The sequence below is a fragment of the Zingiber officinale genome, chromosome 1B (assembly GCF_018446385.1).
Source record: "Zingiber officinale cultivar Zhangliang chromosome 1B, Zo_v1.1, whole genome shotgun sequence".
Lineage (NCBI taxonomy): Eukaryota > Viridiplantae > Streptophyta > Magnoliopsida > Zingiberales > Zingiberaceae > Zingiber > Zingiber officinale.
Window position 1 is genome coordinate 135,840,339 of NC_055986.1, and position 71,147 is coordinate 135,911,485.

The 71,147-nt window shown below is 38.4% G+C and overlaps 5 protein-coding genes and 1 pseudogene across 13 annotated transcripts; 5 read left to right on the plus strand and 1 right to left on the minus strand.

The window, feature by feature from the left end:
- Positions 1 to 9,394: 9,394 nt before the first annotated feature.
- Positions 9,395 to 20,891, plus strand: LOC121980838 (ubiquitin carboxyl-terminal hydrolase 14-like). Of its 2 annotated transcripts, none has more exons than XM_042533081.1 (19): positions 9,395 to 9,622; positions 9,724 to 9,895; positions 11,631 to 11,743; positions 11,839 to 12,175; positions 13,632 to 13,726; positions 14,850 to 14,983; positions 15,075 to 15,131; positions 15,223 to 15,300; positions 16,910 to 16,964; positions 17,554 to 17,634; positions 18,337 to 18,535; positions 18,612 to 18,669; positions 18,753 to 18,875; positions 19,035 to 19,123; positions 19,240 to 19,329; positions 19,445 to 19,615; positions 19,760 to 19,887; positions 20,039 to 20,165; positions 20,492 to 20,891. In XM_042533081.1, the coding sequence occupies exons 1-19, from the start codon at positions 9,527 to 9,529 to the stop codon at positions 20,668 to 20,670; spliced, it is 2,382 nt and encodes a 793-aa protein (XP_042389015.1). In that variant the 5' UTR covers positions 9,395 to 9,526; the 3' UTR covers positions 20,671 to 20,891. The 2 variants fall into 2 exon arrangements, with proteins under 2 accessions (XP_042389015.1, XP_042389022.1); XM_042533088.1 differs by having other exon boundaries at positions 17,557 to 17,634.
- Positions 20,892 to 23,369: 2,478 nt separating this feature from the next.
- LOC121980854 (asparagine--tRNA ligase, cytoplasmic 1-like) lies at positions 23,370 to 26,733 on the plus strand. The gene is made up of 6 exons (XM_042533100.1): positions 23,370 to 23,945; positions 24,166 to 24,756; positions 24,983 to 25,233; positions 25,305 to 25,434; positions 25,614 to 25,672; positions 26,338 to 26,733. Exons 1-6 carry the CDS (start codon positions 23,460 to 23,462, stop codon positions 26,519 to 26,521), a joined length of 1,701 nt encoding a protein of 566 aa, XP_042389034.1. The 5' UTR covers positions 23,370 to 23,459; the 3' UTR covers positions 26,522 to 26,733.
- A 1,379-nt stretch (positions 26,734 to 28,112) lies between these two features.
- LOC122042466 lies at positions 28,113 to 29,192 on the plus strand. Its single transcript, XM_042602612.1, has one exon. The coding sequence runs from the start codon at positions 28,113 to 28,115 to the stop codon at positions 29,190 to 29,192; it is 1,080 nt and encodes a 359-aa protein (XP_042458546.1).
- Positions 29,193 to 31,782: 2,590 nt separating this feature from the next.
- On the minus strand, positions 31,783 to 41,718 carry LOC121980858 (protein LAZ1-like). 7 transcript variants are annotated; one of them, XM_042533139.1, is made up of 10 exons: positions 41,566 to 41,718; positions 41,299 to 41,485; positions 40,941 to 41,131; positions 40,803 to 40,859; positions 38,843 to 38,951; positions 35,780 to 35,964; positions 35,613 to 35,701; positions 34,144 to 34,405; positions 33,482 to 33,733; positions 31,783 to 32,469 (listed from the first exon to the last, which is right to left on the minus strand). In XM_042533139.1, the coding sequence occupies exons 3-10, from the start codon at positions 41,088 to 41,090 to the stop codon at positions 32,119 to 32,121; spliced, it is 1,455 nt and encodes a 484-aa protein (XP_042389073.1). In that variant the 5' UTR covers positions 41,091 to 41,131; positions 41,299 to 41,485; positions 41,566 to 41,718; the 3' UTR covers positions 31,783 to 32,118. The 7 variants fall into 7 exon arrangements, with proteins under 7 accessions (XP_042389073.1, XP_042389056.1, XP_042389065.1 ...); XM_042533122.1 differs by having other exon boundaries at positions 40,941 to 41,154; XM_042533131.1 differs by lacking the exon at positions 41,299 to 41,485 and having other exon boundaries at positions 41,528 to 41,699.
- A 79-nt stretch (positions 41,719 to 41,797) lies between these two features.
- Positions 41,798 to 48,958, plus strand: LOC122042472 (annotated as a pseudogene).
- Positions 48,959 to 49,387: 429 nt separating this feature from the next.
- On the plus strand, positions 49,388 to 53,128 carry LOC121980899. 2 transcript variants are annotated; one of them, XM_042533173.1, is made up of 4 exons: positions 49,388 to 49,546; positions 51,767 to 52,514; positions 52,594 to 52,677; positions 52,751 to 53,128. In XM_042533173.1, the coding sequence occupies exons 2-4, from the start codon at positions 51,854 to 51,856 to the stop codon at positions 52,810 to 52,812; spliced, it is 807 nt and encodes a 268-aa protein (XP_042389107.1). In that variant the 5' UTR covers positions 49,388 to 49,546; positions 51,767 to 51,853; the 3' UTR covers positions 52,813 to 53,128. The 2 variants fall into 2 exon arrangements, with proteins under 2 accessions (XP_042389107.1, XP_042389115.1); XM_042533181.1 differs by having other exon boundaries at positions 51,835 to 52,514.
- Positions 53,129 to 71,147: the final 18,019 nt, after the last annotated feature.

The following is a 71,147-nucleotide window of genomic DNA, read 5'->3' on the forward strand; positions in this document are numbered from 1 at the left end:
AATGGTTCAATTGAACCTTGACCTAAAGTCCTAGTTTTTGCTTCCTCTTGATGTATTTGCCCATACCAAACCATAATGCATCCCTAGCATTGGTTTATATGACATTTATACATCCAAAACTAATTATCATGCTATATGACCCCAAATGTCATATTTCTTGTATGAAACACAAACCATGTGGGCCAAATCCCTAGGTTTAAGACTCAAGTCCGTCTCCAAACCATTTGGCACACTCTATGGCTCCTCTAGACTCTCAAGTAGTACCCACCTGAGATCCATTGGCCATAGGTCCTAATTTGACTCTTTGAGCTCCCCCTAGAGCCCTTAGCCTTAGCCACCTCCCTAGGTGACTTATCCACAATCGCTAGGCCACATTAGTGCACCTCCGGTGACACTTGGCCTACGAACCTAACTTTCTTAACCTTGGACATCTTGTCCTTGGTTAATTTCTCCTTACCTTTAAATGACTTTCCCTTGCCATTTATTAGCTTCTCCTTACTATAGTCATATGCAACCCTAACATACGACTTTCCCTTCTTGTCCGTTGGAGCTTTAAACGGTTCCTCCAACGCAATCCATTAGTTCCAATTCATTTGAAACCACATCTCCATGCGTTTCCTCCAATAGTCGAAGTCCTCGCGCTCGTATGGAGGCGGGATTTGGACGCCCCATCCGAGAGGTCCCTCCGACTCCATCTTCTTCCTCTAGCCGCTCTCTTGGCGATTAGTCCAACAAGAGCTCACCTAGCTCTGATACCACTTGTTGTGACCTTGACGTTTGCTAGAGGGGGTGAATAGCGTCTCACCCAAATCGTCGCTTCCTACGCTTGTTAGTGCACAGCAGAAACAAAAATACTAACAAACAAAAGCAAAACTAACCCTAGAAAATAATAAACAAGAAGCAAACCCAATGACACGTTGTTTAACGTGGTTCGGAGATGAAGCTCCTACTCCACGGCTGTCCGTAAGGTGGACGATCCCGATCCGTCGGTGGATGACTCCTCGGAAAACCTCCGGCTAGCTCGTGTAACTCCTTGTGGGTGGAGAAACCTCGCCACAAACTCTCATCAAGGACTTTTGAGAAGCTAGGGCACTGGTAGACTACTAATAGAGGTTAACCACCTCTATTTCGTCAACCTGTTCTGGCCATCCCAAGCTCCTTCTTATAGAGCTTGAGGATTTGCCCGTTACCAGTCGACTGGTCCTTGCACCAGTCGACTGGTGCCAGTCCAACGGCACTCCAACGACTATATATCAGTCGACTGGTCCCTGGACCAGTCGACTGGTACAACCCTAAACCTAGGCTTCCCATCCCGAGTACATTTCTCTTAGCACTCGGACCCTCACGACTCACTTGACTCTACATTGCAGCTTTGACCACTTACCTTCAAGCCTACTTCCTTTGGCTCTCGTCCCTCGGATGCATCCAAGCCCGCGGCTCGTCCCCAATGTCATCCTTCGCGTATGCCTCGAAGTCGCTTCCATCGGCCCTTGTCCTTGCTGCCTTGTCCACGGTCCCTCGGATGCTCCATCCTTCACCGGACCCAAAGCCGTCAACCTGAGTCACATGTGTCATCTGCAATCCTGCATAACTCAAGTACATATATCAAATAACGAGGGTAAACCTAACTTAAACCTTTTGCCCAAACACCAAAACACATGGTCCCGCGGACCATTGGGATTGCTCTAACAAGAACCACCGAAGTATGAAGGAGGAAGCCTAGGAGGCATCACCTATTAGATGATGAAGATGGAAGTCTCCTTTGACATGGATTGGGATACCATGATGGTGATCAAGGAGCCGTTCGAAGTCCCAAGAGAAAAGAAGGGAAAGCGACTCCGACCGCATTGTTGAACGGAGGAGCAAGCCTCACGGTCAAAGGCAAATTCAAACGTAATTATAATTTTAATTGATATTTTGCCTAATGACGTGATGAGTAATGTAGGTGAATATGAGAACACCCATGATTTGTGGAGTAAGATAAAGATAGTTCTAAGGGAAGAACCTAAACCTACACAAGAAGAAGAAGAACCCAAGGAGATGAGTTTAATTGCTTAAGTTGAGTAGGAGCAAACGGAAGTTGAGCCATGCTCAACATCCGAGGAGGAGAAGGAAAATGAGGTATCATCTATATCCTCAAAGGTTGAAGAAGAATCCAAGACAAGTGAAGAAGAAGAGAAAGTCTTGGAAGTCAATCTAGTTAGCACCTCTACAGAAGTCAAATCAAAGAATCACATCATTTGCTTCGGGTGTAATGAGAAGGGACACTACAAGAGTAGGTATTTGTTGGATAAGAAGAATGTAACTCCTAAACTCATTCAAGTTAATTTAAATACTAACAAGGGTTATAGGAATGAAGAAGCCCAAAGGAGGAGAATGCACATAGTATGCCTCACGTGAGGGAAGAAGGACCAGTACCATACCAAATGCCCCAAGAAGTGGGAGATCAAGAAGCTTGCGCAATTTAAGAAATGGGAGAAGAAGAAGAGGAGCTCAAGTCGAGGGGGAGCTTCAAGGGTAAGGGAGGTATACCCTACCATAAATTATAATTCAAATGTTTATTCTCCCATGCATGTTAGAAATAATAATTTTCATATTTACCTATACAAAATTTTGACTTTAGATATCATGATAAGAATAGGGTAAATGTAGATCATAACCCTAAGGTACCTCTACATGTTAGACCTAAACAAGTTAGATTCTCATTACCTAGGGAGAAAAAGGTAATGGAAAACCAAGGCATTAATCCCAAGAAAGGGAGACACATACCTAGGAATGATAGGTCTAGGAATGTCCAATATAGACATGTTGACTCTATGTTTAGGAACCTAGAAAGGGAAAATCAAACCTCGAAGGCAAAACTCGATAAGAAAACCCTAGAAAGATTCAATGTTGGATCTAGAGGGTTAGGTATGGTGTTGGGTAGCCAAAAATCCAACAATAATAGATCGGGTTTAGGATACCGATCCAATATCTCCAATGCTAAGGGAAAGTCTTATACTAAGGTTGCATATGACTATAGCAAGGAGAAGTCAAGAAATGACAAGGGAAACCCATTTAAAAGTAAGAAGAAATTAACCAAGGACAAGGTGTCTAAGGTTAAGAAGATTAGATTTGTAGGCCAAGTGTCACTGGAGGTGCACCGATGTGGCCTAACAATTATAGATGAGTCATCTAGGGAGGTGGCTAAAGTTAAGAGCTCTAGGGGGGAGCTCTAAGAGTCAATTTGGGACTCATGGCAAAAGGATCTCAAATGGATTTTACTTGGGAGTCTAGATGAGTCATGGAATGTGTTAAGTGGTTTGGAGACGGATTTGAGTCTCAACCTTAGGAAATTGACACAATTGGGTTTTGTTTCATGCTTGGAAATATGACACTGGGATCATATTTCATGAGGGTTGGATGTATAGATGTCGTATAAACCAATGCTAGGGATGCATTGTGATTTAGTATAGGCAAATACATTAAGAGGAAGCCAAAACTAGGACTTTAGAACAAGGTTCAATTAAATCATTTAGCTAGTTTTGGGTTTTGTGTCAAATTTGATATTGGTGATAGATACATTTTTAAGTGTATTTTCCCAAGTAGATATGAGTAAAATAGGTCTCTCCATAAAATTTAGAGATTTTTAGATATCTGAAGATTTTTTGGCGCATTTGAAACTGGGTTCAGAATGTTGTCTAGGTTGAAATCAGAGTACTGGTCGATTAGTGCAGTTACCAATCGACTGGTAACAGTGTATTTCGAACATAGAATGCTTCTGTGTGTTGAATTCAATAGGGGCAGTCGATTGATGTTGGAGTCAATCGACTAATACCAGGTTGATACTATTTTTCAACATTTATTTTGACTAGGTCAACTCATGTAGGTGTATGAGATCCATGGGGATAAATACATAAGTTTAGAGTCAGTTTGATGATCAAGTTTTAGATAATGGGGATATTATTGGAAATTTTTTAATGTTAGGCAAAGGGGGAGAAGTAAGGTTTAGTTGGGAAAACCTTAAATGTCTTTGCATGAAATTCCTAGCTCAATGGGGAGCTTAGGTGTAGGGGAGCCTTGGAATAGGTTCCAATGCATTTTTTTTTTCCATTCGGCGATGTAAGTCCAAGTGTGTAGCCTTGGCAACGTAAGTTTATTTGGCGGTGTAAGTCCAAGTGTGTAGCCTTGGCAACGTAAGTCCATTTGTTTTGCATGTTTATTTGCTATTATGTGTTTCCCTAACTTAAACATATTGTTAAACATCAAAAAGGGGAAGATTGTTGGAGCAATTCCAATGGTTTGTGCGACCATGTGTTTTGGCGTTTGGACAAAGGATTTAAGTTAGGTTTATCCTCGTTATTTGATATATGTATGTGAGTGTGCAGGTTTACAGAATACACAAATGACTCAACTTGATGGCTTCATATCCGATGAAGGATGGAGCATCCAAGGGATCGTGGGCAAGGCAGCAAGGATAAGAGCCGAGGGAAGCGACTTCGAGGTATACACGAAAGATGACATTGGGAGCGAGCCGCGGGCTTGAATGCATTCGAGGGACGAGAGTTAAAGGAAGTAGGCTTGAAGGCAAGAGGTCAAAGCTGTAAAGAAGAGTCAAGTGAGTCATGAGGGGCCGAGTGTGAGAGAAATGTACTCTGAAAGGGAAACCCTAGGTTTAGGGTTGTACCAGTCGACTGGTATTGGGACCAGTCGACTGGGGGTGAGCACAGAGAATTTCTATGCTCGAATAACTGGGATCAGTCGACTGATATTGACACCAGTCGACTGGTAAAGAGCCGTTGGCCAGACACCAGTCGACTAGTAATGGTAAAACAGCAAGATTATTTCTTCCCAAGCTCTATAAGATGGAGCTTGGGATGACTGGTCATGGTGACGAAATTAGACTTGGTTAAAGTCTAATTAGAGTCTCCAAGCTCTCATTGCAATCCGGGTGTTCTTGATCAAGTTGTGGCGAGGTTTCTCCGCCGATAAGGAGGATTGTGCTAGCTGGAGTTTCTGGGGACTAATCCACCGACGGATAGGAATCGCTCACCTTATGGGCAACCGTGGAGTAAGAGCTTTATCTTCGAACCACATAAATCGGCGTGCCAATTTATTTGCTTGCTCTTTCTTGTTCTTTAGCTTTCGTATTTGTATTTAGTATTAGATTTCTACTGCGCAATTAACAAATACGTAGGAAAGCATTGAGTTGGGGACAACTACTATTCAACCCCCCTTCTAACCTGCCACAAGATCCCCAACAACAACAAGGGTGGGTGTTGCGAGAGAGGGATGGAAAACCTAGATCGTGAGAGGGCACGACAAGAGAGGGCTCATCACAGTGAGGGAAGACGCGAAGAGAGAGGGCTCGTGGCGGCAAGGGAGGGGTGCAACAAGAGAGGGCTCACCGCGATGAGAGAGGGGGTAGCGAGAGGAGAAGGACGAGAGGAAAAGTTGATTTTATGAAAATAAAAGGAAAAAACATGACATGGATGAGAAAAAGTTGCATTCAGAAAAATTTAAAAAAAATGTGACGCAAACTTGCCAAAGGGCAGTCCACAACATTCCGCAGCAAAAGGTCTATAACTTAACAATTCTTTGTACACACACATTACTTATGCTGCAGACCGCCATCTGCACCTGTGCATGTCCATTTTTTAGTATACCTTAAACCATAAGGCCTAAATTGTTGATCCTGTCCGAATGTTGAATCAACGGACGCTGGGCATGTGGCGCTCTCCGAGTCGCTGATGGAGATCCCCGGCTTATCGTACGAAGCTCCGGCGAACCTGCACAGAAGTCGGGCCGGGAAGGGGTTCCCGGCGGCGACCCTCTGACGCTCAAGTCAGGCAAGCTAGAAGTAAAACAAGTGGCTCCAAAGTTGTATCTCTCTTACCTCTGGCGAAGTGTGAGGCTCTTTATATAGAGCGGTGAAAGAGCTCCTGCATGTCCTCCGAGGCGCATACGTGTCCGCAACCCATACCTCGGTATGTGTCTGTCAGAAAGCTTACCTGACCCATACTGCTACAGTCAAAGCATGTCCTTGATGGGACAACGGAACCCCCTGTCATAAGATTCGGAGTACGGCCTACATGTGGAACATACCCGCTGTCAGAAAAAGATGTCCCTTGTCCTTTTCCACTTGGTTCCCGAACTGGCGTCCGACCGGCCTACCTCCGAGCGTCCGGCCGGCTCGCATCCGCCCTACATCTAACCAGGCACATACATACAACGGTCTAGGAAGATTCTCGGTGGGGGTGCTTTGTAGAGACTATTAGCAGTATGCTACCTCGTGTATTTGGCCAAGCGATCCGCTCGGCTATGTGATATTGTCCGTTGAGCGCCGAAACCCTGACTTTCGACAGGGCACCTATAACCATCAGCCCGTCGGCCATTGATCTAGCTGGATTTCTTGCTAGAAATCCGGTCAGCCCGTCGACCTATCTAAACTTCATATCAGCTATCCGGTTGACCCGTTGACCTAGCTGGATTTCCTGCCACATATCCGATCAACCCGTCGACCTATCTGGACTTCTCCTGCACACTTAATCAAGTGGTTAGATCATAACAAAACCTAACTTAACTTATTTGTCATTCATTAAAATTTGAGTTAAACCGTTAGTACAAACTACATCAACAGTTAGTTCCTGAGAATTACCCTTGACAATTATATAGAGGTGTCATGCGTGCCACCATCTACGCTACGTCTTGGAGGTTAAACGCCAAGTTTTAAAAGAAAAACTAGGTGAGTATGAGATTGATGATGATTATATATGTAATCATGAGCATCTATCTATTGAGGTTGTCACCTACACATTTCTATTCAAAATATATGTGATGATGATTAATGTTTAGGATTACATTATATTATTTAGTAGTCATATTTTGATTTATCTATTTCATATTAGTTTATAGATAGATAAACAAGTACGCTTATAGATAGATGAATAGGTACTATAACGAATCAATTTTTATATATAGATATATGTTAAGAACTGGGTATATATATATATATATATATATATATATATATATATATATATATATATATATATATATATACACTACAATTTTTATGCCGCACATTCTTAGTGCATCTAAATATTTTTTATGTTTACTACTTTAATTTAATTTCTAATTCCTAAGATAAAAATATTATTGACGTGATCAGAAATTTAAAAAACAAATAATTAAAAAAAATTACGTGGTATAGTTGCGCACAATAGCGCAGCATGTGTCGAAGAACTGGGATCACAAAGGCACCTGCAAGCTTGCCCAAGTGGGTAGCGACCTTGATGCCACATCATCAATTTATAGGAGGCGCCAATTAAACCAGTATTCCACTCCCTCCGGTCGGAGGTATTACAAAGAAGTCCTAAAGTTTGAGGTAAAATGAAATATTATGAAAGTCGAGGAGAAAAAAAAACAAATAAAGTGGTTGGGATAATGTAATTAAGTTTGTAATATAATAAATTTTATAATGTTATATAATTTTGATTATATTATTATATTTGATAATGTAGTATATGTAATTTCGATTATAAGGATGGTTAAATTTTTTTGTTTGGTGTCTAATATTTTTTATAAGAAATATAATTTATATTATTATAAAATGATAAAAATATTCTACGATATTTACTGAAAGTCACCGTTGTATTTCTATCGGAGGCAGTGGTCGGCAGATGTGGTTGACGTCAATGCCTAGAGGTGATCAGCGGCGGCCGGTTGGTGATGGCGACCGGCGAGGGAAGGGACCGTCGATAATCGATTAATACTGAAAATAAATTAAAGATATATTTGACATTTAAATTTTAATTAAACGATGACTTTATAATATAATCGGATTACATGTGTTTATTTTATAATCTAGATTATAAAATTTCATTATCTTTTATAATTCAAATTAGATTACATTATAATTTTAAAATTGTAATAAGTCGGAATGACACCGCTAAGATAACGGATCTATCCTTTCTAAAACTCTACTAAATAAAATAATCAACTTTATAATATAATTTTAATTATATTGTGGATTACATCTACCAAATCTAATCTTCTACCGGTCTAACACAGGCTACAATTTTTTTTTTAATGTTCGAGAAGAAAAAATTTCTTTGCTACTTAATAGATTTGATATTATTATTTTTTATTCATTAAGAATTTATTTGTTTATTTATATGTTTTATTTATGTTTGATAAGTTAAGTAAAATAATATGAATCCGCTACTTAAATGATTAATAAATATTTCAAAGTATACAGATTAATTGAATGAATCTAAAAATGAAAGATTTAAAAAGATATTTACTAGTAATAATAAAATATAATAAAATTTATTTTAATATATAATAATAATAAATAAGAGGAACAAAATTTAGGAGGATAGATTTTATTTAATATGATAAAGACTTATTCTATAAATTTTATCAATTAATATAATTCATAAATTTATCAATTAATATAATTCATAAATTTATCAATTAATATAATTCATAAATTTATTTATATATATGAATATTACTTACCATCGCTATTCATAAATATTAATAAATGAATAGTTATATGTTAGATAAACATGAATAAATTATTTAGTAAATATTTTTTTAGTTAGCACTTCTTATCTATGGATTAATTTCGAAGATGACTCATTCAATTTTATGAACAAATTTTAAAAATTGTTAGGATAAATCTGAAAGTAAGATTCTAAATTTATCATTTTATCTAAGTAAAATATCTTACAATATATTAAAATCAAATAGTAAATACTTACAATCATGTGCTCACAGTAAGTTTAATGGGTCCAGATTTTTGGTCCATAAAAAAAATAATTAAGAGATGAAATATTTTTGATTATGATTGAATTAGGGTCACAATATATTGTAATTGATTATAATTTCTTTTTAAATTTATCGTCCACTAAATTATGAAAAAGAAGGATCATAATTAATTATAATTAAATCTCAAATAATTATAAATGTTCCATCTTTAGATGAACATTCCGTTAATTCGATTAATTCTATTAATTTGATATTAATTTTTTGTATAAATTCTTTTTATTATTATTTTAAATAAATTTAGTTAATTTTGTGTTAACTGAAATAATTAATTCGATTAATTCAGTTTTAATAAAGTTTTAATTTAATTCGATTAATCAATATTAAATTAATTTTTGATTAATTTAATTAATTTATGTATCGAATTAATCGAATGTTACTTTCATCTCTTAATTTGTTTTTTCTTTTATTTTTACCCGGAGATTTGTCCCCAGATTAATTCGCTTACGATAAAATTGTAAGTTGAAAATGACATTTTTAAACGGTATATTGTTCTAAATAACCCATATACTTTGGGAAATATTGGATAAGATATAACGCGAGTTTGGACTTTGAATTGCAAGCAATAAATACGTAACTCAAAAGCCCCTCATTTGCCCACCGCAGAAGCCCTCGCCGCAAGGAAAGAACCCAAACAGGCACTCTTCGACTCTCTCGGGATCTCCTCCTTGTCTTCCTCCGCTCCTTGAAACCCTAATCCTCGATTCCGACTCCAATGGAGCTTCTCCGCTCCCACCTCTCCAGAGTTCGCATCCCGGAGCCCACCAACCGCATCTACAAGAACGAGTGCTGCGTCTCCTTCGACACACCGGTAACCCGCTCCCCCTTCGCTTAGTTTTTTTTTCCCTTCCTTCTTCTGCTTAGCTTTCATTCTCGCTTCGGTTCCCTAATTGTGTTTTTGGTGACGGCCAGAGATCGGAAGGGGGTCTCTACGTTGATATGAGTTCGTTTCTTGCGTTTGGGAAGGAGTACGTTGGCTGGAACTACGAAAAGACAGGGAACCCAGTTTACCTTCACATACAGCAGCGACCGAAGCCTGTGCCTGAGGACCGGCCTCTAAAGAAACCAACTCTGCTTGCGATCGGTATGCTTTATTTGGCTCTGTGTGTGTGTGTAAGTTTGGAGCTACTTTGCGATCCCTTGCTGTTTAAAATCTGCCTACACCAATTCAATCTGCTGCTTGACGCTTGGCAAACCATGTCAACATGGGTCTTTAAATTTTTTTAATCTTAGCCGGTTGGCCCAATCAAATCAAACATCGGGATATGAAGCATGATTTTTTTTTCTTTTTCAACTGGATTTTTTTTACAGTTGTTGTACTTTAACAATGCCAAAATATGTTTCTGTTTCTTCTTTTGCATCATTGCTTTGCTTATATTTCTGGGTTTTCCTAAAGATGAGAAGCATGCCAAATATTTTCATTTGCAGTGTTTTAGTACATTTCAGTAAACTTATGGGTGTCGTTAAAATGAATACTCCTATAATCTGTTAAAATGCTGATGCCTTCATAATGTGCTTGTAGTTTTTTCTTTCTTTCAATTCTTATATCTGAACGTTCTAGATATTTGCTTGAAAATTAACGCCACCATTGATTTTTTTTTTGCCGGAGAAATAAACTGACCATTAAGTCCACTCTCTCCCATTAAGTGTATGTTTATTTAAATACATATTTTATTTGAGATAAAAATGTCCTTGTGAGTTTTAGGTGACTTCCACTAGAAGAGTATAACGTAGCCTCCCCAAGTATTTATTGACAATTTCAACTATGAGATACTTTTTAATATGTATGATGTTCTGTATATCATTAGAAGAATTTTAAGAAGGGGAGTCTTGGCGCAACGGTAAAGTTTCTACCGTGTGACCTAGAGGTCACGGGTTTGAGTCTCAGAAACAACCTCTTGCACAATTGACCCTTCCCCGAGACCTTGATTGGTGGGAGCTTCGTGCGCTGGGTTGTTTTTTTTAATAAACTTCTAGAATGACAATATTAAGATAGAAACTTAATATTAAGAACCAACTTTGTGTTTCTTAATAGAACTTTGAAACCATATTTGAGGACTTTGTTTAAGGCCATAAATTACCTTTTTAAACTTGTACATTCTACTCGCCTATTTTGAGCAGCATATCTTGGAGCTCGCTTGATATAAAATTCTTCATAATGGTTGCCGTATAGATATAATTTTGACATCTATATGAAACATATTGTAATTCTAGTTTATAATTAAAGAAAAAGGTATAGAGACTAGATCAAGTCAAGCAATAGGGAGAATTTCTTGAGGTAATTCACACCATAAGTCTATTGTGTAGCCTGTGGTAACTAGTTTTACTATTTAACAGCACATTTTCCACTGATAAAATATTTAATGTGAATGCCCATCCAAAGATACAAATTGTACACCAGTTGGGCGAGAATCAAGTTCCCACATTCCTTGTGATAGAAGAGCAAATACTTGTTCTTGTATGGCATGTCTCCAATAGGGATCTTCAAGAGGTTCATGGTGTGATCTGAGAACACTAGGATATAGCACACTCACACTGTAGCATATTTTCTAAAGATTGATGGTCATGCTCTTTTTTTTTTCCTTTCCCTTTTTAAGTCATATGACTGTTTGTTATTGTAGTTGCACTGTCGATCTCAGATGTTGAATAAACGAATAATTCATTTTTCAACTTGATTTGATTAAATCAAGGGTTTATTGCCGTGTATGAAGGTTCAGTGAACTGCCATTATAATTATTTTATTTCTTACAAAACAAACGTAGCATTTCAATGTTTTTAAGGGAACTTGGGAAATATGCTTTGTATAATGTGGTTTGCAGGTGTGGAGGGAGGATTTGATTATCAGGAAATTGAATATGAAGAAACTCACAATATTGTAATATTGCCTGAATATGTGTCTCTACCATTTCCTTCTGTTGAGTTGCCAGAGAAAGTATGCATTCTTCTTTTAGATTTGATATCCAAAATTTTTATTGTCTGCAGCAAAGACCATCTTACAGTTTTTTTTGCATGTTAATTACTTTGTAGATTAGGCTAGCAGTTGATGCAGTTTTGTTGGCTGAAGGTGCTGAACGCAAAGAACAGTTAGCAGCTTGGACTGCGGAGAAGAAGAAAGTTAGTACTTATGCATTAGGTCTGCAACAGATTAATAATGGTGTTGTTGTGCCTCCATCTGGATGGAAATGTTGCAAATGCAATAAATCTGATAATCTGTGGCTGAATTTAACTGATGGAATGATACTTTGTGGTCGGAGAAATTGGGATGGAAGTGGTGGCAATAATCATGCCATCGAACACTACAAGGAAACAAATTTTCCTCTAGCTGTGAAACTTGGTACCATAACTGCAGACTTAGAAAGTGCAGGTAATGGTTCTTCTCCCCCTGAATCTATTTAGACTTGGTCCCTCTGAATCGATTTGTGTCTTTTTATATATCTGCTTTGTTTGCAAGGTTCATTTTTCTCTCATGGGTTTTTGTCCATATTTCTTTTTTTTTTTGTATTATCTTACTTGTTGCAGACCATGACATTTTGTAATATTGATAATATTTGATTGATTTTATTCTTGATCCAGAAAATAATTTGAGTTTTTGTGTTCATTTATAATGTTGTTACGGTTCCTTTGCCGTCATTGATTTTTTTAATGTATTTTGTCACCTATTTTTGGCATGAGCACGTCCAAAGATGACTAATAGATATGATTAGTAGATTCTATAGATATAAGGATTGGATCTATTAGATTGGAAGCTGAAGAGGTTGGAGGGAGATCAAAGAAAATGTTTGTTGACGTGATAGAATATTATTTAATTAATTTGAATATTTCTAGCAATCAAGAAGCCCTCCACCTTCAAAACTCCCCCACTATCACCAGATTGCACTAACTGTGTAACTTTCTATTTTCCACTTCTGAAATATTGTTACCAGCCATCTGTCATCCCTATGTATTTCTCAAATATAGGGCCTCACAGAAAATGACTGTTATGATAATCTAAAAAAGATGCTTGACACATTGAAGCTAATCATCCTCCTAATATAAAATATCGTCAATCATGACATTTGTGACAGGCTAATCTCTTACTAATTACCCATCCAATTAAGATTACTTTCTAATGATTGGTTATGTTTCAGAGACATGTAAATCATAGTAATTTTCTGCTGATTTGTATAGAGTAAGTAGGTCAAGCAAATAAAAATAGAAGTTAGAAATTGGAACTAATCATACCCTTCCAGTTTGCACATTTAAACTGCATGCCAAAAATTCGCCTTTTAAGGTATTTGGGAGATTGGAGTACAGATCTAGCTTTGCCTTTTTCCCCTCTATTTTTTTTTTTGTCTTTGTTGTGTATCTTTGTCATGATTTATTGTTCTTTGCCTTTGATTTTACTAGAAGAACAAGCACTTTGCATATTACGTGTTGTCCATGTTCTGCTTTCTGGGGACTTCATCAATGATCTATTTATTTTATGCTGAAATTACATGCAAATTGTGATGGCAGATAAAAATTGCATGCAATTGGTAGTGGTAAGAAATTGTCCTTTTAATATTATTTGTCTTGAGAATATCATGCAGCCTAGGTAGATTACAAGATGAGTTTTTATAGAACAAGAAATGGATGATAGATCCAAATTAGTATGTGGATGTGATCAAGTTTCTTCTTTTATGATGTATACTCAATATTATCAATCGATGATCAATATGAGAATTGAGAAGTATAATTATGTTCCCTTCTTTTTATAACAATTTGTGTGAATTGAGATGTATTCATTGTGTTTAACTCTTCGTTGATATGTTGCTTAACTAGTAACCATCATGGCAGTTCAGACGTTTTCTCATACCCCGAGGATGATACCATTGAGGATCCTTTATTAGCTCAACACCTGGCTTTTTTTGGTATCGATTTCTCATCATTGCAAAAGGTCAGTGATATATCAAAGATAAAAGATAGCTTCACATCTCTGGATGTTAAAAAATATGTTTCTGTATCTTTTTCTTTTCTCCCTTTGTTTTGGAAATGACAAATTTTCTTCCTCGTCGACCATCTGTTATTTTCTCTAACAACCATTCTCTTGATTAGTATATGGTCAGATCATTGTTCTTCTGCATTAATGTTAGGCTTTTGCTGCTTTGATACTACATGCCAAAACCCTTTTTGCTGATAGATAATTGATTTTGGTTTGAGACACATCAGCAAGATTTCTGCTGCTCACTTTGATACCATACTTTTACTTAGAATTATGTGTTTGAGTTTACTTAACTCTATCATGCCTTGAGAGTTTCTCTAATTGTATGCCCTTACTCAGAAATCTTTTGTTTTGTGATTGAATACATATATTTCACTTTGAATTTTGAGTATTTGTTCACAACAATGTAAATATTGTGAGATATAGTGCTCATGTATGTGCTATTAATTCATTTTTGACCTTTCACACACACAATAATATAAAGCTGTTATTTTGAAGTCCAATCCCCAGTTTGTTCACATGAAAAAAATGGCCAAATATTCACAGATGTTACTTGAGTTCTCTGCATGTTGACCTATAAGTTTATATACAATTGTGGCAAAAGGCGAATATGCTCGCCCCAGTGCCCCCATCAACCCGTCCCAAGGCCAACACGGAGGAGGTAAATCACGGGTGACTACTAGCCTTTGGAATAGTGACTAGCACATAAGGGAGGTATTACCTCGACTTTGCCGAGGTTCGAACCCCAGACCTCATTGTGGCAACACCTCATGCGCTAGCCACTAGACTCATCCGAGGGGACTTCTATAAGTTTATATACAAGTTGCTATGGATGGTGGAAGAAGGTAAAGTGTTGACAGTGTTTGACATTAGTTCATTTGAGTATGACAAGTTTGCTTTTGTAGTTATTTTGATAGACTTGATACTCTGCTTCAAATATTGGCAAAGGCGGCAAAATTTCTATTGGCTTTTCATATGGTTATTCACATTTATCAAGACTTTTTATCTCCCTTGTTACTCATTAGTGCAATTGTTGCAAAAGAAGTTACAGAAGTGTAAATTTATTTTGTTTTTCCAGACTGAAATGACTACTGCTGAAAGGGAACTTGACCAAAACACAAATTTTGACTGGAATCGTATCCAGGAAAGTGGGCAGGAGGTGGAGCTCTTATTTGGACCAGGCTATACTGGTCTTCTTAACCTTGGGAATAGGTAGTTATAAGCTGTTGTTACTGCAATTACTTCCACTTAGTACATCATTTTGCTGCATATTGACTGCTCTTCTGTCTTGTTTCTTTGTCAGTTGTTATATGGCATCAACAATTCAAGTGGTGTTTACAACTCATGCTTTCAATGCTAGGTCTGTATAATTTCACATTAGGGGCTATCAGTGCAGGCTAACAGCATTTCTTATCTGACAATTTTTTGTAATATATCTGCCAATTTCCCAGATATCACAAAAACCAAAGTCTGAAGAAGGCTTTTGCTATGGCTCCCTCTGATCCAACACTGGACTTGAATATGCAGCTGTAAGAATCACACTGCCAACTCTAGAAATAGTCATTTAATGTGGATGAAGGATTGAGTGGTATTTTCTGGGACCAATTGCATGCCATCTTTCAGATGCATGCTACTGTAGTCTTACATGTTATGACTTATGACCGTTGACATGCCAAATTTCCATGCTTGCCTTATCATAGCAGTTGAGAAGGGATTGCTATTATTGTGTGTCATAAAGGGGATTGTTACATTGTGCATATATAGGACTCAAAACCTAATACTCCATAACTAAATATCAATGTGGTGCTAAACCTATTCCTCATATAACAATAACTCTTAGGGTGTAAAGCAATAGTAGTAAGGAAGCAAGAAGGGGAAGAAAAGGAAAGGACATAGATTTCCTTTGGTTGTTTACTTGAAAAGGAGGAGAGAAAGAAAAATGAGAGCAAGTAACACAGCTAGCCTGTTGATTTTGTCAACCCTAAGACATGCAGGGTAAAACCAATCTTTTTCATTCCTTTCTCTCTTTGTCCCCTCTTCTATTTACTTTTTAATGAACCAAAATGGGGAAAAGAGCTCCTTCCTTTTCCTCCCCCATACCTTTCCTTCTACCCAAGTAGACAAGGGAATCTGACTAGTTTCTCCCATCTCTCCTGTTACTTTGGCTCGCTTCTCCTTCTCAAAGAGACATTCTCTTAGACTCTTTTAACTAACCTCTTGTGTCTTGATCATGTGTTTGTTAGCTTTATCTTGATTGCTAGTCATGAATGATACCTAATGTTTGTATAACTTGGTAGGTAATATGACCCTATCCACTATAGCAAATATGGTTTAAGGTTTTTAAATCCATTTTTTTACTAAGTTGGAAACTTATAATGCTTCTATCATAAGTGTGCAATTAAAAGGACAAATTTTTAAAGATATATTTTTATTCCTTGTTTTTTAAACTATATTTGTTACTTAAACAACACTTTGTCTTATACCATGGTGCCTTGTACTACATTTATTAGCTATTGATGATGATAGATCTACCATGGGTATTGAGCGGTTAATCAGTGTAAGAGCTATGCACTTCTATTCACAGAACAGAGTGGCCTGATGACATGTAAAGTTGCAGTATTGATTTTATGTGTTTGTTATGATTGTCTAGCCCTGTATATCACTTTTTATTCATCAATTTAGTTGATTCAAGATTGAACTAATTTGGGGGCTAGGGATCTTAATTTGGTCGCATGGCTAGTGGTTTGGAGGGAAATCTAGAATTCAAAATTTTATATATTTGTTTTCTCCAACTAATCTTACTTCAGGTTGATTCCCCCTTTGCTCGTGGACTTGTAATTGAGAAATCTATACATAAGGCTTCATGACTAAAGCTTGAGCAAGTTGCTTCGTGCATGTAGTTAGCCTAGTAGAGTAATTATACGTGGAAAATGGTTACAGAGCTTCTATTAGTTAGGTGCCTTAAGAGCTTTTATGCTCACTGATATTCATTTCCTTTATAGATTGATGGGATTTATGCTTTTTGTTAGCCTAGTTTTTTGTTTCTGTTGCAATATTGAAATATTATTATTTCGATGTCCTTCAGCTGTCTAACTTACCTGCATACTTTTCTAATACTTGTTTGTAAACTGCATGTAGGGCTAAACTAGCACATGGGTTGCTTTCTGGCAAATATTCTTTGCCAGTTCAACAGGTATGTTTACTCTAATCCACTGTTTTTCAACCAAACTAATGAAGTAGGGAATTGTAAAACCCATATTTTAGTGCTGGGAGTTCTGCTATGCCTTTATAACTTTTTCTGATATGTGAATTGATGATGTATATTTAACGTTTGATGGGTTCATTCAAAATAAATGGTGAATCAACGTTGACTGTTAAATTTAATTTAGGGACTCTATATGATGATGAGGATATTTTTCTTCAAATGCTTCTGTAATATCTGTGATGGTTTCAAGGTTTTAGTGGAGATAATCTCTTGAGTTTAATGTCTTATAAAAAAGGATAGATCCGCTACCTTAGCGGCCCCCTAGTGCCGGCCCTACGGATATGGAAGGAGGTAAATGCAAGTGCGGCCATAGGCGCATAGTGGGGTAAATCTCAGGTCGTCAGTTTTTGAGAATCGACTCCTGGTCATTACGCCAGAGATGTCATGCACCCATCGTCTGCGCTACGCCCTGGGGGCGAGTTTAATGTCTTCTAAGATTATACAGAGAGTGAACCTCTATCCATATCTATGATTTTTACTGCTAATGAAAACTTTATGGTATGCTTTTTTGTTTCAGAAGCAAGAAGGCGTCCCTCCTCGTATGTTCAAAATGGTTATTGCTGCTAGTCATCCTGAGTTTTCAAGTATGAGACAACAGGTACATTTTACATTTTTGTCAGTATTTACCAATTAATGAACTATATGGAAGTGTTTTGACATGTACCAACACTACTGTGCATCTGTTTTGCCTTATGTCTAGGCTCTCAAGTCATGCAAGGGTTGATGGACTGTTCTGATAATCATAGTCCATTCTTTTTGACACCTTGTCATGCTACTTTAAATTGTTTTTTTATCATTACTGTTTTGAATTCTTTTTTTTTAGTTGTGATGTTCTTAGTACTTATATGGCAATTTCAAATATGCTATACTTGATATTGGCAAGATGAGTTTTATCCATGGGCCATAATGAACTGAGATGTGCATAAATAGTTGGAAGGACTGTTTATATGAAGTCTTTGCCGCCTTCGTCTAGGAAATGTCTATACTAATCTGTTCCACTTTGCAAGATTAGCTTTAACTGATGGAAGATGGTGAATCCTTTTTCTCAGGACTGTTGATTTTGCAATAGGTCATTGGTTCAATACCAATGTAGAGGTTCTAGATTTTAAAGCCCAGTAAAATGGTCTGGATATAGGTTAAAGATTCTAATATGAAAATCCCAACAAAGTAGATGTTTCCTATGCTGTAGATGTAATTGAACCTGACACTTTTTGCTTGTTTATGTGTTAACTTTGCCCACTAATACTTGTTCCCTTAATTTTTTAAGTTTGCAACTTGTGTTGTTTTTGTTACTATATAGGATGCACTCGAGTTTTTTCTGCATTTTCTTGACCAAGTTGAACGCGCCAATACTGGAAATCCTGCATTGGATCCTTCAAGGAGTTTCAAGTTTGTAATTGAAGAGAGACTTCAGTGCCCCTCTGGAAAAGTTGCTTATAACAAAAGATCAGATTATATTCTTTCTTTAAATATACCGCTACATGAGGCTACTAACAAAGGTAAATTAGTTATGCTTTCTGTTTTCTTGATGATAATATTTAAAAGTCATTACTCATTTTGCCCTTGACGGTTCAGAACAGCTTGAAGCCTTCAATAAGACCAAAGCAGAAAAAAAGGCAGAAGGGAAGGACCTGTAAGCTATAGAAGGATTATATATAGGTTTTCCGTTCTTGGTGTTTTTGTATTTTTATATATTTCCATTGCATGTTTGGACAGAGATAGTGGTGAAATTGTAAGGCCAAGAGTCCCGTTGGAAGCATGCCTTGCTAGTTTTTCATCTACTGAAGAGATTCATGACTTTTATAGTTCAGCATTAAACACCAAGACAACTGCAATCAAGTATGTTGTGAATGTTAACCTATAAGGCATTTACATAGATTGCTTTTTTCCTGATTCCAGACTTGTAAATGGCCTTTTATTGAATCATAATCTCTAAGATAATTTCTTAAATATGATTTACCTTGTATTGTTAAAGCAACTAACTAAATGTTTTTCAAGGACTGCTGGTTTGGCTACTTTTCCTGATTACCTGGTTTTGCACATGAGGAAGTTTGTGATGGAAGAAGGATGGGTGCCAAAGAAGCTAGGTATCTTGCTTTTATTATATCTTTTATTTTCTTTCCATTTTCGTCTTTTTAAGTGAGTCTTAGTAATTTTATTCTCTTCTCTTGAATTTTTGGTACATTTTCAATTTGTCTTGCAGATGTTTATATTGATGTACCTGATGTAATCGATATCACACATATGCGCAGCAAAGGTTTGCAGCCGGGAGAAGAATTACTGCCAGAAACAGGTTTATAATCATAGTCTGTTCGCTACAAATTCAGTAAACAAAGTGGCTGCTAAATGTGCAGTGTTTCTGATAATTTTTTTCTGTACTTTCTTGTTTGATGCATTCTGTTTTGCAGGTCCCACTGGGGAAGTTGAATCCACCCAACTAGTTGCTAGCGAGGACATAGTTTCCAAACTTGCTGCTATGGGCTTCAATTACCTCCATTGTCAAAAGGCTGCCATAAACACTGCTAATGCTGGAGTTGAGGAAGCAATGACGTGGTTACTTTCTCACATGGATGATCCAGGTTTATGTCTACTCTTTGAACTTTTTTTTAAGCAATCATCTTCTCTAAGCATATGTAATGAAGTTGGTCTTTTGATCTATAGAGGATCTAGAAGATATTTGGAAAGATAATTCAATTGGTATGACTTTCAACATTTCAATGCAGATATAGATGAGCCTATTTCACATAACTCTCATGCAATGGAACTTCAATCTGTTGATGAGACAAGTGTTGAAACTTTAATTTCATTTGGCTTCCATGAAGAGGTTGCTAGAAAGGCATTAAAGGCATCTGTAAGATTTTAAACTTGAAATCTTTTTAGAGTTGATACTCTTTTCTGATACTGTTCTTAATTGACTGTAATTTGATTTACAATTTCCAAATTTACTGTTATGCTTGCTTATATAGTTGTTTTACAAGCTCCAACTTTGTCCATTCCCATAGGGAGGGAACATAGAGAAAGCTACAGATTGGATATTTAGTCACCCTGAGGCCTCAAGCTCAATGGATACGGATGCAACCTCAAACGGCATGCAGGATAGTGATCCTGGAGTACCAGATGGAAGTGGAAGTTAGTGTTCTTTAACTGCATTTCCTTTCTTTTTCCTGTAATAGTGGAAATGATGAATTGTTTTTTTTGAGTATTTTTTTTTGAAGAAACTACTTATAATGATCTTTAATTTTAACTAGTTATTTATTCTTTTTTATTGATATGTTTGTCTGGCAAGGTCGAGCCTGTGCTTGGCTGGGGCTGGGATTGACCCAGGCCTGTCATGGACCAATTTTGATTTATATTGTGGTTTCTTTTCTTACCTCATTTTAACCTTTTATTTATTTATTTATTTGGTTTTGTGTTGATTACTAGCTTTATACCATTTTAACAATTTCATTCTACAGGATACAAGCTCATGGCATTTATTAGTCACATGGGCCCTTCCACCCACTGTGGCCATTATGTGGCTCATGTACATAAAGATGGTAAATGGGTAATATTCAACGACAGCAAAGTTGGAGCCTCTGTGGATCCACCAAAAGACATGGGATACTTGTACTTCTACGAGAGAATAGTTGACTAAAGTTGATCGTTTTGCAAAGATAAAACTAATATTTATTGGCAATTGTAGGATTCTTATCAAGCAACTTCTGTTAAGGCAATGTTTTTGCATGATTATTTCGTTGAAATCCTATTGTTGTCTTAGTTCATTATGTTCATGGTTTAAATGGAAAAAAGTACTGGTTAACTTCTTGCGCTTATGATCAATGTTAGTTAATCTTAGATGATAAGACTTTTCTGTTCTGCGTGATGGTTCTTAAACTATTTGACTTAATGGCTCAAATTCATATGATTCATTGTTTCTAGAAACATAATGAATTCATTGTTCGAAATTCAAATGGTCATAAAAAATGAATAGTTTGCTATCTGCACGCTACTTGGATACATAAAACAGATGTGTATAGGGATGTTTGTACTTCACATAGTTTACTTCACTAGCTAGAAGATTAAAGAGACTCTTGACATTTTGATATCAACTAATGAATTTCTTTTTGATCCTTTGTTAAAATAGAAAGATTTACTCATTCTCAAGATACCAGTTATATTATCATTTAAAAATTGTCAGTAACTACATGGTGAAACTAAAGAGATGGATTTGGCTTGTGATATCACTGATGATTACTTTAGGGATGCCATCGACTTGGAACTCATCTTCTTTTGCTCTGTCATTATTTGTGTTGCTCTCAGGCACACCTTACTTGCGCATCTTAGACTTCATCAACTCTTAACCATCGGGCCGGCTCAAGATATAGGCTATTAAGGTCTATGTCTAAGATCCCTATTATATTGGGGCTCATTAAATTTCACATATATATATATAAATTTAAAAATATATATGAAGTTGTATATTTTATTTTTATTAGCAATTTTAATTTTTTTACTAGTCAAATTATATTTAGTCAATAATTTAAATTTTTAGATTTAATTAATAATTTTTAATAGATTAAAGTCTACATCATTTTCATTTTTTACACTTGTTAAATTTAATTGATAATTTTAATTTCTTACAATTAAAATTAGATTTGGTTAATAATTTATTTTTATTTTTTTATTAAAATTTAATTAGTAATTTTTAACTTTTTACTGGTAAAAATTTAATTTACTAATCAAAATTAAGTTTTGTTAATAAATTAAAAATATTTATGAGTTATATTTAATTGATATTTTTTATAAAAATTTAATATTACACTATTATTTTTTTCTAAATTTTATTTTTTTCTATTTTATCTACTCTTTCATTATATTTTTAAAAAAATTTATTTTTCTTTCAATTTTCTTAATAATTTATCAAAATTAAAATTAATAAAAAGATAATTTAATTTACGAAGCTCCCTCCAATATTCAAGAAAAAATCTATTTTGCGTAATGACTATATTTAGTACTCGAACATATTTCTCTAGGTTACATACAATAATTTTATTGTTGTGTCAAGACTTTTTTTCTCAAAGTTAAAATTGATTGATATTTTTTTAAATAACAATTAAAATACATATTAATAATATTATAATAATTTATTACTCGTTTTCAAATTAGTTAACATAAATATTTTTTATATTTTAAATTTTACTAATAAAGAAGTGAAGTTTGACACAAGATAAATTATTGATAAGTGACATAGTTTGTCACTACTTCTAATTGTATAAATTATTATTGGCAATATATGAAATTGTTCTTTTAAATTTTACTAATAAAATTAAATGTCACCCCGGGATATGGTTGGTTGGCTAATGCACAATGGGCAAGGGGTTGAATCTCGATAAAGTCGAGAAAAATATCCTTCCTACAATAGTCAACTACAACTTTCTGATTTATCTCCTCATAGATGATTGTAAGATTGACAACTTCTTCTTTTTACTATAACTAATAAAATTAAACATCTCTAATAATATTTATTTTAAAAAAATATTAAAGTCTTATTTTTTTTTCTACCTAGGGCCTCAAAAAGGATTGAGACGGCCCTGTAACCATATAATACTCTTGTACCAACCTCTCGCACTTACCTGTCTCACTCGCTAAGGGATGAGTTCATAAGCAGATTGGTTTCAATGTATAATTTTGAATCCACACATTCCTTTGATAGCAACAATCCACAGACTTCTTAATGGTTTTGCATTCACAGCACAATCATTTTGGACCTTTTTCTGTAGCTTTTGCAAAAGGAAAAAAAAAATACTGAAGAGAAAGGTTCCAGGAGATTTTCTGGTACAAACTTGTGGGTTCTTGTCCACTGGTATTCAGAGCCCTGTTTTTGGACAGTAAGCAAGTTTCAACTGATACCAGCAATGATCGTTAGTCTTCGAATAAGTATTCTTATTTTATTTGTTTTTGTTCTTTCTCAATATTTCGTTTCATAAATGAAAGTCAAATTTCTATTTCCGTAGGACAATAACAATTTTGTAAATTTTGTAAATTTGAGTAACTTCCTTTTATCTTCTTCCCTAACTTAATTCGCCCTCTACCGTTGATGCTACATTTTGTAACGCACCAACATCTGCTGTCGCAACGTTAAGGCAGCAGCAATTAAATCTGACGTTAATCGCAATGAAATTGCTGATCACCCGTAAACAAATTGAAAGGAAAAAATGTGTTTCTAAATTTTTGTTTGGGAATATGTGCAGTGAATCACGTGGACGAAGTTAATTGGGACGGGGCGAGGATCCACCCAAGTCATGACTCATGAGTAGCATTCTATTCCCCTTCACCTAATATGTGTCGTAGTATCTAAAAAGGTCTCTTTGCCGCAACAGATTTCTCACTGCGTTATTCATATCCTACCAAAACCCTAGCCGCCATTCCTCTGCTTGACTCGAAATGGACGCCGTCGCCGATCGACCCGATCCACCTGTGCGCGAGATGGAGGCGGCCTCCCTCTCGATTGACCCCGCGCTGGAGCCCGCCCGCCCCCGCACCTTCATCAAGTCGATCGTCTCCGGCGAGGTCGGGGTCCTCGTCGGTCAGAAGGTCGTCGTCGGCGGTTGGGTCAAGACAGGGCGCGAGCAGGGGAAGGGTTCCTTTGCGTTCCTCGAGCTCAATGATGGCTCCTGCCTCTCGAACCTCCAGGTGATCGTCGACGCGGCCGTGTACCCTTTGTCCGAGCTGGTGCCCACCGGCACCTCCGTGCTGGTCGAGGGCGAGCTCAAGAAGCCGCCCGAGGGAACCAAGCAGAGAGTCGAGCTTAGGGTGGAGAAGGTACTGGAGATTGGGCCCGTGGATCCGGCGAAGTACCCGCTCCCCAAGACGCGGCTTACTCTCGAATTTCTTCGCGATTTCATGCATCTCCGTGCCCGTACCAACACGGTATCCTGTCTTCTTTTATATCCTGTCTTTGTGTATACTCGAGTATATAAAATGGTAACCATTTGAATGCACATAAAGGCTATCATATTAAGCAGAAAGCACAATTTTTTCCTAAAAATCAAATCCACTATCTTTCGGTGTCAAGACACAATGCTTGTTGTCTACTTTAACTATTTCCATTTTGATGTTATTGTTACCTCTTCTTTACAAATTGTTCTAGATATCCGCAATTGCCCGAATTCGGGATGAGCTGGCTTATGCAACCCATACATTCTTCAGGCAAAATGGATTTCGGTACATACATACTCCTATAATTACCACAAGTGATTGTGAGGGAGCTGGCGAGATGTTCCAAGTTACCACACTCTTTAGTGACGCTGAGAAGTTGGAGAAAGAGTTGCAACAGAATCCTCCACCATCAGAATCTGATGTTGAGGCTGCTAAGCTTCTTGTCAAAGAGAAAGGAGAGGTCGTCTCGCTGCTAAAATCATCAAAAGCTAGCAAGGAAGAGATTGTTGCCTCTGTTGCTGAACTAAACAAAGCAAAGGAAAATGCATCAAAGCTTGAAGAAAGATATAATTTGAAACCCGGGCTTCCTCGGAAGGATGACAAGATTGACTATGCACGTGACTTTTTTGGGAGACAAGCTTTTCTTACAGTATCTGGCCAGCTTCAGGTTGAGACATATGCTTGTGCTCTTGGAAACGTGTATACCTTTGGACCAACTTTTCGAGCAGAACACTCCCACACATCACGCCATTTGGCCGAATTTTGGATGGTTGAGCCAGAGATAGCATTTGCCAATCTGGAGGTATTGTATTTTAACAATTTGGTATGATGTTTTTGTAGCCTAGTGTGAATCAGTAGGCTTGGTACATAAACCTGATATTTGTTTTGATTTCTGTTTGTTGCTTATTTTTGTAGTAAAAGTTATATATAGAATCTAGATTCTAGTCAACACTATATGAATTGTTTTAGAGATCTGTATTTAGAAGTTGAAACTTTCATGTAAGTTCTACATAATTTCTTATCTGCAGGATGATATGAACTATGCTGAGAACTATGTGAAGTTTCTTTGCCAATGGTTACTTGATAATTGTCGGGAAGACATGGAATTTATGGTCAAGAACTATGATAAGACGGCTATAGAGCGTTTAGAGCTTGTTTCATCAATGCCGTTTGAACGCATTTCATACACCAAGGCTGTGCAGCTTCTAGTCAATGTGACAGACAGGAAGTTTGAGAACAAGGTGGAATGGGGAATTGATTTAGCATCAGAGCATGAAAGGTACTCCAAGCATATTTGTAGTTGTCCTGGAAATATTATGGTTTGAGTTAATGATCTGTTTTATTATTTAGGTATTTGACAGAGGTGATATTCAAGAAGCCAGTCATTGTATATAACTATCCAAAAGGCATTAAAGCATTTTATATGAGGCTCAATGATGATAAAAAAACAGTAGCTGCTATGGATGTGCTTGTGCCCAAGGTATGCCTTTCTTCTATTGCATTTTTTCTTCTAAGACAAACTTGTCCTAATCTTACCTTGTGGCTTCCATCCATATTGTTTATTTATTTTTTCTTTCCTCGCTTAATTTCTGTTTCTGATACAATTTCCAAAAGTAATGCTTCAAGATGTCATATGACTCATAAATTTCTTGTTTGAAGGTTGGTGAGCTAATTGGCGGAAGCCAAAGAGAGGAGCGTTTAGAGATTCTCATTAAAAGGTACATGCAATTAGATTTAAATATTTAGTTTTATTTGGTTGTGGTAAACTTGCATTCGATTTTATTTATGGATGTATGCATTTGATGGTTGTCGGTGGATTTAACCAGTCATGTTGGATAGATGACTGGTTAAAGGGATATTTTTTAATATAGAAATTACTTAAACTGTTCTTAAAGAAATTCAAAATTTTATGCAAAATTAGAATATCCATTCAAATTTCTTTCTCCATATAATTTCCTTCATATTGTTCATCAAACTCGGGAAAAAACTCCTTCCATCCCTTGGCCACTTGGCAATCGGCTATAAGTTGATCCTGTGATTTATCTCCGTTCATATAATCTTGGGATGGACTGTGAGGGACGTCTGGAATGAGTGTAATTACCTTTTATTACAGCCAAACTCTTAAGTTTAATGCTTTGTTGTTCTCTGGAAGTAAGCTGCACAAGGTGTGTGTCTTGTAAACTTATACAAGTGACATATAATTTCATCATGTTATCTGTTCTGACTGGATTCTTCACAGAAGTCATGTTTTAGAAATTTGAAACGTGTAGTATTATTGCACATTGTCAGTATATTCTTCCTCTTTTAGTTTGTTTACTTGTTCTCTACATTATCCTGTCTACCGAACTCTACTTGGACTTATTTCATTCATCTGCTTTTTCAGAATTGAAGATTCAGGGTTGCCTCTTGAGCCCTATGAATGGTACCTCGATCTCCGACGTTTTGGCACTGTTAAGCACAGTGGATTTGGCTTAGGTTTTGAGCGCATGCTCCTTTTTGCCACTGGCATAGACAACATCAGAGACGTTATCCCATTTCCAAGATACCCGGGAAGGGCTGATCTTTGATTATTCTATTGGTTCTATCATTACTGCCTATTCTTATGCTATTTAAAAGGTTGGATCTTATTTGTGCCTAGGATAGTGAATTCTCATACTAAACCTTAGCACAGATTTTGCATCTTCATATCAATTTCGATATAGCTTATCTTTTCTGATAGCGTTGGATTCTCATGTGGTGTTTAATTCAAGCTTTATCAAAGTCCAAAGTTCGTCATCTATATCTGTGCTGCATGAGTGCTTGCATCTTCTGTGCCACAAGCTTAGTCATGTAACTTCAAGCTGCTCGATACTTTAAAATCATCAAAGCATACTCAAGCTACTTTATTTCCGTTATATTAATTCGAGTAGAGATTATATGTGTTTTTTTTAATCACAATGAATTAGGTTTTTAAATCAAATTTATCTTAATAGAAATGCTCAAACTAATTAATTCTTATGCTTGCAGATTTATATAGTAATTTTTGTTGAAATTATCACATAAAATTAAGAAACTAATCATAATAAAATAAGCTTCTTGCGTAATATATGAACAAAATTTAAAATTAAACTGGACAGTTTAAACTTTTGGTAGGATAAATGAATGGAGAAATAAAATGCTAAGAATTTATGACAAAGTAATTATGGAATGCCCTTTTGAAGTTCTGTAGAAAAAAATGGAATTCTATTTGACCTTTTATTGAAATGCTTCTGTCTATTTAGTATTTAATGATCCAACGGCAAAAGAGACCTAAAAAGTAAATATATATGGAAAGAGATTTTTTTGCTAAATTAACACAAATAAAATTGGGCAAAAGTTAGGAGGGCTTTTTTCCCGTCGAAATCATAACATTTCATTTTGACTTTTTATCACAAGGATAAGTCATATATAATTACTCACTTATTTTTTTAATATTGTATTATTTGTATTATTATCATCTGTTTAAATTTTGGAGTCGGTCAGGTACATTGTATAGCTATGATTTTTTAATTGTTACACTACATAGTTAATATGTTCAAAAATATTCTGTTTCGTAATTGTTACAATACGTCCAACTAATTCCAAATTTAAGTGAGAGATCTAGGCAAAAAATAATAATAAATATAATATTAAAAAATAATTAAGTAATTATATAACAATGGAATTAGAAATTCTTTTGATTATAAAGTGGAGATCAGAGATCATAAAAATTGAATCAATTCATGGTCCAATCTTTATATTGATAGAGAGTAATGACCTCCTAAATGATCTTCCACCAATCCTCTTGTCCCGTCCAGAAACGAATCAAGACAAAAGAACTAGAGGATCCGGTCCCATAAAAGGGCGCCATGATTTAAAACAAAAAGAAATGTCATTTTCATTTTTATCCAATAAAATTTAGATTTCACGGGATTTAATTTTGACTTTTTATTTATTTTTAATTCAAGTATTAAGTTGTTACCATTTGATTAATTCCGAAGGTGGACGGTGTGATCCCGTCATTAGGTAAATTCAGCAAGCATGGATCACGATGAACAGTCCAAGTCCATATCACGAGTGCTTTAATCGCGCGGACGTTTGATACTGCTAAAGAATGAAACCGTCGTTGCACCGTGCCTCCGCGCTAGTTCAAGACTCGTTATGAAATCAGAAATAAATAAAGTCAATTCCAAGTGGATTGATCCTCCGGCTCCTCCCTCGCCTCTTCTTCTTTTTAAGCTTTGGCGAGGGATTTGGAACTCAACTAAACAGGCCATTCTTCTTTTCTATTTTAGAATCGATGCCATTCAAGTTAAGCCATTCAGCGCGATCACTTCAAATCCGATGAGAGACGCGGTCGCCTGCTTCGGCCACCAAGCCGTCAAGGTCGTTGAATCCACCTGCTCCGGCGGCGGGCTCACCTCCTCCTTCCACCGCCCCTCTCCGCCCCCGCCGGAGAACACCGTCTCCTTCTCCTACCGCGCCTCCCTCTCCTCCCGCAAGCAGCTCCTCATCGACCTCACCTGGCGCCGGATTCCATCCGGCGACGCCTCCCTCGCCGTCGCCGTCGATCTGGAGGGCTCCTCCTCCGCTGCCTCTCACCGCGTGACCCTGCGCAAGAAGGGGAGCCGGGCGTTCTGCGCAGGGACCGTCGCCTGTTCGATCCACTGGGACGTCTCCGCCGCCAAGTACGACGGCGCGGCGCCGGATCCGGCGAAGGACTTCTACCTTGTGATGGTCGCCGACCAGGAGCTGGTCCTCCGGCTCGGAGATCTGAGCGGGCATATCGTCGAACGCCTGCCGCGCGCGGTCGAGCACCGCGCTGTACTCTACGCCCGGCGCGAGCGGGTGTTCGGCGCCACACATCACTCGACCAAGGCGATTTTCCGCGACGGCGGCCGCGAGCACGAGGTGATGGTGCGGTGCAAAGGGCCCGCAGGAGGCGACGGCGAGCTATACTTCTGCGTCGATCGGAAGAGGTTAATCGACGTGAGGGAGGTGAAATTGAACTTCAGGGGAAACCGGTCGATTTACCTCGACGGATCGGTGATCGACGTGCTGTGGGACGTGCACGACTGGTGGTTCCGTGGATCGTCCCCCGCCGCCTCATCCGCTGCCAGCGGCGGCGCAAACTTCATGTTCCGGACGAGGAGCGCGAGGGAGAGCACGCTGTGGTGGGAGACGGAGGCGGCCAAAGGTGCGCCTCAATTCACTCTCTTGATCCAGGTTTTCAAGAACTGATCTGGATTCCCTGTAATTTCATCTTTTAGATTTCTGTAGCTTCTCATTAACAAAATTTCCTCTCGTTTTTTCTTCAACGTTTTTTGCGTATAAATCAGAAACAAAAATGAAGCTAGATAAATTTCAAAGATCACACCTTTTGTTTTGTTTTGTTTTTCCCCTAAATCAATTTTTCCATTAAAGAGATGGAAACGTTGTGATGCAGAATAGTGTTCCTTGGAATCATCTGTGTTCTTTCAGAGAAATTATTTGCACAAAAACACAAAATTATTTCTCTGCTTCAAGTATGACTCAAGATTGTGATGGATCAGTTGACTTTCCTAGGTTCTTAATTTATCCGAAGACGGCCTTGAAGTCAATTTTGTTGTTGTCGAGTTTGTCTTGACACAGATCTACATCAGTTAAAGTGAATCGATCATATTTACTTTGACGCTTAGCGTACAATACATGGTGCAGCGACGAGACCTTCTCAATTTCTCATCAAATCCTAATTTTGATGGATTAATGAATAAATTTATCTTAGGTTGATGAGTATTTGATTATAAATGATTTCTGATTTATCTTAATGCTCTATGAAAAACTTCTATATGTCGAATCCGTCATCCTAAAATTAGTCGACATAAACTTGTTATCTGATATCAACTAAAAAAATAATAATAATTCTCTTTTCGATGCTTTCATGGATCAAGTTGGTACTTAAGTAGTAAATTGTCACATGAGATAGAGATAGTCAGATAGAATTCTCGTGATTTATTTTATTCATCTCGTTGTGGGGCTAACGGTGAGAGATACTTGGGGTGAGTAAGACATCTTATGCCACTAATAATTTCTATAAGTTCTCGGGCCATAGTGTAATGGTAAAAATATTTGGTAAATATTCAGAGGATCACGGGATAATCTCAGCTAGAGCATGCTTATGTTCTATTTTGATGGAAAATCATGGAACACAAAACAAAATATGATTAATCATGATTAATCATGAGCCTGTGGACTTACAATGGAGCAATCGTGTTACGAGTCATGGATGAGTACACAAGTGGAGCATGATTTTCTTCAACGAAATGCGATCTATGAAGGTCGGCTACCCGTGCCCAATAATATGATCATTTCTTGGATTTACTTTAAAAACTAATAAATTTTTTTTATGGAGTCGGACTGATTGTTACATGATTTATTGATTCAAAAAATTAGATATCTAGATTATATATAGAAAAAAAAAATTAATAGTCTTTATGAGCCCTGATTCAATCTTGACACTGCACTTCTTAAATTTATTTGATGCATAAAATATAAAATTAGATTCTCTATTCTAGAATTAGTCGGATGGTAACATCTGAATAACTCACCTTTTTTTTTGTTTTTACTAATAGTCTTTGTAATCCTCTCCCCTTTATTTTCCCTTTTGTTCAAAGAAAAAAAAATTCTGAATTGTGATGATTTCAAATTTGCCTAACTTCACTCAATAATGAAGGAATTTGAACTATATTAGCTTCAGGGCTTGACACAGATTATAAATATATGGTATTTTATTTGAATCGAACATAGGTCGATCCTAGGGTTTTACCATTTGTAGAGACTCCATCATGCATTTGTACTCTTGTTGAACCCCTCTCTATACGACGTGGGATCATTGTAGGGATGGTTTACATGGCAGTTCCATATTTTATTGAACCTAGGTGGTATTGTGCCGAAAACTAAGCAATAAAGAAAGCTATGGTGACTATAAAACTTGTTCAAGACCATTTTCAGATAAGTTAAAATTGAGCAGATCGAATTGAACAAATTGGAAATCGAACAGATTAAAATTTTTTTGATCAAATTTTCCTAAAAAATCGAACAAAGCAAACCGATTAAATATCGATGAATTCTATTTTTGACTAAATTAATAAAAAATTTAAAATCAAATTAATCAAATTTAGATTTTATTTAATTAATTATATTTTTTTAAAAATAATTAAATTAATATCATTATTCTATTTAACCGAATTATAAATTTTAAAATCAAAATAAATTAATCAAAATCGAACCAAATTTAATAAAAATATAAAAGTTAAATTAATCAAAATTTCTAAATTCAATCGGTCCAATTATTTCAATTTTATAGAATTATTCAATTTTATAGAATTTTTATTCGCTCCTATTTCTCATGACTTATATTCGTGCTCTCTATTTGACTGCTTCATTTGATTTTTTAGTCGAAATTGAGTCTATTTTTCCAAACATCAAGGTAAATTTGTCATAATGCAGGAAACATAATAAAATGAATCGACTGTGATGCCAAATACCAAGGTCTCTAAATGTTTTTTCAACAAATTGCATTGTGATCTTGCTCTAGGTTTTTGAGTTTGTAAGATCAAACAGAATGCAGATCTTAATTCTAATGTTCCTAATTACTGACATAGAATACATAGAAGAGAAAAAAAAAATCACAAAATTACAAAGAAAACTCCATCATCTGTTTATAAATATCTAAATCCCTTTTTCTCCCTTGTATATTTCATCCAAGTAATCTAAGAAGCAGCTAAAAGCAAACAATAACTGTAAAAAAAAAGGATGTTAAAAAAAAAACGAAGCTCACAACAGTGACAAATTTAAAAAATCCATGGAATAAATATTTCTATTATAGGAAAGGGAGTATGTTGATTCAAGTGCTGGTATAATATACATCAAAAGATTCGAAAGGTGAATTCTTTGGGCCTTGACGACACTTTAAGATTACGTTCATTGGTGCCAGATTTCTGAGTGAGATGGGCTGTACCTTTTCACTTAAGCCATCCAAGGAAACAGGAAGAGTTCTTGTTGTAATGAAAAATGCTTCTTCCATTTTATCCCGAGAATGGTGCCATTTTGTTTCATATGTTACTTTGCGCATCTCAGAGACAGATAATTTGAGTTCTTGGCATATGCAAACAAAGGAATTGGTTCCTCAGTCCCTAGTGATCCACCTGCCTCCATGCACCTCAAACCTACCATGGCCAGTATCACTGTTTTCTCCGCCACTCTCTGCACTTCTATATCCGGATTTCCTTAGTTGCCTTCTTCCTTTCTTACCTGTACTGTCGCTAACACTTCCATTTAAGAGCGGATCATCGATTCCACGAACTTGGCTAGTTGGCAAAGATGAACCTATGCTACTGTCATCCTTGCTTTTTAACTTACCCTTTTCATGCTTTCTTATGTTCTCTGAAATTTTGTGTAGCTTCTTGTTGAAATTTTTCATACCCTTCCCCATGGGTTCCACTGCATGCGTGACCGTAAACTTCAAATCATTCACAATCTGGAGAAGAAAATAGAGGATTATGTAAAAAGAACTGGCGATGATTTCATAGTACAAATTTTCTACAGAATAGGAGCTAATAAGCAGATAAGGCATCCCAATTCTAATCAGTTTTTATTGTTTCTGCACTAAAATGTGCCCTGGTTTCCTTTTCAATGATATATCTTAGGTTCGAGTGACTGCACTAACACAATGAAGTCATACCTTACCAAAAGGCTGCCTCTTCATCAAATAACAATGTGATCGCTCTCTTAGATAATATGATATTCTTGGAAAGTTCCTCAAGAAAGTTTGATGCAAGTAAACAGATGCTTGTGTGGTGCAAGTAAATAGCAAAAAATTGCGTCTACTATGCTATGATGAAATGATATCACTGCAAGGCATCTTAAAGCACTTTAGATGTTGTTAGAGTTGATTGAGTAACTACTGATCATAATAGCTTAAGCTTTTGGGATAAATGATTAGTCGACTAGCTTTAACATAGTATGGGAGTAGGAGGTTCAAGGTTCAAATCCTACATGTGTTAATACGATTTATCTATATATATGATTTAACTCAATTAGCTGATACCCACCAACACATGAATATCAAGTACTTAGGGAAAAATAATAATCTCATTCCTAATAGCTTGAGCTAGGATATGTGACTATTTAATCAACTCTAAAATATGTGTTAATCTAACAAAAAAATGTATAAACATATTTTATCATCCTATAAGTGTGTCTTTTCAACAGGGATATTGAAGTGGAAAAAGTGATGAGATGCAAGTGCTCCAAAAGATACAATCATAATAACTAGCTTTTCTTTTTTATTGTATTATGAAGATTAGTGCAGCTTTCTTCTCTTTTCTTTTCCTACTATATTTTTTCTTGAATCTGTACTTCATACATTCCTCTAAAGGATAGACTATTTCTTTGACCAAGTCAAGGTATGATCAAAATTCAAAACATTTATCAGATATAATCAACAAAAATATTGGCGAAATGTAGCAATCAGATTGAGTGTGACTTACATATTCTCCTCCTCCAACAAATACATCCCGAACACTTTCTCTAATAGCTGTGGAATTCTTGCTAGAAAGATCAGGTTGGGGCAGCCTAAGCTTTATTGGTCTCTCACTGTCCCTGACCTCGTCAGGATCTAAAGGGCAATCTAAAGATGCATAGTCTCCAAGAACAGCTACACCACCAGTAATTCGTTCACCCATTAGCTTGTACGGTTCAACAGGGAACACGTAGAGATGCACAATCGAAGCAATAAACATCTGTACTGGAATAACCACTAATCTATTAGATTCTCATCTAGATAAATAGTCCTTAATGCAGGAATTCAAATAGAAGCCTTTTGCAGATAATATGCCACCTGAAAGACAAACTTTAACAAGAATGTAAGAGCTGTGGTGGTTATGGTGATAAGAGATACGACAGATATCAACTGAAAATATACACAAAAGAACATAATATACCCATGAAAAAAACTACATAGTATTAGTCATCCCCAATCAACATCTTTCCACTCCTTAATATTTTTGACCAACAAATTTACAATAAGTATGCATGAATCAGTGTAATGGACAAAGAAAATAAACACACTGCTTCAGTGCAATTCCAGCATCTCCAATAGCATATTTGTAGACAGTGAACTTATACTAGAGTAAACATAAGACACAATTACCTCTATACAAATAATGAAGTCCTGCACACTTGATTTAAACTGCAAACTTTGTGCAATGGGGCTTTTAAATAAACCCCAACTATAAAGTAGAGCTATCGCCACACCTTGCCACCATGTTAGAAAAACTATTGATTTGAACATGAGGAACTTGGCAAGTGGCTTTATATGAGCTAGTTCATCTTTTGTAGCAGCATAAAATAAGACCAAACAATACAATGCCCAAGACTGGCTGAAATTGAGAACTACAGCCATATAGGTGTACCTACAAAATTAAAATGAGATCAGAGGATTTTTCATGTTAAATAAACACCACCAGACAAGAAAAGAAACAAAGACGTGAAGCTTTGATAGGATACATTCTGTTTCCTTTTGAAATAAAGCATCAAACTTCAGATGTTTGAATTGATGATGTACCATACCCAATTGACAATTTTCCCAAAATCTTAATGACAGGAGAGAAGAAATATTGTTTTTACACTGATGATTGGTAGTGACAATATTGGCTTTCTTTATCATGCTAAACAATGCAACTCTTATAAGTATCTATGTCACAACCGGCTTAGATGAGAAATTGACCCATTATCTTAACTGGCTCAACCACTGCTTAGATGAGAGATTGACCCATTAACTTATCTGTCTGGCCTAAAATATTTAATCCCAAGTTGACAATAGCTTATCTAAGCTTATAAAGGGTCCTATATAGCCCCACACTTAAGGCTTGGCTTCCCCTTCAAGATTAGACCCATTAATAACCTGACCGCTGGTCCAAAACGTTCAACCCCAAATTCAAAGTACTCCTTTACCTTATCTCATAAAGCTCCTCTATTAGCCCACAACTCACCATATGAGACTAAAGTTGGTTCGTACAATCCATCTCAAAACAAGTTTTATTGCATCTCTAAGGCCAATAGTTTAATTCTATCGATTCAACAACCAATATGTGACTGAAATCATATACATTTCTTTTTAAATATTATTAAAAAAAAATGAGTCCTTGGATCCCCTGATATGAACACCTACCAATCACATGGCTTCTAGAATTTTGCCATGAATGTAGACTTCTGGTCTTTTTGTTTTGTAACAGTTCGAGTTCACACGATAAAAGTTTTTTTTTTTTTTTGAAAAATATAAATTTTAACAAGTATTTTGGTTTGATGACATGCTCCATCAACCTGTTGATTTCAATTTCGCTAAATATCTACCATTGAAGGAATTATACTCCAGATTGGCTATTGATGAGGAAAAAGGAAAGGGCATTTATAAGATTTAAATATACTGCTTATAACTTACCATATAAATCAACAAGACTCTGTCAACCAACTTGAAAAAGGTAATCGATGTTCCAGCTTATACAATGATGCTTACTGATCTAAAGTGAAATACTAGTATAGTTTTAAAAATGCATAAAAAGAGACAAGTACCAAGCATATTTAATTAAGCCACAAAAACTCAACTTGGTCATGACTTACCCACATTTCCACTTAAACTCTCCTTCACAATATACTCCAAAAGCTTCAAGAACCACAGCTAAAATCGCAGTAAAAGTCTTTATTATCATCTGTATAGAATAGTCAGGAGTAGACAATAATTCACCTATCAAAAAGAGAAATCTAGCAACCATTCAGCAAAAGCTTACATATTGAACAATTCCAATCTTGATATTCTGGTAAAACCACTCGCTTAATCTCCATGGTTTCAAAAAATAGTTCATTGGAAAAGGATGCTTTATTACTCCCTTCTCAAAAGCATTCTGTAGTAAGGTTGTCTTAGAGGTGACACCACCTTGTCTGTTCAAAAATTCAATTGTTCTCTCTTCACCACCTACAATAGAGCAGGATGACAATTAGAAACAACAGCAAAATTGATGCAGTCTAAAATTTGGAAATGAATTTAGCATTTTCTTTAAAATTTTGAGTTTTAAATTTTAGCAATGATATTGAATTTTAATAATTTCTTAAATGTTTAAAGTTGTTTACATATATATTTTTTAGAAAATTCTGTTAATGTTTTTTTGGAATAAACTGGTCCTTATTTTACAAAGAATTGGTATTGTAGTTGCTTTAAAAAGGGTAGCAATCCCATGTAAGTGATCATCTTTCAGTTTAATAATACTTTCCTCTTCAGTAAGTAGAGGGAGTTTTTTTGGCAATATGATCTGTTTGTTCTCATTGAAAATCCTGTTAAGGATAGCAAAATACAAGCTCATGTCAAAACAAGACAATAGTCTGTTAAGGATGTTTTTTTTGAACATATAATGATAAGTAGGTTTAACAAAATATCAATGTTTTTAATAGGCAAAATTACATTAAAAATGGCGGTAAGCAAAAAAATCTGGCTATTCCATGCAAAAAGAGAAAAGAATGGTGCAATTTGATGATATAATTGACCAAATGCTCAATTGATATGTTCATGTTCTTGCAAAATTATCAATCTTTATGGTTACAAATGAATGTTAACAAGAAGTTGTTCAGCTAGAATTCTAAATTTTCCTTTAAGATGTCTTCCAATAAACCAAAAGAAACAATTTTCTCTCAGGCATGAAATAATTAAATCTTAGCCAATGTGAAAAAGTTCGGGCTACAACTTGAATGAGATCATGATTCAAACCGAATAAGAAATATCAAACAAGTCATCTAACTGATTAATTATGCAAAGGACTGATGAACTTGGTGAATAAAATGAATAATACAAACAGTGGCACCCGACAGGCTTCACTAGAATATTGCTAGCATTAGATTTCAATTGACATCTTAACAAATGCAAAAGCAAGAAAAAAAAAATTGTGTCTGTAAAAAAGATTTTACTGCTCAGAGACATATATTTATCTGGTATCCTACAATTTTGAGATATCACTAATGAGCTTGTTAGCTAGCAGTTCATATCAGATTCACAAACTCCAGATATCACTTAATAAATTTCAACTCAAATGAATGCATGGTTTTTCTACAGTCAAAGAACACTAAGTGTGTTTCCTACAAGAGAAGGAAACACAGACGGAAAGAAAGTGTAGTGATTTCTGCAATAACACTTTCTCCTGGAAATAGATGGAGGAAAGGAAAATACTAAGAAATCTTACCTCATTTTTTCCAATTCTGTTTCCATCCAATTTGGTGAAAAAGTTACAATTTGCATGCAATGACTTGAAAATTTTTAAATTATTTTTTAAAATATAATTTTTTATTTATGTTATTTTTTGCAAGCAAATATACTCAAGAACTTTTCTCACCCTCTTTCCAAGGAAACGGTTGGAAAAAAAACTCTATATCTTTCTTTCCACCCAAGGAACAAAAACTAGAGAAATAGTTTCCAATCCTTTCCCAAGAGATTTTTTTCACTACCCACTTTGTTTTGCTTATTGTTTCCTTCGTAGGAATATATGGTCTAAACACCACAATCAATTTATTTAGAAGCACCAAGGCGAACAACAACAAAAACTTTGATCTAATTATGAGTTGCTCTGAGCCAGATCCCATCACAGTGACTACGAGAATCTAATAGCAGATAAGCAAAAGAGACCATTTCTGTTCTGTTCTATGCTAAGTGAGGAGACACTTTGATTTGAAGTGTTAGCATATTGAGATTTCCAGCCGAACAAATCAAATAATTCATTGAAAATACAATTTGACATATAATTACTTAGAAAGAGAAAAATCACAAATAGTCTGCATTCATGAGAAATATAATCAGATTATCTACAAGGATTTTCGTTGTGATAGAAACCTACCCAGGCAAGCAACAAGGTATCTTCCGAAGCAGTACATGGCAAAGGCCTCATAACAATCTCGCAGAATCTCACAATCAACGCTGATGGACGGATTCACCAGTGATACATACTAAATGCAAATAAGAAATAATTCAGTAATGTTTTCACACAATAATGGAACACTGATTGACATATTTGACTACAAGTCAACATGTCAAATACTTCCTGGTAATGAATTAAACCAAAGGTAAAGTCCAATCTCTGGAACAAGATTATAGTCAAATTATTGAGAAAATTCCCAAGAATGAACAAGAACATCAACAACATTGAGTAAACAATATTTAACACAATTTGCTAGGGAAAACCAAATTGTACTCAACATCCTAAGAATTCCTAAGAATATGCAAATATATTTTCGCTGTGATGGCAAATTGTTTAAAGAGCCTATGTGCCATGAGAGCATCCTAAGGCTGGATTCTGATAGTAAAATAAAGCAACAACTGGGAATCTAATTATGTTTGCAAAAAAAATCAACCTGAGAATGAATCACCAACTGCTTGCTTGCCCAGAAAAAGAAATAAAACAAACAAAACAAGAAAATAACATATAGGACAAACCAAAAGTCAGACCAACAAAAACTTCAAAGAATGAAAAAAAAATATCGATGTCATAACCTAGCAATACCATGTGTGGGAAATCAATCAATAGGCATATGAGAAACGTATGTGAAGATATTTTCATTGTGATGACACACCACTTAAATAACCCACATGCTGATGTCCAAAATAAAGGAATGGTTAGAATTTTAATTATTCGGCTAAAGAATCAATCTCACAACCCACCACTAACTGCTTGTCTGGCCAGAAATGGAAAAAAAAGAATAAAACAAGAAAATAACATATAATTACTTAGAAAGAGAAAAATCACAAATAGTCTGCATTCATGAGAAATATAATCAGATTATCTACAAGGATTTTCGTTGTGATAGAAACCTACCCAGGCAAGCAACAAGGTATCTTCCGAAGCAGTACATGGCAAAGGCCTCATAACAATCTCGCAGAATCTCACAATCAACGCTGATGGACGGATTCACCAGTGATACATACTAAATGCAAATAAGAAATAATTCAGTAATGTTTTCACACAATAATGGAACACTGATTGACATATTTGACTACAAGTCAACATGTCAAATACTTCCTGGTAATGAATTAAACCAAAGGTAAAGTCCAATCTCTGGAACAAGATTATAGTCAAATTATTGAGAAAATTCCCAAGAATGAACAAGAACATCAACAACATTGAGTAAACAATATTTAACACAATTTGCTAGGGAAAACCAAATTGTACTCAACATCCTAAGAATTCCTAAGAATATGCAAATATATTTTCGCTGTGATGGCAAATTGTTTAAAGAGCCTATGTGCCATGAGAGCATCCTAAGGCTGGATTCTGATAGTAAAATAAAGCAACAACTGGGAATCTAATTATGTTTGCTAAAAAAATCAACCTGAGAATGAATCACCAACTGCTTGCTTGCCCAGAAAAAGAAATAAAACAAACAAAACAAGAAAATAACATATAGGACAAACCAAAAGTCAGACCAACAAAAACTTCAAAGAATGAAAAACAAATATCGATGTCATAACCTAGCAATACCATGTGTGGGAAATCAATCAATAGGCATATGAGAGACGTATGTGAAGATATTTTCATTGTGATGACACACCACTTAAATAACCCACATGCTGATGTCCAAAATAAAGGAATGGTTAGAATTTTAATTATTCGGCTAAAGAATCAATCTCACAACCCACCACTAACTGCTTGTCTGGCCAGAAATGGAAAAAAAAGAATAAAACAAGAAAATAACATATGGGGAAAAGACAAAAATTAGCAATGTTTCCATACAATTACACAACACGTCGGTTGATAAGTTTTACTTCAATTCAACATGTCAAATAGTTCATGGAAAATGAATCAAACATCATCAATGCGTGTTGTGAGAGAAAGGAGTACTCCATGGGTGGTAGCTTATAATTTTGAGGGAAAGCACTTGGGCCACATTCTTCGAATCAACTAGTAGTTATTGATCTAGTGAAGTTTGTTGGGAATTAGTAAATCTGTTCAATTATTATCTGACACCAATTTTAAACTAACAATTATCATTTACAAGTGTCATCAATGTAGACACCTCAATAAATTCACAAGAAAAAACAATAATCACAGACTCATCATGCTCCAAAATATCCATAAATTATACAGAACTGCCAAAAGTACTAATTTATTAAGATTCTGAGAATTCAACTTTTAAATTATTTAGAAAACACCTGACAACTATTTATTACTTTCTGCAATAATCATTTACCAGAGTTTCATAAATTGCTAAGTCCAACAAACCCTTTTTTTTTTTTTTTTACTAAAAACACTCATTGTCATTGCAAATATATATATATATATATATATATATATATATATATATATGGAAATAACTAAATGAAACTTCATCAAGGTTTCAATTTAACTAACATAAATACTAGGAGAGGAGTTTCATTATTGGCTTTCCTTTACCCTACTTCTATTAACATGGAGGCTATATCACACACAAACTAGCTTTCATTTAAGTGTTGAAGGTGTGATCATATACTATTTTACAGCCATGCTAGTGAAATATTTTACCCAGTCTCAATAATACTTATTCTTAGGAAGCATATATCACCTTAAATACAAGCACTTATCAGTAAAAGGGCTGACGGTTATGTCCAAGTTCACTTTGCAGTCAAATACTTTAGTGTGGACGTATACACTTCTTGCTCTGAAACGCAAAACGTTTTTTTTCTTTTATCGTCACAGGAAAAACCCGGGTTTCACCAATTGGTAGCTTATTAACTAAACAGCACGGTGAGGATGGATTGAGATCACCAAATTGTATTATTTTAGTGAATAAAGAACTTACCGATTCAATTGAATAGCAAGGGACCATTAATATGACACCAACTAGAAACTTCTGCTCCTGTGGCATGAAAAATAAAGTTGTAGAAAAACTATTCGAGGCAAAATCACTAAACCAGTCGAGGAAAAGACTATGTAGAACCTCTGGATTTCTGTATGAGGAGAGGTGCTGAAATAGAAGGAACATGGAGAGAAACAGCGTGATAACAACCAAGATACCACCAATAGCAGCGGCCCATCCAGGTGTGGAATAAGATAATAGATTTAAGTAGAGCTTCTCTATCAAACCCATTAGCTAAAACAACTCTCAAATGCCCTGGAATATCTCGGTCTCTGCGCATAATTCAATCAATGAGCTGCAAGAACCAGCAAACGTACTCATCAATCTTCGTAAAGTGATAGAAAAATTGTATTTTGCGACCAAAAGATCAATTCGTAAGTTTGAGCTTTGAGATTGGAACATCTGCACATATTAATCACGAGCAATAGGCTTTCAGTACCAACAAACCCCACGTCTAATCCGCGATGGCACAATCCATTTGACGGCAGATTTAACATGCGGGAACAAACGCAAGGATTTCGAGGGTGCCGTGGACCAGCAAAACTCGAGAGATTCGAGAACCAAACGGGTGCAAAGGGACCAAAGAGATCTCAAATCCAATCGAGAATGAAGAAGAACATAAAACCCTAAAAACCAAAAAGAGAAAAATAAGCAAATTTTCCAGGAACCTGGAAACCCCTTGATTGAAGAGATGGCTATAAATTACTCCAGAGCGGATCAAGAACGGTGGCGAATGAGAGGGGTTCTGAGGCTGGCGACAGAGGAGGCGGATCGAGATGGATAACGGCGAAAGGAGCGAGGCGATCGGAAGAAGAGTTCGTGCTCGAAATTTTCGATGGCGTGAGCTGGAGCGTATAGCGAGTGGAGAGACAAGACGGAGAAGAGCGGATCGTTGGATTGGGATCCGACGAAGGAATTGAGGAGCCAGAAAAAGTGCGATGGACGGTGGAGATCGAGCGCATAATGTTCCTCATGTTTGTTGCTACAGCGACGGTGGTCGGTGGGACAGTGGACTGGTAGGTTCACAGTGAATGTGTGTATTTTTTTTAGACAGAAAAAACCATTTATTTATTTTTCTTGTTTTTTTTATAATCTAAACCGGATGATAAAGAGAAAGTAGAGTAATTATAAAATTATTTCCTTTTGGTAAAGTTTGTCTTATTTTTTTTAGTTTTATGATTTTGATTATTTTTAAATTAAATATATATATATATATATATATATATTATAAAATTTAAAATTTATTTGTTATTTTTTTTGAAATATATATTTCCTTTTGCATCGAAATCCTACTCCCGTCGCCCGTCGGTAGCTACCAAGAGACCGATCGCTTGACTCAATCGCCCAATTCCTGAATTGGAATCCGATCCACCTTGGTCTAGGTTTCTTGGCCACCGACGGCGATCCTGGTGGCGCCGCGGCCGCCGTCGGAGAGGCTGCTGCAGTCACAATCCGTGTCCGATCCTCCAATAGGTCCAAACTCTCGGTGCAGACCACCCTTGAGTCCACGGTCGGGATCTTCAAGGTTCTCCTAGCGGAGAAGTCCGACGTCCCGGCGGAGCGGCATTGGTTGATATATAAAGGCCAGATTTTGAAGGACGACAAGACCCTAAAGAGCTATGGTGCACGGATTTCCTCCTCGATTTCAATCTTACGTTTGTTGTTTCCGCCGATGGTTTGCTCATCTACTTGACGGTCGTTGTTCTGGTACTTTTTTGAAATGGCCGTGATCAGTCGCTTATTACAATAACTTAAGTGGAAAAGGATGGAACTTGCGACAAATGACAAATAAAGGATGCTGAAGCAATTTTGAAATGCTTAAAGATGTTGGCTCCTTGCTCTTTTTTTAATCACAAAACTACAAACTTCAGTTCGAGGAATATTTATCATTTGTTTACTGAATGAGAATGTGAAGGAAATAACTTTGTCTATTTTTGTGTGTCCTATCGTTATGTTTCACCAGGATTTAGGATGGAAATATTACATTGCTTACAGGGTTCTAAGGGATGGTGTTTAGGTAATAACACTTACAAAATCTCTACTTGTGATAATTTGAATGGATTGTCTTTGAACGTCTTAGTCTCATCAATATGTTAATTTTTGTTTGAATGTTGTTTGTTAACACAAGCTTCCTAATAAGTGTTTAATTAGCCATTCTGGCCTCTTTGAGTTAATCACTCCATCTGTTTGACACGGGATAGATACTCATCATTCCTACCTACCAATATAAGATTAATACAACGTTAGCGATGAAAGATCATTTCATACCCCAAAGGAGAGAACAAACTTGGGTGGGAGGTTATAGGTCTTGCAACACAAGAGGTGTTAACGCCGGGCAGGGATAGGGTTCCCGGTGTTGGCCCTCCGATGCTTAAGTCAGTTTTTGACAAGTGGAGAATAGTAGAAAACTGTAGCTAGAAGGTGTGAAATAACGAAGTTGGGCATACCTTTGCCTGCAGATGAGAACCCCCTTTTATAGTGTCACTGAAGTGTCTATGCTATCCCTTCGGGACAGTTTAGTGGCTAGCGCATGAGGTGTTACCACCATAAGGTCTGGGGTTCGAATATCGACATAGCCGAGGTAAATGCCTCCCTCATGCGCTAGCACTATTCCAAAGGCTAGTAGCTACCCGTGATTTACCTCCTCCGTATTGACCTTGGGATGGGATGGGTTGGCAGGGTGCTGGGGGCAAGCATAGTCGCCTTTTGCCACTACTGTAATGTCTATGCCCGCATCTCAAAGCGGGCACACGTTTTCCAAGCGTCCTAAGAAAAGACAAGTCCAAAAGTGTATCTGACACTTTTCCTTAAACGGGCATGTAAATCATGTGACAGGCTGGAAGCTTCTATCGTACGATTTGCCTTCGGAACATGCTCTATTGTCAGTGACACAACCCTCCAAAAGGGTACGAAGAGATACGTAGGTGGGTCTTGTTGTAGACCGACCTGTGGCCGCTCGGTCGGGAGGTGCCCCGCTCGGTTGTGTTGGACAGAGCAATCTCCCTTCACTTAGCTTTTTCGTAATCGGAGGGCTCCTCCCCCGAACGGACACGCCGCCCGCTCGCCAGGGACGGTGGTCGGGGAATGTACTGTCTACTTATCTCGTAACCTTATGCTGTCCACTTGACCCTGCTTGCTTGTTCGGCCATGCCGTCCGTCCGGCCATAACTCAGCCAAACGGCCGGCCTGATCTTTACCTTCCTTGACTTTGATTTCCACGTCAGCCGGTCTTCCTTGCTTTGACCTATCTTTGGTGGATCCCTTCTTCATCACCATATCAATAACTTTGCAGGCCTTCCATGGTTGTAGCTAAGCTTTGGCACTGCAATAAATAGGATCCTTCCCACTCTACTTGCTCCAACTGGAGTTCTGACTTTTAAGTCCTTCAAAGCCTACTGCCCAACTCGGCCGTGTCACCGCGTTATTTTTAGTTGTAGCCTATACTTGCCTTAGCCTCACAAATCCTTATTCTCTTGAATGGGGCTCCCTTTTTTGGGTAAATTGTTTAGGAGGAATCTGCTCAGCTGAATATAACTTTTCCCTTGACACTTCACCTGACAACCTTTTCAACCTTAATTCAGTAAAATGGAGCAAGTTCATCTCAGCTACTGCTCCTTTCATTCCCCTTGCGCATTGGTTGAGATGATGAATAGTACAAGGTATCTACACCTCAGCCCATCCTGTGTTTCTTGCCCCCACTCAGTGGTCATTACTCAAAATTACTACTATGGACAATACCTCATCCAAGCCTGTACGTGAACTACTCTTAACCAGGAGGCCTGTGCATGAACTACTCTTAACCAGGTAGGTCAAGGCGTGCAACAGCTGATCAGTATTAAACAAAATCACTATTCTCTTCACTAATTGAAAGTCTCATCTATAGGTTCATTTGAAAGTTTTTCATCCTCCCTTTTTGGCTTTTAGACATAAAGAAACTTGTACTTTGGAAATAGTTGTATTCTAGTGGAATTGTAAATTATATACTGCTACATGTCTACACGTTAGCAGCTGGTTTATTTTGATCTGCTAGCGTTGTCCTTGTCTTTCCTTCATGAACATTAAATTTCATTGACTTAATTATTCTATTACTATTACCTGGCTTTACGTATGAGCATATTAATTAGATAAGTTTAAAATTTATTATAATGTTCCTTTCCCCAGAAAATTTGAAAAATGATTTCTCATTGTAAATAGAAGATTTGACCAAGCATTTGTGTATCAAAAAAATATTATGGCAATAAGTAAACTTTCTCTCATTCTCACAAATTGCATTTCTATTAATATGAAACTGTGTTTGATGACATAGTATTGTTTTCCCTTCATAACGTGGAACTTTAAGCCATGACATATTCAGTGGCATTAAGGTACTAGGTTGCCATTAAGGTACTAGGTTGCTATTAAGGTATTAGGTCTTAAACTTTAAGTACAGTACATGTGTGTGTGGCATTCACATAAAATATTAATGTCTTAGAACAGCCCATTTTATTTTGGAACTATGAAACATATATATATATATTTTCCAATATGAAACATATTTATGTGCAAGTACTTGAGAAGTATTAAATTGGTCCAGAAACTCTTGCAGATAAATGTATTGCATCAATTATTACGAGTTAAAAAAGCATGCTCAGAGATTAAACAGTCTAAATTCCTTGAATTTATCAATGTTCTCTTTGATTCTTTTTTGATATTCTTTATTCTCTATTTGGTTGAAGTATATCTCTATTACGTAGCAAGTAGAGCTCTCAGATTTGAGAGATTGTTGGAATTTCCATAGGCTCATTTGTTTTTGGTATTTTAGCATTTTTTTGTCAGTTGTGTAATTGTCTTATCTGACTTAATTGATCTTAATTGTTTAAACTGTATAGTGACACTCTTATGCTTTAACTTATAATTCAATGTGATCTTAATTGATCTTATGTTTAAGAGCTAGGTAACTATCAATGTGATTAATTCACTTCTCAATCATTGATCAGCTGTTTTGGACCCAACTATATAAGTTCTTGCATCTTATTGATGTGATTTGGATGGCCGCCTGGCCTGGCCTATGCATATCAACATGCCTAGGTGGTGAAAGACCCTCTCATGGCTTACATGTTAGGACCTAGTCTTATAACAAATATGGCCAGGATTCATGCTCATAGACTTAGATGCTTCAATCTTGGCTGTTAAAGCGTAAGACAAAACCCCAACTTTTTCATGTGCGCTGGCATTTCTAATTCGCTGCCAAACTTTTTCATCTGTACTGGTATTTCTAATTCTCACATGGCTGGCATTTCTAAAGTAATTATATATATATTTTTGTCTTGCCTAGGCTTAGAGTCAGATCACACAATTCATTTGGTTCATGGTTTGACACCAGAAAATCCACCTGCTGATGCAACTGCAGCTGCCATTAGAGTTTCAGGCGCTGAGAGTTGTGGTTCTAATGGAGGTGGGGGATTTGGAGGGGCTGATTTTGCAGGTTCACTCTTTCCTGGCACTGTTGGTAACATTAGAAATGGTGCTGGATCAGGCCTTCTGGGATTTGGCTTACCAAATCTCAATCAAATACAGCAACAATTAGGCACAAAATCCAAGCATGATGAGGGAAATAATGAATATGCCTGCTGTTCAAAGTCTGATAAATAATCTTGACCTGATGCGAAACATGATAATTAACAATCCTCAAATGTGTGAGATCATTGACCATAATCCCGAGTTTGCACACATCCTAAATGATCCCAGTACTCTTCGGCAGTCTCTGGAAGTCATGAGGAATCCTGAACTCAAAGAGAGAATTGATGCGGAACACTGGTAGGGCTATGGACAACATTGAGTCATCTCCAAAAGGGTTCAACATGCTGAGGTGCATGTATGAAACTGTCCAGGATCCATCCCTTAATGCCACAACATTGGCAGGTAACCTGGAATGATGTGGGTCAAAATCCATTTGCGTCACTTTTGGGAAATCAGGGTGGTGTGCAATCTAGAGATCAGACACCAGGTCAGCCTGGTACTGGTTCCAATCTAACTAGCGAGTTGGTTTCACCAAATAGTAACCCAGTTCCAAATCCATGGAGCAGAACTGGTAACATTTTGTATTTGCCGCAGCATTATTGTTTTATATGCTAAAACTTCATGCAATAGCAGAGGTGCACAGACTACCAACACCACACCAACTCCTCGAAGTGATGGAAGATCTTCAGGCATCATTGGGTTAGGTGAGTTTGGCTTGCTAGAGTTCGGAATGATTGCTGGTGGTATGCCAGACCCATCCTTTGTCAATCAACTTCTGCAGAACCCAGCCATTATGCAGATGATGCAGAATCTCCTCTCCAACCCTCAATTTATGAATCAGGTAAAATTTTTTTCTTCTGATTATCAGAATGATGAAACTGTTGTTGTCACTTTCTGGTATTATATGTGATTGTTTACCATCAGGTCCTGAACCCACAACTCTATTAGCTTGTTGGGTTCCAACCCAGCTTATTAGTATGTTGCAGAATCCATTATTGATTCATTGGCTTACTTCTCCTGAGACACTGCAGGTATGCATTTGTAACATATTGAATACATTAATTGTGTTCTTTTCTCAAATCTTTATGTCTGGTTTGCAGCAACTTCTATCTTTTCATGAGTCACTTTTATCCCCTGGTGTTTAGCAACAAGCAAACCAGTAAGTTATGAGAGTGTTTTCTTTTGCATCAATACTACTGCTCTATTTGTTTCTAGAATCTCGATGGTCTGGTCTTGCTTTCAAATGAAAAAAACCCAATAAACTAATATGGAGATTATTAGGGTTGACATTCTTTTACAAAAAGATAATTGTGTGTTCCCTTCTGATTCACAAATGAGTTGGGCTGTGTTTGTTAGCAGATGTTTCTTCATTACACGAATCATTTGATTGTATGTCTATTTAATTGTATTGCAGAAACTATTTTGCCATATTAACATCTGATGGGAAAGCTAAATGGACATCATTTCCAATTTTAAAGTGTTACCTCTTTCTCTCAGTATGTTATCAAACTGACAGATAAAAAAAATACAGTTTGCACAGACTTTATTGTGATAACTATGCTGACAAGGTACATCAGACAATGATGGCTTGATGCTAATAGTTGTTGCAAATAAATTATAATAATAGTTTGAGTTAACTTGAGGTTGTAACGACTAAAGGTTAAAGGGTCAAATAATTCATTTGGAAGGTAAATGAAATGAATACAGAATTGCTTAGCTGCGTTTCAAAGCTTGATATTTTAATGATCAGAGCTTATGCCCCTTGTTTTAGGGAACAAAATCAAGCTGGTGATGTTGCAACAGGTACAAGGAAATCCCATGACTCATTGTATCAGAGATCTGGCCAGTCAGTCTCAAACTCAAGTCCTCAGTTTGGGGTACTATGCATTTAAATATGAAACTGCATTTATCATCTTCTCTTGCTGCAGGATAATCAACACGAGTGGATTGGAATTTTTGATGAACAGGTTTAGTGATCTTGGGTCAGGCACTGGTGTTCCTAATAACTCTGATGGTTGCCATCTATCCTGTCTACACAAAATACTATGAATCCTTCATGCTGAAAATTCTGTACTGAATACATTTTATCTTTATGTCGCAGTGCCTCCACAGGAATGATATGCAACACAGCTCTCTCAGCTACAACAAATGGTTTTTTTTGACACTCAAAAGAATATTCACCATTTAAATACCACGGCAGGGAACGTCCATGCTGGGTCGAATGTCTCATAAGGAACTTTCATTGATTTTTTCCACTTACAAGAACAATACTGATGGTTTCAGCTGCATAATTTTGGCAATGCAACAGCATCTATCTGGTCGTCAATTGATCTTCTAATGCCTTCTGCCACAAATTTCATCAAATATCTCTTCTATGTAACTAATCACATTATCTTTTGCTAATTGTACACGTTCAAAGTTCAATTTTACTGTCTCAAGATTGATTAACTGATGCTTGCTTTATGCTTTTGTCTCCATCGATCAGTAAATTATCTTTATCTTTTCGTCTTGTTGAGGCTGTAATTAACGAACAATTAAAACAATATCATTGTACTATTCTTATCATGATTAAAGTTTGGCTTATGTTGTCTACATGTAAATTTAAGTGAGGAATTAAGTGTTTAGAACCATAAATAGAAATTCTTTTATAAAAAGCTTAATTTATTTTCATTATTGAAGTTTTAAAAGAGTTATAGGTATTTTTGTACCCAAAATTGATGTAAATAACTATTGGAGCAACTATCTATACGTAAGCACCAATTGTATCAATCCACCATAAATATAAATTCTTTTATAAAAAACTTAATTTATTTTCATTATTGAAGTATTGATGGTCAAAATTTATTAAAGATAAAAGAGTTGCACTCTTGAATTAATATAACTTATTAACAAAATTATAAAGGAAAAAAGAATGCCAATTCTATTGAAATCCATTATCAATCGTCTCTCATTTTTCTTATTATTACTTTCTACGGTGGATTGTACACTCGCATAAAACATTTAGTACAAGCGTTCGCACGCTCGGTGTTCCGTTGCCCGAGAAAATCGTCTAACCCTAACTCCTTTTCCCTCTCCCATTTTGTCTCATTTTCCGAGTCCAATGTTCCCCTCCCTCTCCCTCTCCCTCTCCCTCTCCTGTGCTCGATTCCTTGCAGCTTGCGTTCATCCGCATTGCTTACTAGGTTAAGGTTCGTAGCCCCTTTATCATAATCTCATTTTAGTTTCAGTTTAAACCTTTGTTTTATACGTTTTTCCGCGAGTGTGAGAACGATTCTGTGCTCGGCTGGGATATCATAATGTTCGAGCGTTAATGTTCGTTACCATTTTGCAAAATCAATTTTTTTTGGATAGTGTCTTGTATTGAACATGCCGAGTGTATTCGATGGTAATTTTGGTAGCCAATACTCGCATTCCTCAGTTGGACCTGCCCCACCTTTTACGCTTGAGAAAGGGCTAATTTTTAGCGGATAACTGTGACGTCTCCTACTTGGGATTCTGTTTGTTCAAGTGTGCAGGATCAATTCGATTTACCGAGCCTGATTTCATATGGTGGATTACTTTCTAGGGATCTTTCTTTTGATCAATTATACCAGCGACATTTTGATTTTGATGGCTCCATCTTCCATTTGGAGATTATCTTGTTACCTTTTTTTGTTTAAGGCTGATGCAATTTGTTTTTGGTAACTATGATTTTGCATGATACTTTCGTGCCAATTTGTGGTTATGTTTTCAGTTCAGTTGATTTGTTTTTTTAAAAGGCATTCTATAGCTTTGTGAAAAGTGGAATCTTTTATCAAATATCAATCAGGCACCCAATGGTGCATTTTGCAACCGCTGGGAATTGACCTGAAGACCTATTGGAGCAACCATCCATGGTTCCTATAGTGGTTTACATGATTGGTTATAGGATTAATGATTGGGTGCACAACGGTAAACTAGTGCTAGGATATACATTGTTGTTTTGGTGGTTATAAAGTCATCTTGCAGTCTTTTTCTTTATTGGTGATTATACAAAATTGAGTGAACTTATACACAGTTGAATAGTGGAAGAGGGCATACTATGATTAGTCTTGGATACTAGATTGTGTAATGCATTGCTCAACGGTTGAACTAGCAGGATAATTGCAATAAGAAGGGAAAAGCATGTTATGTTCAATGTACTACAAAGATGCATTTATTGGTCTTGCATGCTAGAATGTGCATTGAGTTGCACATGCTTAAAAATGCGGAAAAAAATTAAAAGTAATATGAATGAAACAAGATTCTGTTGAATTTGGGTCAAGGCTTTAGAATAAAAGTAGAATTTTGGGCTAAGGTAAAGTGCTACTTTATTTCATTCTAGCTTGCAACAATGACTGGTATGAATATTCAAAAGTGCAACAAGTAGATAAGAATAAGAAGGAAATCAAGTGCCTTTATAATGCTTATGTACTTGATGGATTTGACAAATTTATTGAATGATAACTAAGAGATATTGCAAGGTAGTTTTGTGAGAATCATTCTTGTTTAACAGGAAATACTCCTTCAACAACTATCATGGTGTGGATATCGAAACATTTACCGATGTCTTATGATCTTTAGCATTAGTCTACTATAATGTTTTATTATTCTCTTATTCTAAATTTATGCTCTTAGTTCGGCATTGATTATAAATAATAACTTGAAATTAGTGTTTGACATGGACTTAAAGTGGCTCATGCGAGGTTTGATATCTCAAGCTATGCTGGTATTTCGGTTTTTTATTGAAATGATATTGTTTTGGTATCATGCTAATGTTTCGATGTATGGTATTGATGGTAAATTGGAGGTGGAAGGAGATAAGAGATTGAAAAAAAAAAGATAAGACGACTACTATTTTGACATTATTTTGTGTGGAGACAAATAAAAAATAAAAAAATTATCTTAATTTTAGCATGCCAAGGGGTATCGAGTGTTAACATGAAATGAAACTAGTCCACATGATTGACACAAGAGACATTGTCTCGGTGTCGAATAATATCAAGTTTCGATAATTTATCGGAACGATATGTTTTAAATGTTTCACCCGGTACAATATGAGATTTAGAATCATGGGAACTAGCTAAGTTCTCCTTGATGCCATTTTTTCTATAGAGACCAAACTAAATGCTAAAAAATTACGAGGTGGACCAAAATCCAGCATTAGTTCTAGCAGAGAAAGTTGTCCAATACATCTATACAACAGTTATTCTTTCTTTATCAGGACATAAGATGTGATCTGTACGCACACTATTATCAAGTTATTCATGCATTTATTTTTACCTCTTTTATGTATATGGATTGAGTCTGTGTTCGTTATGTGCTTAATTTTGGCTATGGGTACTCACTGTTGCATACTTAATCAAATCGTCCACTATCCATTATTTCTTCTTATGCTTCTTGTTTTTCAGCTTAACCTTTGCTGTCTTTTCCAAATTCCACAAAGTGATAGATGACTAGATAAGTTCATCAAACACAGATAATTGAGTGATAGGAGTATGATGCCAGCTGGGGAACAAAAGGACACTGTTTCAGTTAAGAAAGTTGCTCTGAGAGAATTGCCAAAAGAATCTGGGAATATTATCAACAAGCTACCGATGAACTCCCCCATTGCCAAAGAAAAAGAATTTGATTCAAATTCTGTTAAGGTAGTTACTACTGAAACTGTGAGGTTAACTGGATCCAAGAGGAAGCAATCAGATTGCTCTGTAACTCCTACCAGCTGTCAGACACCAGGTAAAGTTGGTCCACATGGAAATCTTGTGTATGTTCGTAGAAAGCTTGAAACAGAACAGGCCAAGACAGGCATTGCAAATAAAGTTGAATCTCCTGTGTCAAGGAAGTCTAATGGCGCTGTTAGCGCAGCAGCCAATTTAGATCTGAATCAATCCCAGGAATCAAAGATCAATTCATTTGAAGCAAATGAGCCTGCTCTATTTGACCCTTTGATCACCTCACCTGATGGACCAGCAGATATTTGCCTTGAAGAAAAGAGCAGTGATGACTTGGTAACCCAAGAACCACCTGCCTCAAATGGTAAACCCCCTGTAGTTACAGATTCAGTTAGAGTAAATACTCAAAATTGGAAAGAAAGGTTCCTTCAACTGCAGAAGTACTTGGAGAACTGTGATCAATCCAGCCAAGAAGATTATGTTAAAAGTAAGTCAATTTCGAGGTATTATATTTAATCGGTCAGGCTAATAGATCGGAGAGCTCTTACATCTTCAGTAATTTTCAGTGCTTAGATCGTTGTCTGCTGCGGCTAGAAGCAAGCATGCTGTGGAGTTAGAGAAAAGAGCAATACAACTCTTGTTGGATGAAGGTAATGTATCCTTGCTTGTCTTGTATGAAAATATCTAAAACCATAGTATTCAGAGCACTGCTTTCTTTTACAGGCAAGGAGTTGCAACGCATGAAAGTTCTTAATGTTCTAGGCAAAGCTTCACAACAGGATTAAAATGACGTTTCCAACTCACCCTTGCAATCCGGTTTTGGGAGATGAGAATAGGATGATAAGTTATGTAGGAAATTAACACGACAGTAAGTGGAAGACACGCAGAGTTGAAGGCAGGTATACACTCGACTCGCCGCGATGTTTTCCTTTTATTTGTCTTGAATTTTGATGCTCAGTGTCCTACGAGTAGCTGCTGCAATTGTGTTATTATGTTTATATTCGAGATGTATTATTGTTTCAATCCGAGACTGCAACTAAAATGTCGATTGGATTTTGTGTACTGAATGAAATTGTATCTTATTTACGGGTGTATGATGAACTTGTGAGCTGTCGATATGCCATTTTAGTCATGAAATTCTGTATTACGGCTGCAGTAGCAGGTCAACTTATGTTAATTTATAGCAATAATTTGCACCATAAATCTTCTTTTTTTAAATGCAACGACTTTAAATGGAAACTTATTTGGCAATTACCAAAAGGGAAAATAATTATTATAATTAATTAAAAGGGCCAATTTTTATTTATGCTTCTTCGTTAAGACCGTTTATGAAATATTTACCTTTTTTTTATGAATGCCTTAAAATATTCTGGACAATGCTAAATGGTTAGATTTTAGTCCGTTAAAATAGATTTTTTTTTATAATTTTTAGGCTCATTATATCTAATTTTTAAGATTATATCATTTCTCATATATTTTCATATTTATTTTTTTAAAAATAATATCTAATTAATTTTTATTAATAATATTTAATTAATTTTTTAACTAGTTTAATTAATTTTTAGCTTGATGGTAAAATTTTAGCCAAATTTACCCAAATATTTTTATCTAAGAGCTTTGTCATGCATTAATTATTAATTAATCACTTGCAGTTTGCTAAAATATTTAATCGTTAATTAATTTTCTCTTTGTGCCCAACGTGCTTATTTTTGACTGCCCAAAATGGTCATTTGCTTAAAATTCTCTCGAATTAAATCTTACTCCGCTAATAATTTTTTTTATCATAATAAGTTAGGATATCTCAAATATTAAAAAGTTATAAAATTCTAAATAAATTATTGTAATTTAGAAAACAATTCATCTGTGGCAGAATTTAAAGTAATGTTTTATATATTCGAGTTAGAATGTCTTAAAAAATTTAAAACGGCCAGTTTTTATGGTACTAAATGATGTATAAATCAGTTGACCCAATAAAAATTTACACAAAAAGGTACGCAATGATTTGCAATAGTATATTCAAAAGTTTACTATTGATAGTTTTTTTTTAAAAAAAATACTTTTAATAGAAAGCCATTTAATCATTTCCGATTCTCAGATTCTCATTTTGGTAAAATGCTAAGAAAATCTATAAACAAATTCACGCGCCTTGGAGATCTATCTATTGCGTTCATCGAAGCGTTTGCTGCTAGTGACAGTAGCGTTTGTTGGTGCAAGTATTTGACGGCGGCGCGCGAGGATCTTTAGCTTCCCGCGTCCATGCAACCGCCGTGTCTCCGACCGGCAACCGTCGATCGATCGCCGCTTCGCCAAGGGACGCACTCTCTCACCTCCTTTTAATATTTCTCTGATCTCCTCCTCCTCCTCCTCCTCCTCCTCCTCTGGTCATCTTCATACTCCGATTCTCCAACACACAGCACTCGACCATGAGCGCCGCCACCGCCGCTGCCCCTCTTCCCCCTTCCATTCCGAGCTCCGGTAGCTTGTACGCCGGCGGGTCCAGCGGCGACGGAGGAGATGACCCCTCGCGCCGAAGGCTCCCCCTCGACCCCTCCCACGGCCTCGACGCCAACCCCGTCCTTCCCGGAGAAGAAGAGGAAGAGGAGAAGGAGGAGAAGTTGGAGCAGGAGGGCGTCGAGGCAGTGCCCGGAGCAGAGCACGCCGAGGCGGTTTCTCCTCCTTCCGGCCGGCGACGGCGGTTGAGCGAACAGGTTCCAGCGGGGCCGCAGCAGTGCGCCACCTGCTTCAAGGTGTTCCCCTCCATCATGTCTCTGCACGGCCACATGAGGTGCCATCCGGCGAAGCTCCGCCGGTGGGGAGCTGCGCTGGTGGCGAACGACCAGGAAGCGGAGAGGAAGCGGCTGTTCATCTGCGACCGGTGCGGCCAGGTGTTCCTCACCCGGCAGTCCCTCGGAGGCCACCGCGCGAGCCACAAGGGCCAGCAGGGGTGCTACGAGATGGCCAAGGAGGAGAGAGAGTACGGCCAGCCGAGCAGCAGAAAGGCGAGGAAGAAGAGAGCAATCAGAAGCGCCGAGTCGGCGGCGGAGACGGCGCTATCGGACGCGAATAGCGTGCTGTCGTCCCTTTTCACTGAACATGCACGACCACCGACGGCGGCGGCGGTTACCCGTCCACCACCCGTACCGCCAACTGCGACGGGTCCCTCGACGGAGACGAGGCAGGGGAGGAGGAAGAGGAAGAAGAGAAAGAAGAAGTTACTGTCCCTTGACTTAAACCTGATCCCGGTTAACATCAACCTGCCACCGGAGATCTCTTCGTCGGAAGAAATGGACGAGACGGGCGGGAGTATGAGTTCGACTAGTGCTTCTTCTTAAGATCGCAAGCAGCCGTTTTATTAATGTCATCTTTTATTTAGTTGTTTAATCTTGCACGGATTGTTATTTACATATATTTGGTTGATTGTTTGTAATAAAATTTATAATGCAATATAATGTAATTAATATTATATTATCGTTATCGAGTAAGCAGCGGAAATAGAAAATGTAATACAAAATCAATTTTACTTGGTTCGGAGCCTTTGTCGACTCCTATTTCAAGGTCCACACGTGAGAGTGTTTTCGTTGGACAATCACTAATAATTCGTAAAATGTTACATGATTGAGTACAAGAATTATATAAAAAGAAATACCGACAACAACAACAAGAAATTAAGCCCCAGGTTGTCGGAAGAGTTTCGTAGTGTAGGGGATTGCACAGATGAAGTAATACCCCAAGAATCACTACGGTCAGTTATTGATGCGTAGCAGCCATAGTTGAAGCCCCTACTTGGACATCTTAAGTATGCATTTTTGGGAGAAGGACAACAGCTACCCATTATTATAGCCCATAATTTAGAGCTAGAGCAAGAACAGAGATTATTGGGAATTCTGAGACAGTGTAGGAAAGTTATTGGGTGGACACTTGCTGATATTCCTAGTATCAGTCCTTCTATTTGCATGCACTGGATTTATTTAGAGGAGGACGTGAAACCAGTGAGACAACCACAGAGAAGACTTAACCCATTGATACTCGACGTTGTAAAGAAAGAGATGACTCGACTTTTACAGGCTGACATTATTTACCCTATTTCTGACAGCAAATGGGTAAGTCCAATCCATGTGGTTCCCAAGAAGTCAGGCATTACAGTGGTAGCTAATGAGGATAATGAGTTGGTGCCTACCAGAATTCATGGAGAGTTTGTGTGGACTATAGGAAACTGAATCATGCTAGCAAAAAGGACCACTACTCATTGTCTTTTATTGATCAGATGTTGGAGAGATTGGCAGGTGTTCCTGTCGGGAAGCTGAGAAGACGAACCTGCCGGTGTGATGTATCTAAATGTTGACCGCATCTCCATGACCCGGATGGTGAGCTGTCTTCTGTGTTGACCAAATAATCGAAGGACCTCCGATCAACGCTACCTGCAGACAGCGACCGGGTTATCCCGGTCCCTGGTACCCCGATACTCGAGACAAGTCCCACGGATATATAAGCAGTCAAATAATGGTAGAACAACTAAGTAAATACCAGACGAGTACAGTGACGTACCCTGGCCCCGGGGGCGCCCTCGAATGGATCGGTGAGCTGGTCGCGCTGCTGATCGAGTCGTCGTGTCCCTGAAAGATACATGAATGTGCCAACTGAGGAGTCAGATTTGACTGCCGGGTGTCGAGCATGATCTGGATCCGACAGACAACATGCCGGCCGAGAGATAACAACAGCACACCGACCGAAAGATAACGTCGGCACGCAGGCCGGGATATAATATCAGCATGCAGGTCGAACACACCACAGTGGTGTGCAGGCTGAAGTACAACAATGGCTCGAAGGTCGGAATAGCGACACGAAGGTCGAACACCTTATCGACTCGCAGACCAAAGCAAATAAATACTGTGGAGGCTAAGAACTCGGGCGATGGCTAGCCGGAGGACGAAGACCATGGATGAGGCGGTGACGACTGCCGCTAAAGGTGGCGACGATTGTTGCTGGAGGCGGCGAGGGTGGTCGCTGTAAGTGGCTGTGGTAGTAGCTGGAGGCGACGACGGCGGTGGTCGCTGGAGGTGGCAGTGACGGCGAAGGCAGCAACCGCTGGAGGCGGCAGTGGTGACGGCGGCGTTGACCTGGAGCGACCCAAAAGGCTGTGAGCTGCCGGTGTGCCGGCGGCCTTGGGCGGAGCGGTGATGCCTGTTCCAGCAGGCGTCGACGGGACCAGAACACAAAGGCCCTGCTCCTAAACCTGACGTCCAGAGGTTTCTGCCGGTGAGAGGAGAGGGAGAGCGGAGCAATGGCCGGTCTATTCGGCGATCCGGCGGTGGCATCGAGAGGAAGAGAAGAAGAGGATAAGCGGTCGTCGCCGGTGTCGCGAGGAGGAGAGGAAGAAGAGCGGTGGTGGCGGCCGACGATGGCGCCGGCGAGGAGCATGAGAGGATGAGGAAGAAGACATGCTTTCTTCCTGTTGGCGGTGGCGGAGAAACACGAACCCTTCCTCCTCCCTACTGATGAACAGTGCCATGCTTTAAAACAAAACCCTACTCTTATTAAATGACCAAAACACCCTTCTCTTTTCTCCTATTTCCTATTAAGTCATATCCGTATCACAAACCTTCCCCTCAAGTCTAGTCGAAGGAGACGCGAGTCTGACTGATTAGACAGTCTATCACAAAGGCCGACTCACTCTCGATAATCAAATCGCTGAACCCATCGTATAATGCCGCGCGAGCGGTCGCTATACTAATGGTATCACATGAGATAGTAATGGTGCCTAGCGGACGAGCGACACACAGGATGTTGAGTGGACCGAGCGGACGAGCGATGCCGGACGGGCGACCGAGAAAGTGTCAACCAGTAGATCGTAAAATGCTGGCCCGATAATCGAGTAGTACAGAGTGGGATGGTGTCAAGCGCGCGACCGCGAAGATACCGACCGGGTGATCGGATGGATGGAAATCGAGCCCCAAAGAATGTCGGTCGGATGACTGTAAAATGTGATCGGGCGATCTCGAGATGTCGACATGGTGATCGTAAAGTGCCGACCTGAAGACCACCAGGATGTCGAGTGCAGCTAGGGCTGTAAATGAACCAAGAGTTCGTGAACAAGCTTGGTGTTCGTTTGGTAAGAGCTTGTTTATGTTCGTTCAATATACATTAGATTAATTAAACAAACAAGCTTGAACAACTTGTTAAACTAAACAAACAAGTTTGAACACATATGTGTTCAGCTCGTTAACGTTCGTGAACAACGTTCGTGAACAATGTTCGTGAACAACGTCGTGAACAATGTTCACGAACCATATTTATTAATAAAATTCTTTTCAATATGCTAAATAAATAAAAAAATAAAATAAAATAAATAAATAAATTTAGATGATCAATCTTAATAACTAATCAAACAATTAAAAGTTTCAAACAATCAAACAAGCTTGAATTGAGAGCTTGATAACATCTAAACGAACCAAGCTTAAATCAAGCTCAAGTCAAGCTCGAACCAAGCTCAAGCCAAGCTTGAATTAAGAGCTTGATAACATCTAAACAAACCAAGCTCAAGAAAAGCTTCAAACAAGCTCAATCTCATAAAAAATAAACCAAGTCAAGCTTGAACACGTATCTCAAAAGCTTGGTTCATTTTAAGCTCGGCTCGACTCGGCTCGATTATCTTATCAAACAAGCTTGAACACCCCAAAGCTCTGCTCGACTCGGCTCGTTTACAGCCCTAAGTGCAGCAAGCACGTGGCTAAGTGGACGATCGAGCACAAGATCAGGCAGCTACCAACGTGTCGACCGAGCGACGAAAAATATGTCGAGCGGCTGTTAGGCAAGCTCTCGGCCGAATGCCAAGTGAGTGCATAGGCGAATACGGCGCGAGCGATGAAGTAGCGCCGAGCAGGAGTGGAGCCCGAAAACTGAGCGAAAGTATAGCCCGCAAAATCATGCATACGGAAATGGAAGTCGTGAGCCGAGCGGGCGCATCGCCTATGAATTGAACGAGAGTATAGCCCATGAATCGAAAGCGCATGCAAGCAAAAGTCGTTATTTGAGCGGGCGCATCACCCATGAGATATTCTAGCCCGAAATCAGTGGAGATACTCTTGTTCGCGACCATTGGAGATAGCTCGACCCTGAACGGGGGAGATAAGGAAATATGATATATTGGTCCAAGACCAATGAAGATCGCTCGATCCCGAATGGGGGAGATAGGAGATCAGATGATGACGATCGCTCGACCCCAAACCAGGGAGATAGAAGATCCGATAAGCTGGTCCGAGACTAGTGAAGACCACTCGACCCCGAACGGAGGAGATAAGGAAATATGATATATTGGTCCGAGACCAATGAAGATCGCTCGACCCTAAATGGGGGAGATAGGAGATCCGATGGTGACAATCGCTCGACCCCGAACGGGGGAGATAGAAGATCCGATAAGCTGGTCCGAGACCAGTGAAGATCACTCGACCCCGAACGGGGGAGATAAGGAAATATGATATGCTGGTCCGAGACCAGTGAAGGCCTCTCGACCCTGAATAGGGGAGGTAGATGTTTGTGAAGACTGCTCGACCCCGAACGGGGGAGATATAATATCCGCTTCGACTGGTCCAAGACCAGTGACGATTGCTTGATCCCAAATTGGGGAGATATGAGATCTGATATGCTAGTCCGAGACTAGTGAAGGCTGCTCGACCCCGAACGGGGGAGATAGATGCTTTGATAAACTGGTCCGTGGAGACACTGGTTTAACGTCGCCGCTCGACGGTCTTCTAAAGTGGAGGTTTATAGTCGCCCGTTCGACTTTGGGGTTTAACGTCATCGCTCGACGGTCATCTAAGGCGGGAGGGGGGGAGGGTTATAGTCGCCCGTTCGACTCTGGGTTTAACGTCATCATTCGACGGTCATCTAAGGCGGGGGGGGGGGGGTTATAGTCGCCCGTTCGACTCTGGGGTTTAACGTCATCGCTCGACGGTCTTCAAGGCGGGGTTTTTATAGTCGTCGCTTCGACTTTGGGGTTTAACGTTGCCGTTCGACGGTCTTTAAGACGGGGTTTTTATAGTTACCGTTTCGACTCTGGGGTTTAACGTCACCACTCGACGATCTTCAAAGTGGGGTTTTTATAGTCGCCGCTTCGACTCTGGGGTTTAACGTCGCCGCTCGACGGTCTTCAAGGCGGAGTTTTTATAGTCGCCGCTTCGACTCTGGGGTTTAACATCGCCGCTCGACGGTCTTCAAGGCAGGGTTTTTATAGTCGCTGCTTCGACTCTGGGGTTTAACGTTGCCGCTCGATGGTCTTCTAATATAACTCAAACCTGATCGATCGGCGCGGGAGTCTTCAATGATGAGCTCATGGCTCTAATAAAATATAAACCTGGCCGATCGGCACGGGAGTCTTCGTCAATGAGCTTGTGACTCTAATATAATATAATCTCAGCCGATCGGCACGGGAGTCTTCGTAAATACAATCCCGGCCGATCGACGCGGGAGTCTTCGTAAATACAATCCCGGTCGATCGACGCGGGAGTCTTCGTAAATTCAATCCCTACTGATCGGCACTGGAGTCTTCGACAGTGAGCTCGTGGCTCAGGTAATATACACCTGGCCGATCGGCGCGAGGGTCCTCGATCGGGGAACTATGGCAGATCATATAATTGAAAGAGAGAATATAACGGAAAAACTGACCTGCCGACCAGCAGAAGATCTGATTCAATTCCTCGACTCTCGAATACCCGTGGAGTGAGGTGAATATGATATGCTCGTCTAAACCCACCATGGTCATGAGTATAGCAAAATTTTTCGGCGTCTTCCGTCTCCACATTCCAGATCAGGCGAAGTTCCCACAGACGACGTCAAATATGTTCCTATCCGGAAGCTGAGAAGACGAACCTGCCAATGTGACGTGTCTAGAATGTTGACCGTATCTCCATGACCCGGATGGTGAGCTGTCTTCTATGTTGACCAAGTAATCGGAAGACCTCCAGTCAATGCTACCTGCAACCAGCGATTGGGTTGCCCCGGTCCCTGGTACCTCGATGCTCGAGGCAAGTCCCACGGATATATAAGCAGTTGAATAATGGTAGAACAACTAAGTAAATACCAAACAAGTACAGTGACGTACCCTGGCCCCGGGGGACGCCCTTGGATGGATCAGTGAGCTGGTCGCACTGCTGATCGAGTCGTCGTGACCCTGAAAGATAGATGAATATGCCAACTGAGGAGTCGGATCTGACTGCCGGGAGTCGAGCGTGATCTGGATCCGACAGACAACATGTCGATCGAGAGATAACAACGACACACCGACCGAAAGATAATGTCGGCACGCAGGCCGGGATATAATATTGGCACGCAGACCGAATACACAACAGCGGCGCGCAGACCGAAGTACAACGGTGGCTCGAAGACCGGAATAGCGGCACGAAGGTCGAACACCTTATCGACTCGTAGGCCGAAGCAAATAAATACTGTGGAGGCTAAGAACTCGGGCGGCGGCTAGCCGGAGGACGAAGACCGTGGATGAGGCGGCGACGACTGCCGCTAAAGGTGGTAACGATTGTTGCTGGAGGCGGCGAGGGTGGTCGCTGTAAGTGGCTGTGGTAGTAGCTGGAGGCGACGATGACGGTGGTCGCCGGAGGTGGCATTGACGGCGAAGGCAGCAACCGCTAGAGGCGGCAGTGGTGACGGCGGCGTTGACCTGGAGCGACCCAGAAGGCTGTGAGCTGCCGGTGTGCCGGCGGCCTTGGGCGGAGCGGTGATGCCTGTTCCAGCAGGCGTCGACGAGACCAGAACACAAAGGCCCTGCTCCTAAACCCGGCGGCCAGAGGTTTCTGTCGGCGAGAGGAGAGGGAGAGCGGAGCAGTGGCTGGTCTATCTGGCGATCTGGCGGTGTCGTCGAGAGGAAGAGAAGAAGAGAAGAAGAGGATAAGCGGTCGTCGTCGATGTCGCGAGGAGGAGAGGGACAAGAGCAGTAGTGGTGGCCGGCGAGGAGTATGAGAGGATGAGGAAGAAGACATGCTTTCTTCCGGTTGGCGGCGGCGGAGAAACACAAACCCTTCCTCCTCCCTACTGGTGAACAGTGTCATGCTTTAAAACAAAACCCTACTCTTATTAAATGACCAAAACACCCTTCTCTTTTCTCCTATTTTCTATTAAGCCATATCTGTATCAGTAAGGAAGTCCCATTATTGTTTCCTTGATGGATATACAGGATATTTTCAGATTTGCATCACTCCTGAGGACCAAGAGAAGACCGCCTTCACTTGCTCCTTTGGTATATTCGCTTATAGACGTATGCTGTTCGGACTTTGCAATGCACTAGGGACCTTCCAGCGATGTATGGTAAGCATTTTTTGTGATTTATTAGAGCATTGCATGGAGATTTTTATGGATGACTTTTCAGTTTACGATTTATCTTTCAATGCATGTTTGGAAAATTTATCTCGAGTTTTGAGTCGTTGCATTGAGACAGATTTGGTTTTAAATTTTGAGAAATGTCACTTCATGGTTGAGCACGACATTGTTTTGGGGCATGTCATCTCTAGGGAGGGTATTAAAGTAGATCCTGTTAAAATTAGTGTTATATCTTCTTTATCTTACCCTGCATGCATGCGGGAGGTTCGAGCTTTCCTTGGTCATGCAGGTTTCTATAGGAGATTTATACGAGACTTTAGCAAAATTGCTCTTCCATTGACTCAGTTACTGCAGAAGGACGTGACTTTCCATTTTGATCAGAAGTGCAGAGAGGCTTATGAGAAGTTGAAAGAAGCTCTTGTTACAGCGCCCATCATTAGACCACCAGATTGGAGCCTTCCTTTTGAGTTGATGTGCGATGCTTCAAATTATGCAATGGGAGCTGTACTTGCACAGAGAGTGGATGGAGCACCACACGTTATTTTCTATGCTTCCAAGACCTTAGATGCTGCACAAGCAAATTACACCATGACAGAAAAAGATCTTCTTTCCATTATTTTTGCTTTAGATAAATTCAGATCATATTTATTGTGTTCTTATGTGATTGTATTTTCTGATCATGCAGCTTTGAAGTACCTCCTCAAGAAGCTAGATGCAAAACCTAGGTTGATCAGATGGATGCTTCTGCTCCAAGAATTTGACGTGGAGATACACGATAGGAGTGGAAAGGAGAACCTAGTGGCAGATCACCTGAGAAGGATCGAGGGAGAATATGACCACACTGATATTGCTGATGAATTTCCATATGTGCACCTCCTACAGCTGCATGGTGAGTCACCATGGTATGCAGATCTGGTTAATTTTTTAGTAGCACATGTTTATCCCTCATAATTTTCAAAAGCTCAAAAAGATAAATTAAAAAGTGATTCAAAATTTTATGTGTGAGATGATCCTTACTTGTAGAAGTTTTGTAGTGATCAGATTGCATTCCTGATTATGAGTTTCATTCTGTGCTTACTTTTTGCCATTCATTAACATGTGGTGGCCATTTTGGACCCCAAAGAACTGCTAGGAAAGTGTTAGAGTGTGGACTATATTGGCCCACCCTGTTTCGCAATGCATATGTTTTTTAAAAATCATGTAATAGGTGTCAGCGAACTGGAAACATAGGCCCTAGGAATGAAACCCAACAAACTATGTTGTTTTGTGAACTTTTTAATGTTTGGGGAATTAATTTTATGAGTTCATTTCCTGTCTCTTGTGGATTTCTATACATTTTATTGGCAGTTAATTATGTTTCCAAATGGGTGGAGGTCATTCCCACCAGGACTGATGATTTTTCAGCGGTTGTTAGTTTTGTCAGGTCACACATCTTTTGCAGGTTTGGAGTGCCTACGACGATCATCAGTGATCAAGGGTATCACTTTTGTAATAGACACATGGAAGCTTTGTTGAGCGAATACGGGGTTGTGCACAAGATTTCTACTCCTTACCACCCTCAGACAAATGGGCAAGCTGAAGTGTCTAATAGGGAAGTTAAATCAATTCTTGAAAAGACTGTGAGACCAGATAGGAAGGACTGGAGCAAAAGGCTTGATGATGCATTATGGGCTTATAGAACTACTTTCAAAACTCCTATAGGAATGTCTCCATTTAGAATTGTGTATAGAAAAGCTTGTCATCTACCAGTGGAGATTGAGCATAGGGCATATTGGGCAGTAAAAACATGCAACTTCGATACTAGCACTATTGGAGAGCAAAGGAAATTGCAACTTCAAGAACTTAAGGAGATTAGACTGGAAGCTTATGAGAATTTACGGATTTACAAGGAAAAGACTAAGAACTTTCATGACAAGCACATTGTGGTAAAAGAATTTAAAATTGATGATAAAGTGCTTTTGTATAAGTCACGTCTGAAATTAATTAAGGATAAGTTGAGATCCAGATGGGAGAGACCTTTTTGTGTTACTAATATTTTTCCCTATGGTGTGATAAGATACAGGAAGTTGCTACTGGTCAAACGTTCAAAGTGAATAGCCACCGACTCAAGAAATTTCATGAGGGAGTTAATGTGCTAGAGGTGGACAAATTGGATCATATTGATGCCATTTACCCAACTTGAAGGGGAGTGTGTTCCATCTTACCTTTTACTTATCCTTTATAGATATCCATTCCTTTACTTTGTTGCAAGAATAACTCCTTGGCTTTATGTTTATGATGATGTTGATTTTAGTTTTTGAAAATAAATTCTTCATTGTAGATATCATTTCTTTATGCTTGGTCATTTTCATTTCATTTCCGCAAAGAAGTTTTGGGTTTAGGAATAAATTGTATCCCCTTTACACCTCTTGATATCATTTTAGAGATTTTGAAAGCAAGTTAAATTTGAATGTTAAATTTTGAGATTTTGTTGCTTGAATGGATTCTAGGATTACATGAGGTTAATACTTAGTGATAGATTCTAGATTGATGAAGTGAAATGATAACTTTTGCTTACCTAGTGAGAATTGAGCCTAATTTTGTGATGCACTTGTGGTTTTGGTCACTTTAGAACTTGCTTTAAGTCTTTTAAGAGCCACTTGACTAGAAATTGAGTCATCTTTCTGCAGGTTACTCCATTTTTACTTTGCCCACAATTGTCTTTGCTACTTTTCTTTGCATGAATCATCATAGCCTTTATCTTTTCTCATATTTTACTATCTTTGGATGTGGTTACATGGGATATTATGTGATGATTTTATTTTGGCCGGGACAGACAAAAGAATGAGTGTGGGGGAAGTGTTGAGTGTTTAGTGTTTTGAGCTTTGGACTATTCTTCGGAAATTTAATGTGTTACAAGATGAACTTTAAAAGAGATTTAGTGCAATGGACATTAAATGTGAAATGTAGGTGGCAATTCAGAAATGATTCTGGAAATTGTACACATGACAAGCTAATGAAGATTACTGAATTTCAGAAACCTCACTGAATCTGCATTCACAGAAATGGTTGTATAACGCAGAAAAATGCAAAAATCAGCAGGAATTTGTTTGAAAAAATTATGCAGGAATCTATATTGAGATGCAGGATTTTGTGCCAAGGAGTATAAAAAAAAAAATCAGATTACAAGAATTTGAATTTCTGAAATAAGGAACAAGTGCAGTTCTGAAAATGACTGAGAGCTGTCAAGTGCACTTAAAATGCAATCCTTTAACAATGAATATCAAGTGATGAGGAAATGAAATGGGATAAGTGAGATCAGATTAGAGAGGAAAGATTTTGAATCTTGAGTGAGCAGAAATGCAAAAATTACAGGAAATTGTAATTTGATGAAGCTGTTCAAAAGTTTTGAATTGATCTGTCTGAGCTATGTCAAATGGAAATCAAGCTATTATTTGGTGTCTGTTGAATGAAATGATATAGAGGGATTATAGATTAAAGCTTGATCAGAAATATAAATTCAGAACAGATGAGGAGATGACTGAAACTGGAAAAGGAAGTTAAGCTACTATAAATCTGAAAATGAGAATTAAGAGTGGAACTTCAAAAGAATTTAACCAGATTAATGAAGGATGCATTCAAGGCTTTGATTCTGGAAATACCAAGTCACTCAATTTTGGAATTGAAACATAATGGGAAAGCTATAGAATGCTGAAATATGAATTTGGAAAACTGAATTGTTTGAGGCCGCTATTGAAATTCGTTGGTGTACCAATTTTCTTGGACCAGATTTCTACTGTAAAAGCTTAGCTTTTGTGTTAAAAGAATTCAAAGAAATCATAAATGGAATGCTGAATTATGCCAAATCTTTATGCTGTTTCTGAATTACAGAAATTTTGGATTCAAGTTCAAAACAATTGAATGTCAAATGAGTTCCTTACCTAGTTCCAACTCCTTCTGAACCAAGCCCAAATATTTCTCAATTTAGAATTCTGAAACGTTGAGACTGAAGAACAGAATGTGGAATCAGCTGCAATTCTGAAATGTCCGTGTATAGGCAAAACTGAGATAGGTTAGATTCTGAAAACAAATTAGAGCAAAGAAGTTTAATTAAGTGGTTGAACACTGATCATTCTAATCAGTGTGTTCAGGAAAAGGAAACATAGAGCAGTGTTGTATTCAAAATTCAGAAACATTTAAAGTCAAGATTTAAGATGCAGTGAAAGCAACTTTGTTCTCTAAGCTGGGGGGGGGACTGCTTTTTTCAACACTAAAATTTTCATTTATATATGATTTTGCTTTCCTTGAAAATTGTTATGGACCTTCATAATTGTGTATCTTGATTTCTGTGATGGTGGTGAAAATTAGATGAGAAGCAAGCATATGATAGTGCTTTTGCCATGAGTAACTTGAGTGATCTCTACCATTGCAAGCAATTGAGGGTAGAATGAGAGCCACTAAAAAAAAAGTTACCTTGTGAGAATTAGATGTGTTATCATTATCATTTTATTCATGATGGATGAGATTATTATGTGTTAAACCAAGGTAAGAATGGAATTCATGATAGCTTGAGTTGTTGAAACTTAATAACCTAGGTAGCTTGCTTTAATCATTTCTAATATGAAGAAGAATTGCTAGGGGATACAACATTAGTTATTTTCTTGGTTTGGTTAACTTGCACGAGACGCACAAGAATAAGTGTGGGGGATTTGATAATTCATTTATTTGGCTCATTTTCTTGGATGATATGGGGGCGTTTGAGCTAATTTTATTTGCTACTTGACATAATTTAGATTATTGTAAATTGAGAATTGTTTGGAGCTAAATTTCATTTCTTTTTTTAAATCATGATATATTCCTCACCATTTGAATTGAGTCTTGTAGGATATAAGAATTGATACATTATTCAAGTGAAGCCCAATCAACTCAAGAGCAATTTAACCAAGTGGAGAAGGTTTACATTTGATTTGACTCTAGCCATTTCATTGTGTTGGGACCAAATATGTAGCTAGAGGGGGGGGGGGGTGAATAGCTTGGTGCGATCTCGTGCTCGTCGTTGCTTGTTTCTTCAAAGAAATGTAGCGGAAAATACAAAGGAACAAATACACAACGCTAACTCGAGGATTTACTTGGTATCCATCTCAAGAAGAGGTGACTAGTCCAAGGATCCATACACTCACGCACCATTCACTAATAAAACACTCCTTTACGGTAACTACCGAAGGCGGAGAAGCCCTACAAGTTCACACTACAAGAAGAAAGGGAAAGGAAACAAAATATAAGCAAAAGCTTACAAGTTTGCACAAGAACACCCTAACCCTAGCTTTCTTCTAATTGCTGTAGATCCGCCTCTTGACTTGAAAAACCTCCAAGAACTTCAAGAACTGACGGTGAGAACTCTATCTCGAAGCTGTGGAAGCGCTATGAAGATCTGAGATGAAAATCGTGAGCTCTGCCGAAGACGAACGCACGCCAACAGTTATATCCTGCGTCAATGGTCGGATCTCAATCGATTGGATTGCTCCCAATCGATCGAGGAGGTTTTGGATCAATCGAATGATCGATCCAGAGTGACTCTGTGCTCCTGGGAATTGCCTGGATCGATCGGGTGATCGATCTAGCCCTTATCGCGAAAACAGAACCTCCCAATCGATCACCCGATCGATTGGAGGCTCTGGATCAATCGACCGATCGATCCAGAGATGTTCTGTGCAATCGCGCGATTCTCCCAATCGATCCACTGATCGATTGGGAGGGGGCTTGTCGCAAAGACTCGCCCAATCGATCAGCTGATTGATTGGGCATGAGCCAATCGATCGGTTGATTAATCCAACTCATGATTTCATCCAAAATCAAGTCCAAAGCCCCCGTAGACCAACATTCGGTCATCCATGACTTGTTGGTCCATCATGCCTAGCATCCGATCACCTTGACCTGCTAAGACTCCCTCACCAAGTGTCCGGTCAATCCCTTTGACCCACTTGGATTTTCTCTTCTCGTGGCAAGTATCCGGTCAATCCCTTTGACCTACTTGGACTTACACCAGATGTCTGGTCAACCTTAACCCATCTGGATTTTCCCGTGCCTGGCTTCACTCACCAGGACTTCTCTTCTGCCTAGCTTCACTCACTAAGACTTCTCTTCTGCCTGGCTTCACTCACCAGGACTTTCACCTGGCTTCACTCACCAGGATTTTCTTCCTGCCTAACTTTCACCTGATTTAGCTTGACTTGTGGAGGTGGAAACTTCTTCATCCCCTTCTTCTCTTGACCCGGATGTGGAGGCTTCTTCTTGCTCCGGTGCCAATGATCTACACTCCCCCTCAATCCTAGAGGTGGAGGCTTCTTCATCTTCATCTTGTACATGGATCAAGGAGTATGCCCTCTCCTTGCCATCTTCATTGCATTCCTTTGAAGATGAAGCTTCTTGGACTTCTTCTTCGGAAGATGAGCATCTCTCAACTTCAGAATTCTCCTCCTCTTGGTCTTGCTCCAATGAGTCACCCTCTTTGGATTTTTCTTGGATTGGTACAGTGGAGGAGATCTCATGTATCTTGGCCAATTTACTCCAAAGCTCCTTGGCATCCTTGAATTCTCCAACTTGAGCCAAAATATTGGTTGGCAACAAATTGACCAATAACTTGGTCACTTTATCATTTGCCTCGCTCCTTTGAATTTGCTCTTGACTCCATTTGCTTTTCTTGAGAAGCTTGCCCTTGGAGTTTGTTGGAGCTTCGAAACCTTCCATTAGAGCAAACCATTGCTCTATCTCCACCATTAAGAAATTTTTGATCCTTGATCTCTAAAGATCGAGGCTCATCATTGTGAATGGTGGAGGCACCCTCGTGTCGAATCTGAGTCCATCTCGGAATTCTATTATCGAAGTTGAGCCTTTTGATGAAGTCTTTGACTTGTAAAATTGCTCCAACTTCTTCACCCTCTAGCTTATTGCCCCTTCCTGTGATGACTCCGGTGAAGAGCGACCTCGCTCTGATACCACTTGTTGGGACCAAATATGTAGCTAGAGGGGGGGGGGGGTGGGTGAATAGCTCGGCGCGATCTCGTGCTCGTTGTTGCTTGTTTCTTCAAAGAAATGCAGCGGAAAATACAAAGAAACAAATACACAATACTAACTTGAGGATTTACTTGGTATCCACCTCAAGAAGAGGTGACTAGTCCAAGGATCCACACACTCACGCACCCTCCACCAATAAAACACTCCTTTACGGTAACTACCAAAGGCGGAGAAGCCCTACAAGTTCACACTACAAGAAGAGAAGGAAAGGAAACAAAATATAAACAAAAGCTTACAAGTTTGTACAAGAACACTCTAACCCTAGCTTTCTTCTTCTTGCTGTAGATCCACCTCTTGACTTGAAAAACCTCCAAGAACTTCAAGAACTGACGGTGAGAACTCTATCTCAAAGCTGTGGAAGCGCTATGAAGATCTGAGATGAAAATCGTGAGCTCTGCTGAAGACTAACGCACGCCAACAGCTATATCCTGCGCTAACGGTCGGATCCCAATCGATTGGATTGCTCCCAATCGATCGAGGAGGCTTTGGATCGATCGACCGATCGATCCAGAGTGTCTCTGTGCTCCTGGGAATTGCCTGGATCGATCGGCTGATCGATCCAGCCCTTATCGCGAAAACAGAACCTCCCAATCGATCACCCGATCGATTGAAGGCTCTGGATCGATCGACCGATCAATCCAGAGCTGTTCTATGCGATCGCGCGATTCTCCCAATCAAGCCACTGATCGATTGGGAGGGGGCTTGTCGCAAAGACTCGCCCAATCGATCAGCTGATGATTGGGCATGATCCAATCGATCAGCTGATCGATCCAGCTCATGATTTCGTCCAAAATCAAGTCCAAAGCCCCCGTAGACCAACATTCGGTCATCCATGACTTGTTGGTCCATCATGCCTAGCATCCGGTCACCCTTGACCTGCTAAGACTCCCTCACCAAGTGTCCGGTCAATCCCTTTGACCCACTTGGATTTTCTCTTCTCGTGGCAAGTATCCGGTCAATCCCTTTGACTTACTTGGACTTTCACCAAATGTCTGGTCAACCTTAACCCATCTGGATTTTTCTGTGCCTGGCTTCACTCACCAGGACTTCTCTTCTGCCTAGCTTCACTCACTAGGACTTCTCTTCTGCCTGGCTTCACTCACCAGGACTTTCACCTGGCTTCACTCACCAGGATTTTCTTCCTGCCTAGCTTCACTCACTAGGACTTTCACCTGACTTCACTCACCAGGATTTCCCTTCTGCCTAGCTTCACTCACTAGGATTTTTCTTCTGCCTGGCTTCACTCACCAGGACTTTCACCTGGCTTCACTCACCAAGATTTTCTTCCTGCCTAGCTTCACTCACTAGGACTTCTCTTCTGCCTGACTTCACTCACCAGGACTTTCACCTAGCTTCACTCACCAGGATTTTTTTCCTGCCTAGCTTCACTCATTAGGACTTTCTCGTCAAGTATCTAGTCAACCTTGACCTACTTGACAACACTCTTCCCACATGAACAATTGCACCTGCAATCTCCATGCATTGTCTCCATTTATTGTCAAACATCGAAACCCAAACATCAAGACTCGAGCTTGACTCAATTCAAGCTCAGTCAACCAGGTCAACCTTGACTTAGGGAATATTGCACCAACACATTGAGCCAACCTATTGATTTCGACCTAAGTCCAATCCTCACACTAAATCCCTAAAATTCTCCCTGAACCCAACTCCAAATCTGTGTTCAACCGGCTTAATTGGACCAAGGTATAAAATTTAGAAACCTCGCGGATGAACAGTGGTT

Bases quoted from the DNA above. Each gene is read 5' to 3' on its own strand.
- LOC121980838 (XM_042533081.1), top strand. From the start codon at position 9,527: ATGGAGCTTCTCCGCTCCCACCTCTCCAGAGTTCGCATCCCGGAGCCC. The intron at 11,744-11,838 runs GTATGCATTCTT...ATTACTTTGTAG, and splicing joins CTGTTGAGTTGCCAGAGAAA to ATTAGGCTAGCAGTTGATGC. The intron at 14,984-15,074 runs GTAGTTATAAGC...TTTCTTTGTCAG, and splicing joins CTTCTTAACCTTGGGAATAG to TTGTTATATGGCATCAACAA.
- LOC121980858 (XM_042533139.1), bottom strand. From the start codon at position 41,090: ATGGGTTTGATAGAGAAGCTCTACTTAAATCTATTATCTTATTCCACA. The intron at 38,952-40,802 runs GTAAGTTCTTTA...ATTTGCATTTAG, and splicing joins CTTGCTATTCAATTGAATCG to TATGTATCACTGGTGAATCC. The intron at 35,965-38,842 runs GTAGGTTTCTAT...GCTCTATTGTAG, and splicing joins ATACCTTGTTGCTTGCCTGG to GTGGTGAAGAGAGAACAATT.
- LOC122042466 (XM_042602612.1), top strand. From the start codon at position 28,113: ATGAAATCAGAAATAAATAAAGTCAATTCCAAGTGGATTGATCCTCCG.
- LOC121980899 (XM_042533173.1), top strand. From the start codon at position 51,854: ATGATGCCAGCTGGGGAACAAAAGGACACTGTTTCAGTTAAGAAAGTT. The intron at 52,515-52,593 runs GTAAGTCAATTT...AGTAATTTTCAG, and splicing joins CCAAGAAGATTATGTTAAAA to TGCTTAGATCGTTGTCTGCT. The intron at 52,678-52,750 runs GTAATGTATCCT...TTTCTTTTACAG, and splicing joins ACAACTCTTGTTGGATGAAG to GCAAGGAGTTGCAACGCATG.
- LOC121980854 (XM_042533100.1), top strand. From the start codon at position 23,460: ATGGACGCCGTCGCCGATCGACCCGATCCACCTGTGCGCGAGATGGAG. The intron at 25,234-25,304 runs GTACTCCAAGCA...TTTATTATTTAG, and splicing joins TTAGCATCAGAGCATGAAAG to GTATTTGACAGAGGTGATAT. The intron at 25,673-26,337 runs GTACATGCAATT...CTGCTTTTTCAG, and splicing joins TTAGAGATTCTCATTAAAAG to AATTGAAGATTCAGGGTTGC.